We start from the raw sequence: 72,089 nt of genomic DNA, 5'->3' as shown, positions 1-72,089 counted from the left end.
CTGGGCGTGGTGGCAGGTGCCTGCAGTCCCAGCTACTCGGGAGGCTGAGGCAGGAGAATGGCATGAACCCTGGAGGCAGAGCTTGCAGTGAGCCGAGATCGCACCACTGCCCTCCAGCCTGGACAACAGAGCCAGACTCTGTCTCAAAAAAAAAAAAAAAGAGAAAAGAAAAATGTGTGCCTAATGAGGAAAGTATTTTAATAGATGTTATTTCTTTACGTTCTATCTTTGTTTTGGACATACAGTTCAGCCTTATTGCATTTTCACAATGTGACTCAAAAATTAGAACAAAATTAAAGCAAAAACTTAGATTGTTTATTTATTCAGTAATCATGGGCTCTCACCTTCTGTGTCTGAGGCTTGTGTTAAAAAATAGGATTACAGATGTGAGTAAAAATGGCGCAGATCTTTAAGGAGCCTATGATGAGCTACTACAAATGGTTTGCCAGGCCATTCACACTCCTCAAGCCTTAAGTTACTGCAACGTACTTTGAACTAGCTGGATACAATTTTCTTCTGTTCTCTTTTCAGACAGAAACTTTAATGAGTAACTCAGAAGGCTGCATGGAAAAATTAGCTTGCAAACTAAATATGTGGATGTTCCACAAGTATGCTGGGCAAGGCTGTTGTGCAGATTCATTTTAAATCTCTGTTACCATTGAACAAATCTTGCCTTCTCATCAGTGTAAGATTATAACTTGTGTTTACAGTTTTTATATTCATTACCATTTTATTCCTATTTGCTACATCCTATTGTCTATGTACCAGGCAGTCATTGAACAAGAAACTTTAACTGCATTATTTTGAATTTGATCTTCAACACAATCAAAACACTATTATTATCTATATATTACAAATTTAAAAATGGGACTTAGGGAAATTGAATAACTTGCCCAAGGTCATGAAGGTGTCAAGTGAGGAGAACAGGATTCAAATTCAGAGGACAGATCAATCTCTCAGCCAGATACTCTTAACCTCCCCATTATCATTGCATTGGGTTCTTGTTAAAACAAATAAATAAAAATATCTGCTGTATTCTTTTGTATATATTTCCAGAAATTGGATTGCCGAATTATATGGTAGTTCTGTTTTTCTTTTCTTTTTTTTTTTTTTTTGAGAAGGAATCTCGCTATGTTACCAGGCTGGAGTGCAGTGGCGCAATCTTGGCTCACTGCAACCTCTGCCTCTCGGGGTCAAGCGATTCTCCCCCTTCAGCCTCCCGAATAACTGGGATTATAGGCATGCACCACCATGCCCAGCTAACTTTGGTTTTTTTTTTTTTTTTTTTTTTTTTTTTTAGTAGAGACGGGGTTTCACCATGTTGACCAGGATGGTCTCCATCTCCTGACCTCGTGATCTGCCCGTCTCGGCTTCCCAAAGTGCTGGGATTACAGGCGTGAGCCACCGTGCCCGTCCTCGTTTTTCATTTTTTAAGGAACCTTAGTACTGTGTTTCATAGTGGCTGCACTGCAGCATTATTTCCAATTAGCCAAGATAAGGAAACAACACAAATGTCCACCAACAGATAAATGAATGAAGAAAGTATGGCATATACATACAATGACATATTAACCAGCCTTAGAAAAGCCGGAAATTCTACGGTTTGTGACAACTGAGATGAACCTTGAAGGCATTATGTGAAATGAGTGAAGCGAATCTCAGAAGGACAAGTATTTCATGATTCCACTCACATGAGGTCTCTGAAAACACACAAAAGCAGAGAATGGAATGGTGGCTCCTAGGTATGGGAGAGAGGGGGAAAAGGGAAATTGCTTTGCAGTGAGTATAACGTTTCTGTAATACAAGACTTATAAGTTCTAGAGATCTGCTGTATCTCATAAAACCTATAGTTAACAGTACAGTATTGTGAACTTTAAAGTACTATATGTTGAGTGGATAGATGTTCAGTGCTCTTACAAAAAAAACACACATGCACAAAAGAATACACAAACATTTCTGGAGGTGATGGATATGTATAGTACTTTGTTACGATGATGATATCATGGACATATGCTTATGTCTAAACTCATCAAAATATTTACATTAAATGTGTGCAATTGCATCTAAAGCAAACTAAGCAAAAGCGACAACAAACTGCTCCATGTCTAGCCATAGCACCATACTAGAAGCCAAGCACTAGCCCCACTAGGGACATAGACTCTCAAACTGTCCACAGTAGCACAGGTGTGATATGCTATGGATGTATTTCTTGACATCTCTCTCCAATCTGGTCATAGTGGAGCTCCTTCCTTGTTCTTGCTGCTATCCTTGTGCAATAATGTCTGTTAGTTTTATATTCACTTATGTTTCCCACTAGATTTTGACCCCATAAAACCATTTATGCCATATTTACCTTTATATCTCCACTCTGGAGCACACAATCTGACCATGACAAATAATATATGTGGAATATGTGTTGAATCAACAAACAAATGACCATGTGAGCAAATAAATGCAATATTGCTTATTCTACCCTGCTAACTATAATTAAATCATATACTTTTACTGAGTTGTGAGAAACTATGTTTGAGAAAAGGCGCACTAACCAGGAAAATAATTCACTCAAGTTTTACTGCCATTCAAGGAATTCCAATTAATTAAGGAGAAAAAATATTAAATGACAGAAAGGGAAGTCTATGACGGAGGTAGCATTTGTTGCTACTATCCCTAGGTTGTAGAAAGTGTTTCGTGTAAAAAATAAAATAGAGCAGTGGTTTTTTTGTTTGTTTGTTTCTTTGTTTTGAGACAGTCTCATTCTGTCACCCAGGCTGGAGTGCAGTGGTGTGATCTCAGCTCACTGCAACCTCTGCCTCCCAGGTTCAAGCAATTCTCATGCCTCAGCTTCTCAAGCAGCTGGGATTATAGGTATGCATCACCATGACCAGCTAATTTTTGTGTTTGCAGTGGTAGCGGGGTTTCCACCATGTTGCCCAGGTTGGTCTTGAATTCCTGACCTCAAATGACCTGCCTGCCTTGGCCTCCCAAAGTGCTGGGATTACAGGCGTCAGCCAACGCACCCGGCCTGGATTCCTATTCTTGAACGAATGCAATAGCACTAAGTGAACATGCTAACAAAAAGCCACTGAACATTTCCATCTGTGAACACAGTAGGCACTCAATAAACATTGCTGACTGATTGAAGAGATGACTTGGATTGAGAACACAGATCATACCTTCATACCAAAGAGTTTATTTTCTGTTAATGGGTTAACATAATACCCTGTCAGAATAGGACATGCAACATTTGAGCCCTACAGATTCTATTAATGGACTCTACGATTCCACTTTCTTTTTCCACATGCAACTGTACAAGCTCTCTTCAGTTGCTTTCAGGAAAATCCATTTAGAATTATCTATCGGATATTACTGGGTGAGCAAAACCCATGTACCTCTTGTTTTTCTTTATTTCTGTGTCATTTTCTCAAACAAACAAATAAGAAAACAACCCAGAAGCACAGAAGGCAGCATCTGGAAAATGTTCTTTGTAGATGGATCGCACCTCTCTCATGTTTGTGGGAAGCTCTGCTGTGCATTGCTGGAATGACTTTGGGGAGAACAGGCTCTTTATCTGCACAAGTGAGAGCTTTTATTTTTCTGTCTTCCTCAAGGAGAAGATGGTACAATTATAGTCCAGCAAAGCAAAGTCAGGAGAAGGGAGAGGAAAATAGTGTGAACGAAGCTTTTATCTGACAAGGCCTCTTTTCCTTGGCTTCTTTTTTTGGCCTTAAAACTAACACACCCAGTGATACAAACCACCTCAGCCTTTATGTAGATTATCCAGTTCAGAGAATAAGGTGAGTTTGTTCCTGGAAAAGTTGCCAATCCTGAAGTGAAGCCAATCCTAAGGGAATGTCCAACTGCAGCTTTTGGCTGATGGAAGCATGAACTCACTGGTGTTAAGACATTTCAGCGATGGGGAGCACTCAATTTTATTTTGGAGCATCAATATTGCAAATGTCCACTTTAGATGTAAAACTGGTTCATGTGTGTTTAATTTATTGGAAAGACACTGCAGACTATTGATTTTTTTTTTCTCCTGCAAGAAAATGAAAGAAGCATACCAGTGTGTCCTTGGGCAATTGACGTAAGTTGCACGTGCTTCTCCTTCCTCATCTATATCAGGTACAGAACTGAAAGAAGCTCCTGGCATAGTTCATTTATTTTGCATTCATGTATTGAGTGTATCATATATATCAAATCACATGTAAAGAAGATGGTGGCAGGGGCAAAAAGGGAGCAGAAAGAACAGAGGAAGAGGACAGGTAAAGGTGAGATGCTCTGTGTGGAAAGAGTGAAATACCTCATGAACACATATTTAAAGAAAATGTACGTGAAGAAATGCATATACTAGGTAGTGGGCCTGTACAAAGAAAGTAATAAATAACTCAACTTCAAGGTCTCAAGGAGTCACAAAGGGAGGGCAATTGAGTTATTGACTAGAAGAGTACCAGCAAGGGTTCTGTAGGAGGAGGAAGGGTGAGGGCTTTTTAAGAAAAGGCTGAACATTTTTGAGAGGGTGGAAACAAAAAAGGCCATTGACAGACCCTGTACTGCATAGAGAGTGATGAAAAACAAGCTGGGAAGTGTTATAGACCATAACTCCATTTTTATTTTAGCACAAAGAAAATGCTTAGAAATAAATGCACCAAAATGTTAGCAGTGATTGTCTCTGCATGCCACAAGTAAGAGTTGATTTTATTTTATACCTTATACTATGTGGTATTTTCCAAATATTCTGTAGCAAGCAAGTATTATTTTAAAATTAGAATAAAATGCTATAATATGTTGTATCTCTCACAAGTTACATGGTGCTATGGATTCTTTTAACCTAATGAATATTTACACACCTACTATGTACTATACGTGCTGCTAATTTCAAGGTCTAAGAAGACAAAAGGCACAATGCTTATTCTCTTGAAGCTCAACAGTTTTACAAGGAAGATGGAAAGCCAACTGGACTAAAGAGAAAGGTCAGGTTACACAGAATCACCCAAGATTATTCCTCGCTTCCGAGCAGTTTCCTGGGACAGTGTACCAGGCGAGGGGAGCCAGATTAGTCTTTGAAGGATAGGTAAGAAAGGGTAGTCTGGATGGAGAAGTCAGAGGGAACAGAAGAAGGATTGAGAAGGGGTGTAGGAAAAATCACAAGCAACTCTGCATAATAATGTAAGATGAAACGAATGAGCCACCTGCACTATATGGAATCTTCATGGTCCAGCTTAAAGATCACCCAGATTGGATGGAGTGGAGACCGTTATCCGTAGAAAACTAATGCAGGAGCAGAAAACCAAATACTTCATGCTCTCATTTGCAAGTGGCAGCTAAATGATGAGAACACATGCACACATAGAAGGGAACACCACACCTTAGGGCCCATCAGAGGGCAGAGAGTGAGTGGGAGGAAGGAGAGGATGAGGAAAATTAACTCATGGATACTAGGCTTAATACCTGGGTGATGAAATAATATGTACAAGAAATCCTCATGACACAAGTTTACATATGTAATAAACCTGCACATGTAACCCCAAATTTAAAATCAAAGTTAAATAAATAAAACCAAACAAATCACTTCTATGGCAAGAATATATCAGTGGGTTGTTGCTCAGTTCTAACAGTTTCTGTCAAATGCTCCTATCACTGATCATTTCTATATTCTGTGTTTCTATGTTTTGGAAAATCAGCAACTGGAGCTGCTTAAATGTTTATATGTTAAAATGTAACTGGATCAAACAGTGGCTTTGCGAAGAGAAGGGAAGGGTGAGGGGAGATTCCTTTGAAAAAGAATTTGACTGAAAATTTAGGAATTGTGGTATACAAAATTGCTTTAAAAGTAAAAAGATAAAAAGCTGGGATAGTTGGAGAAGTAACCTTTGAAAGCGTTGAGTGATGAAGAGTTCATTTATCATGAAATTAGGTTCTAGATAGCCTGGGACTTTTCTTAAGAGAGACGGGCAGGAGAACATAGGTATAGAAAAACAGAAAACTAAAGAGTTGAGGACATGAGCCTCAATAAATACCATATGGGATGTAAGGCTGTGTCTGAAGCTGGTTGGATTTTCACTTATTACTTCATGGCCATCTGCTACTTTTTCTGAATTTGTACTGACATTTTTCCTCTTGGAAATCCCCTGCAATGACTCCATGACACTCTCTTATGTCAATCAGTCATGTAACTCAACTGATCAAGGTAGAGGCTTTGCCAAGATTGGCCAGAGAGGAGATTATCCCCTCAGACAAAACAATTCACCCAGAGGTGGTCACATGATGACAGGGTTTGGCTGTCTCCCCACTCAAATCTCATCTTGAATTGTGGTTCTCATAATTCCTATGTATTGTGGAAGGGAAAGATAACTGAAAGATAATTGAAAGATACTTGAACCATGGGGCCAGTTTTCCCCATCCTGTTTTTTTGGTAGGGAATAAGTCTCACAAAATCTGATGATTTTATAAGGGGTTTCCTCTTTTGCTTGTCTCTCATTCTGTCTTGCCTGCCACCATGCAAGATGTGACTTTGCTTTTCCTTCATCTTCTACCATGATTGTGAGGCCTCCCCATATGGAACTGTAAGTTAATGAAACCTCTTTCCTTTATAATTACCCAGTCTTGGGTATGTCTTTATTAGCAACCTGAGAACAGACTAATAACACGTTATATAACCAGAGAGAAGATAAGTCCTTTACAGAAATGTTTAAGAACAGTAATGAAGAAAAGGTTAGCTTGGGAGATGCAGTAATCCTGGAGTTGGTGGAGGCAGCATTGAGCTATATGGCAAATCTTTTCTTGAGAATGAAGACAATGGAGACAAATGTGGAATTTGGGGAAAAAAGTCAGAGAAAGACAGGGAAAAAAAAGAGAACAAAAAGAGTTGCAGAAACAGTGAGGAGGACAAGTGGGAGGAAGACCAAGAAGAAGACACAAGGACAATGAAGGACAACACGGTGTAAGCACCTGGAACTAGCTGAGTCTGACACCAGCACCCACCTATTGGACTCCTCTATAGAAAAATATTGAAAAAATCAATGATTTTTTTTCTTAAATTAGTTTACATATGCTAATCAGGGATTGAGCAAGTGTTATATATGGAATTTCATGTAAAGAATGAAGTTGAGGAGGAGTAAAAGAAAAGCCAGGAGAAGAAGGTAAAGGAAGAGGCAAAGACAAAGAGCTCAGTATCTGGTGAATGAAATGAAGGAGGCAGGAATATAACTAGATGAAAGAGCGGAATCAGGCTTTACGTGATCACAGAAGTGGGTCATGTCAGAATGGAATTCTCTGGGCAAGTTTCCAGAGGACAGGATCCCTGGCTGAGATCTTTGAAGAACAGGTGAGAAGGTGCAGTCCAGGAGGAGAAGGCTGATCAAATTTCTGTTGGTTAACCACTTTCTTGGCTCTGTGGTTCTATTATCAGCAGCCTTCTAATAATCCATAAGCTTTCTCTGCCTTATATAAAGAGCATTATCTTTCTTTTATTTCATTTACTTATTCATTCATTTATTTTTAGAGACAGGGTCTCATTCTGTCCCTCGGGCTGGAGTGCAGTGGTGTGATCATGCCTCACCGCAGCCTTGAAGTCCTGGGCTCAAACCTTCCTCCCGCCTCAGCCTCGTAAGTAGCAAGGACCATAGGCATGCAACATCAAGCCCAGCAAATTTTTAAATTTTCATTTTTGTTGAGATAGGATCTGGCTGTTGCCTTGCTGGCCTCAAACTCCTGACCTCAAGCGGTCTTCCTGCCTCAGACTCTGAAAATGCTGGAATTACATGCATGAGTCACCACATCCAGCCATCTTATTATTTTAATGCTAAGGAAAATCACTTCTCTTTTTGCCTAATTATATTCTGATTTCCAGCATTCCCTGCAAACAGTATACTACACAAAGACTTAATGAAAGAAGTGAGTGTAGCAGCTATCACATGGTCTACAGTTGAAATTATTTTGCGTTTGTATTATCTATTGCTACATAACACATTTAGAGGTTTAAATAAATAATATATGCATATTACATCACAGTTTCTGTGGGTAAGAAATCTGTGCTAACCTGAGTCTTCTGTTGTAGGGTCTGAAGAGACTGCAATCAAGGTGTCAACCAGGCCTGAGATCTCATTTGAAAGCTCACTGGGGGAAGGATCTGCTTACTAGCTAATGTGATTGTTGGCAGGATTTGGTTCCTGCTGGCTGTCAGATTAAGGACCTCAATTCCTTTTTGTCTGTCAGCCAGAGGCTACTCTCAGTTCCTTGCAACACAAACCACTCTATAGGGAAGCTTAAAGCATGGCAGCTTTAAGCTTCATCAAAAGCCATCAAGGAAGAGTCTATAAGGCGAGTCAGCTAGCAAGATGAAAGTGGTAATCTCATATAACATCATCATGGGGTAGCATCTCCTCATTTTTGTTATATTCTTTTAGTGAGAAGCAAGTCAAAACCCTCACCCATTCTCAAAGAGACGGTATTATATGGGAGTATACTATCAGGAGATGGGGATCACAGGCAGCCACCTCCGTGTGTGTTCCAAGCAGTCTTCCTGCTTGGTAAACATAAAATCCCTCCAAGCTTTTCCAAAATATTTAAATTTACAGTGTAGTGAAATGAAGGTTGCAAAATATGTAAAAAGTAAAATTGGTAGAGGGAGGTGGCATTTCTAAATTTTTGCTTCAATAATCTCTTTAATCACCTTTTAAATATGCATATCATTGTATCATCATATCATATCATATACTCGCAGAGTGAAAATAAAAGAATAATTTAGGATTTGAGCAGCTACAGTATGTTAAATATCCAGCTTCTCTCATTTGACTCACCAACTTTCTACGAGGTTGCTGGTATTATTCTATTTTATTCAGGATTATAGAGGTTTTGTAAGTAGAAAAGAATTATTTTTAACTAGTATTGTGCAAACTAACCTCTGAAGTAAGCTTCATTATCCTTTGTATCAATCCCAACTATCAAATTGACAAAACATCTCTAAATCTCATCAATTCATCTACAAAATGGGGATAAGGTTATTTTACAGTATTTTTGTGAGGACTCAGAGAGATAAAGAAAGCACTTAGCATAGAGTTTTGCACCTACTAATTGCTCAATACAAATTAGCTTTTATTATTGTTAAACAATAATTCCCACATAGGGAATTCCAGATGTTGAAGCCAATCCTGTCTGACTGTGCTCTATTACATGCATCTCTAATAAACCTTAGGCTGATTTAGTGCATCTCTAATTTAGAAATAAAAACGGGGAGCAAAGAATTAAAGTGGCATTTATGATAATAATACTGCAGAGGCAGGACTTAAATTGGTTTACCTGAATCTAGAGCAGTGTTCTCCAACTTGAGTGTCCATCAGAATCCCTAGAAGGGCCTGCTAAAATACAGATTGCTGGACCCCACTCCCAAAGCTTCTGACTCATTAGATTTGGGATGGAGCCTGAGAATTTGCATTTCTAACAGGTTCCCATGTGCTGTTGACGCTGCTAGTCCAGGTACTGTACTTTGAGAACCTCTGGTCTAAGGCATTGAAGTCATAGCATTATGCTCCAGCTGTTGTGCAAATGTGAAATGGATTCCATTTTATGTGTTCTACTAAAATTTTGAGCAGATGTGGTTTCTGGTTGACTGCATATGACTGTTTCATATTTAGGCTGCCAGGCAGAGCTATTTTTGTTCATAAGTATGAATATTCCAGGCTGGAGTGTCAAATCACCTTACTATACTGCCTATGGTGGGGCTTGCTGCGGCATAAAGGTGTGCAAACTCAGTAAACTCTTATTAGAGCTGTGCTGTGCTGTTTCTCTATTTCCCCTAAACAAGCAACTGGCCAATAAAAATCATGTGAGTAAAAGCTACCTAGGATCAATCTTAACTTGCTTGTATGGAAGGATTCAATATAAATTGGGTCTAGTTGGCAGAAAAATTAATTTCTTGGATTTCTCTAGAAAGCAAGCCAGATGTACTTTATTACATTTGGCTTTTATTCAACATGCTGCTGCAAGAATTCCAAGGTTCTCCTCTGACACCCGACTGTCTCTCCAGACAATCCTCTGTTATATACTAACATATCATATACATGAAATACATGCATACACTGAATATTCAAATGCCTCATTTTTCAATAGCATATGCTTATTTTCCTCATACTACATCTACTGTCTAGTAATGGTTTCCAAAGGCTCTGATCCTTTGAGAAAATCCCTATTTAACATGAAATAAGTCACTTAAAATACATCATTCTTAGTCTACAAAAGAGATCTTTATTTGTTTTGTTTTTTGATAAGACATGTCAAAGACATATGTATCCTGACAAACAGTTATAAAACCAGGAGCTCCTTCCAAAGGAAATTCTTTCTGGATATTTCAGCAATTTTTAAACATCCATTTCTATGAATTAATTTCTTGGACTTTTGGAGAGAACAAACATAAGGCTAGCCATCAAACACTGACACATAAATAGAGCGTTATGATTAGTATCAATCTATTTTAGTAAATAAATATGTATTTTTATTTCTGTCTGAAGGAAAGAGAGAATGAGAAAAAAGCATTAAAAATAAAGAATATAAACAAAAAATACAAATACATTTGTTTCCTTTATTTACCATTGTAGACCTAGGTTCCAGCAAATGTCTAGGAATTACTGAAAGACTGAGAAATATCTTGGAAAAAATGAGAGAATAAATGCATAGTTTTAGAATTGAGAAAGACAATTGTCTGCAGACATTTTGAAAAATATAGGATATGTCTTAATTTCTAAAATATTGTTAGTATTTTTTTCTTATATTCTTTCTTGCAATACCTACTATTTTTCCACTGCATGCTGAAAACTATGCTAGAGGAACATAACAGTGAGCAAATAGAGACAGACGTAAATCCAGGAGTCACCAAATATGTTGACTACACTGAACTTAGAATTCATATGGGGTAGGGCCTGGAGATTTAGTCAGCCAGATCTGAGAAAGCTTCTCCAAGAAAATGAATAGGAGTTAACTAGGCAATACAGGAGGAGTGATCAAGGCAATTGGAATAGAACCTGCAAAGTTTTAGTGATGGAGAGAGCGTGGTCCTTCAAGAACCAGTACAACTTGCCTTTCCAATTTGACATAAAGTCATAAAGTCAATTACATTATGACATTCACTGTAAATACAAAATGAAGCTTGAACATTTCACTTATTCATTTCACAAGTGACATAACCTGAGGGTTATTTATTTTTTTTTTTCATCATAGCAAAGGGCACCATTGCCCTTGCAAGGGGAGAAGTAATACTTTGACTGAGATAAGAGGGTGACTCATGACTGCACTAGTCTAGCTCTTTTATAGTCCATAGTTGCTGGCTTAGCTAGTGGAATATATAAATATAGAGGGCATTTGGCAGTTAAACCCTTAATCTTATATTTCTACATAAGAAATACTCTTATGCAATCTCATGCAAAATACCCTCCTAAGGCAGCCAGATTTATCTTCTCAGCTGAGGAACTAGCGTGGAAGCAATCTCTAATGACAGCACATTGGTGAGAGTACACATAGTGTTTATAATGGTCAGCATGCAGACCTCCAGACCACTGTTACTGACCTGATCAAAGCCATGGGCACCACTGGGAGGTTGTGCTCACACTTCTACTCCATAAATTTAGCAGACCAAGAAGTTTATTACTACCCTGAGACAAGCTGATGATGGAATGGCTAGTTGAGTTAGTGCCTCAGCCTTTTCGATCTATTTCCAATCACTGTTGGAGGAATCAAGTCTCTGTAATGTGTCCATTTTTATTCAGTTCATGTTACTAAGACTATATAATAATGCTCCTGAAAGACAGTGTGTTGGACTTTTAGCAAAATCTCAAAGGGATGATGAGACTCTTCTGGGGAGTAGGGGATGAAACATGAGCATTAACTCAATAGTCTTTCTGAAAGATGCAAACTAATCAAGAGGCTTGGAGAATTTGGCAGCTGGTTAGACGTGGCTTAATTTTAGATCCTATTGTTCAAAGCATTTTTAAGTAGAATTTCAGTATAACAGAGTTGTCAAGGATTTAGTAATAGCCAAATGTCTTAGTTTGTTTTCTGCTACCATAACAGAATAACTAAAGCTAGGTAATTTTTAATGAACAGAAATGTATTTGCCTCACGGATCTGGAGGCTGGAAGTTCAAGGCTGAGGGGCTGCATCTGTTGAGGGACTTCTTGCTGTGCCATAACAAGGCAGAAGGCATATCACATGGCAAAGGTGCATGAGAGAGAAACCAGGGGAGTCAAATGAAACCTTTTTATCAGGGACCCACTTTCTTTATAACTAACCCACTCCAGCAATAATAGAATTAATCCCTTCATAAGGGTAGAGCCCTTGTAACCTAATCACCTCTTAAAGTTTCCACCTCTCAACACTGCTGCATTGGGCATTGAGTTTCCAAAACCTAAACCTTGGGGAAAACATTCAAGTCATAGCATTCTGCTCCTGACTCCTAAAATTTATGTTCTTTTCACATGCAAAGTGCATTCATTTTATTCCAATAGCCCCAAAGTCTTAACTCATTCCAACACCACCTCAGAAGTCCAAAGTCCACAGTCTCATCTGAATCAGGCATGAGTGAGACTCAAGGCATGATTCATACAGTTGCTAATTTCTTCAAGCCTGTGAAATTAACAAGTTAGGTGTGTCCAAAATACAATGGTGGAACAGGAATAGGACAGACATTCTCATTCCAAAAGAAGAAACAGGCAGAAAGAAAGAGGTAGCTTGTTCTGAATAAGTCTAAAACCAAACAGGGAAAACAGGTTCTAAGCTGGAGAATAATCTCCCTCAACTCTGTGTCCCATATCCTAAGCACACTGAGGTGAGGATTGAGCACCCAAGTGCTCAGGCAGACCTGCCCCTAAGACTTTGCTGGACTCAGCCCACCCAGCAGATCTCACTGCTTGGAGTCTCCCACCTGCAGCTTTCCTGGGCTGGAGTTGCACGCTGGTAGCTCTACAGTTCTGTGGTCTTCAGGGCTACCTAACTCCCACTACTCCACTATGCATTTCCCTAGTAAGGATGCTCTGTGGTGACTCCACCCCATGAGAAGCATCTGCTTGTGCCCTCAGGATGTCTGATATATCCTTTGAAATCTAGGTGGAGGTTTTCTTGACTCCACAGCTCCTGTAATCTATGCATCTGCAGAGTAAGCCCCAGGAGGATGTTGCCAAGGTTTAATGTGCAATTTCTGGAGCTGGGCAGGAGATGCACCTGAGCTCACTTGAGCCATATCTGGGGCAGCCAAGGAGTGCTGTGCCTGGATGTGTGCAGCAGAGTCCTGAGGTTATGGGCATGGTGATGCTGAGGTCCCACAGGTGCCTCTCTGGAAAACTTGCCCTCAGGGTCCTAGCTTGTCTTTAGATCTCTGAAGTGCCTTTGGGATCATTCTCTCATTGTCTTGATGAATAAAACATGGCTTCCTTCTATCCCTATTAATCTATTTAGCAAGTAGGCACTTGGCCACATCCTTAGTATTCTCCCCAGTAAGTGATTTTTTTTTTTTCTTTTTGAGACGGAGTCTCGATCTGTCACCAGGCTGGAGTGCAGTGGCTCAATCTCAGCTCACTGCAACCTCTGCCCCCTGGGTTCAAGCGATTCTCCTGCTTCAGCCTCCTGAGTAGCAGGCACTACTGGTACATGCCACCATGCCCGGCTAATTTTTGTATTTTTAGTAAAGACAGGGTTTCACCATGTTGGCCAGGATGGTCTCGATCTCTTGCCCTCATGATGCTCCCACCTCGGGCATCCCAAAGTGTTGGGACTACAGGCATGAGCCACCACACCCAGACTTTTTTTTTTTTTTTTTTTAATTTTTTACATGGCTCAGCTCAGAGTTTTTAAAATCCTTCCATTCTGCTTCATTTTTTATTTCAAATTTCATCTGTAAATAATTTATCTCTTCTCTCACTTTACTGTAAGTGGCCAAAAGTAACCATGGAGCACTTTGAATGCTTTCCTGTTTAGGTATTTCTTCTGCCATGTTTCCTAATTCGTTGTTCTTAAACTCTACCTTCCATAAGCCCAAGGGCATGGAAACAATTCAGCCAAGATTTTTGCCACTTTATGACAAGGATAGTTTTTAACTCCAGTTTCCAACAAGATATTCCTAAAGGAAAATCATGGACACATTTCAGGATTTTGTCCGTGCCCTCATGGACACCTCATCAGAATTTTTTTTTTTTATGTTCCATATTTTTACCAACATTCTGATTACAACCACGTAAGTAATCCCTAAGATTTAGGCTCTCCCTACAGCTCCTGTCTTCACATAGGTCTTCACCAGAAATGCCTTTAATGTTCCATTTGTGGCAATATAGGCTTTTTCTAGCCTACTGCTCCAAATTCTTTCAGCCTCTATTACCTAGTTCCAAAGCTGTTTCCATATATTCAGGAATTTTTTACAGTAACAGACCTGTGTCTCAATAGCAATTTTCTGTCTTAATCATTTTGTGTTGCTATAACAGACTGCCACAGATTGCATCATTTATAATAAATACAATTCTATTCAGCTCAAAGTTCTGGAGGCTGGAAAGTTCAAGATAATGGGGCCTCATCTGGCTTCATCGTAACATGGAAGAAGGGATCACATGGCAAAGGAGTCCTCCAGAGAGAGCCAGAAAGTGGGTATAACTCAATATTTTTATTCAGGAACCCACTGCTACAGTAACTAATCTGATCCACAGCAATGTTAATTCATTTGTGGAGGTAGAGCCCTTATGATAATCTGTTAAAGGCCCCAATTCTCAACACTGTTGCTTCAGGAATTAAGGTTCTAACACATAAACTTGAGGACACATTCAAACCATATTACCAACTTATTTCAAGTCAAATAATTTTGCAGTCAGTAAAACTAGGGATAATTTCTGTGAAGTGGTATAATCATATTTGATTATATGGCTTATAACCTTCAGTTTGATTTTAGCACATTAACCTTTGTCTACAAGTAAAAAAAACTGAAATGATTAGGACATGGAACAGTGGTTAACCGTCTATGTTCTGGAGATTGTCTGCCTGTATTTAAATTAAGGCTGTGTCACTTACTAACGGTGTGACCCTGGGAAGTTTAGCAATACCCGAACCTCAGTTTCTGTATCTATAAAGTAAGGACTGAGGACTAAAGTCTCACTTGTTTTTTTCTTGCTCAAATTCCTACCTAAGGGGTTTGAGGGGCCATACCCTACAAACCATAAAGTCTCATCAGACGGGTTTATTTAACCCTATATAACGTGACCTGTTTTCCAACCTGACCCTGCTATAACATCACATAACAAATAAAGAAAGAAATCAAAATATTTTAACCTCAAATATATTTCCTTGTCATATCTTGAAATTGCCCTGCAAAGTTGTCTCTTGTGGGGAAAATCTACATTCTATATAAAGAATCCTCTTTCCCCTTTTTTTCTTTCCATATTCATGAGATAATCACCTAAGAGTCAGACATCTTTTTAAATCCAATAAGAAATCATGTTAGACTCTATTCTCTCTGAAGCCTGCTAGCTAAAAGCTTTCTTCTTCACAATAAAACTTTGGATTCCACAATCCTTTCTCTTACCCCAAACATTTTCCTTCTATTGATCTCAGGTCCTTAGACAACTCAACCAATTGTCAACTAGAAATTTTTAAAATTTACCTATAGCCTGAAAGCCACCATTTTGAGTTGTCCCTCCTTTATGAATCAAGCCCGTGTACATCTTAAATGTATTTCATTAATGTCTTATGTCTTCCACAATTGTATAAAACCAGGCTGTGCCCTAACCACCTCAGACACATGTTCTCAGGATCTCCTGAGTGTTGTGTCTTGAGCCATGGTCACTCATACTTGGCTCAGAATGAATCTCTTCAAATATTTTACAGAGTTTGATTCTTTTCATTGACAGGATAATAACACCACATGCTTCAAAGCATCATCATGAAAACATAATAAAATTTTGCACATAAAATGCTTAGCATAATTCCAGGGTTAATCATCTTCATTAAGATAGAATATAATCCTGTGAGCTCCACCACAATGCCACAGTCCACTGCTGTTTGGGCATAAGAAGTTACGAAAGGGGCTGGGTGCGGTGGCTCAGGCCTGTAATCCTAGCACTTTGGGAGGCCAAGGCAGGCAGATCACCTGAGGTTGGGAGTTCGAGACCAGCCTGATCAACATGGAGAAATCCCATCTCTACTAAAAATACAAAAGTAGCTGGGCATGGTGACACATGCCTTGAACCCAAGAGGCAGAGGTTGCGGTGAGCCAAGATTGTGACATTGCACTCCAGCCTGGGCAAAAACAGCAAAACTCTGTCTCAACAAAAAAAAAAAAAAAAAAAAAAAAAGAAGAAGAAGAAGGTATGAAGGTCAGAGTCACCATTGCACTGGGCTCTTTCACACCACATAATGTAATCCATTACAGCCTCTCATTGTGCAGATCTACCAGCATAAGTCCATGTATTGAATGCAACACATTTTATAAGGTAGCTATCAAAGAGTGTTAGGCAGGCAAGGGACAGGATCCGGTTTGTATTGCAGAAAGAATAAACTGACAGCATAAGGAATATGGGTTAGCTTGATTGACACAAGGCCAAATTCTACAACAGAGATTGTTGGGAGAATTATGAGAGTCTGACCAAGGGTAATAGCAGTGAAGACGGGAGGAGAGAACATTCTTAAAAATGTTAAAATGATAGAATTATTTAGATTTGCTACCTAAGTAGGTTTAGGATTTTGGAAGATCAATTCTTCTGGTGCCCAGCTTTCCATTTTCATTTCCCCAATCCTTCTTTACGCTTTCATTTGTTCATGTGTCCTGTTTGTCTCATGTATGAGTCTTCTCTATGCATAACAGAGGAATGATAAAATAGCTGTACTGTTGATTGTTCAGTTTAACGTTGTGGGGATTCCCAGAAAGAGGATGAGAGAGAGAATAGTGGGGAGAAGAAACCAAATGGCAGAGGAAGAAGATCTGGACCCAGGAGATCTGTATGATAGTACGGTCCTCTTGTGCTCAGCACATTCCAATCAGTCACAGGACTCTTGGAAGAGGATGGTGCACAACTTTTCCAATTCTGGGATTCTAAAAGACCAGGAACACTCTGCTTTGAAATGTTACACCAAGAATTTCCTTCAAGACTAGTGCTCAGAATGGAAAGGCTAGACTGTAGATCATTCAGTTGGACTGAAACAATCACATAAATATGACTGAAGAAACACATTTCTGTTTCTATTTAGAACTGAGAAGCATAATGCCAGTGCATTTGAAAGGGAGTGAGCATTTGCTATACAGTCTAAGACTAAAATACTCAACACAGTCTACAAAGCCTACGAGGGCTGGCCCGTGCCTGGCAACCATCCACCCTCCATTGATACCTGACTGCCATATTGCCCATTTATTTTCTCAACCTCCACCACAAGGCGCTATACTGGGGCCTTCACTCTTGCTGGCCATTTTGATTGAAGCACTTTCCCTACTCCTATTCATCTGGAACGTGTCCATTCATTTTGCACACCTCACCTTGGCTTAGGGAAAGGGGACCTGCTGTGTTATCTCTTCCAGGTCAGCCTCCTTGGAGAATTTTCTATGTGAACAGTCTGTGTTTCCATAATATCTATTTTCATTCTCCCAAACATGTATTCTGATTGTCATTATACAATAGTTGAGATATATGTGTGTGTGTGTGTGTATATATATATATATATATTTATATTTATTTATTTATTTATTGTTATTTTTATTTTTTTTCAGCTAAACCATAAACCACACAGGAGTAGGTTCCAGGTTTGCTTTTCCATGCCACTACTTCTTCAACTCACAAAAGGCTTGGAGTATTCTAAATGCTGACAATACTGAATGAAATGATAAACGAGTACATTGGCATTGGAACATTTAATTCTGTGGAATCCAGATTCCATGAAATAATCTGGAAGTCATGAAGGAAGCAGTGGTTCAGGAGTCAAGTGAAAAACCCAAAAAGAAGAAAAAAGAAAAAGCCTCAGGAGGCTCCTTGGGAGAATGGAATGAAGACTCATCTACCTCTTTCTCCAAATCCAAGAAAAAAACACCTTTTTCCAAGGAGGATTTGGACAGTAACTGCATTGGTCTGCTTTCACGTTGCTATAAAGAAATACCTGAGCTGGATAACTTTTAAAGGAAAGAGGTTTACTGGACTCACAGGTCCATAAGGCTAGGGAGGCCTCAGGCAACTTACAGTCACGGTGGAAGGCGAAGGCAAAGCAAACCTGAATCTTCTCACGAGGCTGCAGGAGAGAGAGGAGTGAGGAGCGAAGGGGGAAGGGCCCCTTATAAAATCATCAGATCTCAGATCTCATGAGAACAGACTCACTATCACAGGAACAGCATGGGGTAAACCAGCCCATGGTCCAATCACCTCCCACCAGGTCTTTCCCTAGACATGTGGGGATTATGGGGTTTATGATTTGAGTTGAGGTTTGGCTGGGGACACAGCCAAATCATATCTGCAGTGATCTTGAAGAGGCCACTGGCAGCACAAGTCTTCCTAGGAAGAAGAAATCTTCACCCAAAGAAGAAATAGGTAGGGATCCCAAAGAGGCAAACAACAGGAGCATCTCCCAGAAAGAACAAATTCTCTTCTGAAGAGGTGCCGGTCAGCAGTGGATCTGAAGAGGCTGCTGGCAGCAAGAGCAACTCCAAGAAAAAGAAAATGTTCCATAAAACCATTCTAGGAAGATTAGAATGTGAATGGACATTCCATGGGAGGTGGGGCAAACCATACCCCAAGGTGACATTTACCACCCTGTGCCCTACAGCCCACTAAAAACAAATTCACACACATGCAAATCCTTTTCCCAAAGCAAGTCTTATCTCCATTTGTATAGACAAAGAAAGCGAAGCCCAAAGTGATTATGTTAACCTTGCTGCGTCACAGATGCTGGATTTGACTCTTACCCATGGCAACTTATACACCAGGGTCTTTTCTATGTGCCTATTTTTCTTTCCACAAAGGTGGCCTCCACATGCAGTATGCACAGAATTCACATAGGCAGTCCTCATCTGGGGGATATTTCCATTCTCAAATCCTTGACGATTTATTTATGAAAGCCACATGGCCCAGCAAATGCTGAAACACAGATTGAATGCCACAAGGAAGGAAATGAAAAACTAAATTGTGAATCCCTATATTTGTTTCTGGTTGATGTTCCCTGAGAAAAATAGGCAACTAAAAAGAACTTACACCCCCACCGACCTACCCACCCTCTGACTCTGACCCACACACAACTTACATTTCTCAACCCCTTTTAAGTGGCTCAGAAATGCCGGAAACAGTAAGGCCCATCATAACCTCCACAAAGAAGTGCTCCACAAACTGATAACCAGAAGCAGTAAATAGCAGACAGGGAGAAGAAAGATCAGAGTTTTGTACAGAAAATATAAGGTTATAGCACATAAAGAAAACTATGTGAGTGGTAACTTCAGTTTCCTATTTAATTTGTGTGTTTATACTCTGAAAACTCATTCTTTTTAATATGTATGTGTTTAGTTCAAACTCTGGAGTGCTTGCCATGTACTAACTTTCTGCTACAACCCTGGGAAAATGGAGATGAATAAGGAAAGATCTTTGGCGACAGGTTCTTAAATTGGTGGGAGGAAAACTTATACCAGAGACTTTTAATTAAGATGATCATGGCCATGATACTGGCACATTTTCAATATGCTGGAATTGTGGAGAAGGAAACAATGTGGCTCACCATTTGGAGTTTATTTTATTATTATTATTATTTTCTCTTCTTACACAAAAAGTTAGTATCAGAGTCAAGAATGCAACATGTATTACATTGCTGTTTTTACATGACATCTGATTCAATTGACTTGGTTTGAAATAGGACAGGTTATGACCCGATTTTAAGGTCATAAACCAATTTAAGTTTGAGAGTAATCTGTAAAATGTCAGTGTGCTCAGTTACTTTCTTGGCTTGTCAGGTTTAGGACCTCAAAAGTGTCAGCTTAGGATATTCTACCATTTCTACAAGAGTGGCCTGCACTTTATTCTACCATGCACAGACAGCAAAATCATATCGGAGATATGAATTTTGAACAGACAGAGCTTCTATGAGGGAACCATCATGTACCAACGGAGACTCTGCAGGTGAAAACTGCCTTATACCATTAAGGGTTAAGTGTGGTGTCCCCAGCAATAGAGAAATGCATATCTGTTTCTGAGGGCATTGAGGAGCCGGCCTGGTCATTCGTGGAATGAGAAAATGAAGGTTCCATTTAGCTGGTGCATCAGTCTTCAGGAGCAGAGGTCAGTAGTGATGGAGTAGATTAAAACAAGGCAGAGGCACCCGTGGATTTCTCCTGCTATTTCACGAGTGACCTCATTTGACTCTCCTCCCTGCTGCTGACACGTCCTTTCCTTTAAAATTACACATAGTGCTAAACAAATGGGTCTCTTCAGAGTCACTTAGCAGAACTAATCAGCACACCAGCCTGCTTTCAAAATGAAGGGTCCATTCCGCGGTGGAGGAGGGCGATTACTTTTGTATCCTCCATCCAAGTTGGGGTCACCTGCAACTCTGAAGGAATTGGTGCTCTGTTCCTTTATTCAAGGCAAGAAATTGTACCCCTGTCACACTGAAATCTCATTCTTTCATCTTAAAACTCATTTCCTTTTATAAAAGTGTTTTTCTTCCAGACTTTTCACATACTGGCTAGAAATTGTGTTCAGCCCCCACGCACATAAAAAGTTAACATTGTCTGTAATGCTGCCAGAGGCGGTGTTTCTCCTGGAGGGAGAAGTGCCGGGTAGTGAGAAGAGGTTAGTGAAAAAAGCACATGCTTTAATAAACCTTCATTTGATAACTGAATCTCATTCTAATCAATGGCAGAATGCAGCCACTCTGCTCTCCACCCACAGTGATTAGGGCTCATAAGCGAGGGCCGATGGTTCAAGCACGGGCTTGAAAAGGAAATGCAGTGTGGCAAACAGTGTCACTTTGGTTTGCAAACATTACATTCTGCCCTATTAAAAGGAGATCTCCAAATTGAATCTTTCTTATATAATATCTATTTGAGAGGTTCTTCCATTTTTTTAAATATTTGTATAACTTCCAGGAACTACAGTGTACCAAGGAGAAGACAGGTTAATAGTAAACCTAATTAAATCTCCTCACAATGACGTAGTGAGTCCCAGTTTACAACGTGGCTTTAAGCTGAGATCTCATTTTACATCTGCAAATACCTGGAGTGCCTGAAGGAGCTATCTTTATTATATTATTTTTTTCCTTTCTTCCTTTTTTATTTTTTTATTTTTTAAAAATGATAGATAGATAGATAGATAGATAGATAGATAGATAGATAGATAGGAGATAAATAGATCTTTTTAAATAGAGACAGGATCTCCCCACATTGCCCAGGCTAGACTTGAACTCTTAGGATCAAAGGATCCTCCTACCTCAATCTCCCAAGTAGCCGGCACTACAGGCACATGTTGCTGCTACCAGCTCTGTTACCCTCATTTTACAGATGGTGAAACTGAGGCTCAGAAGGGCTAAGTGGACTCATTGTCAAAAACAAAAAGCATGGTAACCCATGAGTAAGAACAGGGACCTCATTTTCTTACTTCCAGCCCTTTGAGCTAAACAACAGTTATCTACGGTTTTGAAGTAAATTCCCTGGCCTAAGTGTAACATAGAGCATTGTATCTGTCTCAATCCTAGAGATATTAAGAAAGAATGTCTCTGGAGGACACTTTGAAGTGCCTATGAGGATCTGGAAGACTATATATTATAATAACAGCCTTAAGTCCCATCTCCAATCCCTTTGGAAAGAAAGAGGAAGGGCAGCAGCGATACGACATTCCTCTCTTACTGTTGCCTACTAATATTGTAGAAAATATCTGTATTCATAAAGGGATCCTAGCATTAACTTTTTCACACTTGTAACAAGTGCCTAAATACATTTTTTTTTCCAAGTGACTTACCATAGTGAAGTTTTCAACTACATTTTGGGCATGAATGCAGATTAATGTCTTAACACTGTTCATCTGTGAGAATCACTTGCGGGTCTCTGATTAGATTTTTATGAGGTAGTTTCCAAATCAGACCCTGTCTATACTCCTGACTGAGTACCTAGTTGTGCAAGAATAAGTATGATTTCACACAAGCTTGGACAGCGAGGCTAATTGCTCAGACACCTTTAAATAGTGACAAAAAGAAAGTTAAGTGTAGCCCTGTAAAAGACAGGGCAACACTTCGACCTTCAAAAGCAGTAACTAATTAAAAAGAAGACATCATTTACAAGACAAGTTCAGTATCTTTAGTGTAACATATACAGAGAAAAGACATGCCCATTAAAGATTATCTGTCTCCTCTGCACTCATATGAGCAAGGATTTGTAAATAATTTTTACAAAGTAATCTCAGAATCATGTTGCTAATATCTGGCAGCCAATATATATCTCCCGAAATTTTGTTCCTGTAGAGACTGTCATAGTTCTGGACAGGCAAGAAAGTTCTCTACAAATATTTGCTTGTGTTTGCTGAAAGTTTAATTCAAAGTGAGGATTCCTGGCATAGAGGGGCCATAGAAACAGATCAATGAAGTCGAGTCTATCCATCCCCTAGAATATTGTAGGCATCTGATTCAAGCAACACATATAGTTTTAAGTTCTGATGTCAAGTAATGCATGGGCCGCATGAGAGTTTACTGGATAAACAACTCTTTTAAAATGTTGCTATACTTTGGAAATGAATAATGAAATATATGAGAATATGCTCAGTAGAATCTTCTTTTTCTCGTAGCTTAATATGATTGACAGTAGCATGTAGTTATTTATCTGGAGGTAAAAACAAATATTAATCTGAGCTGCACTAAAATTCTCTGAAGATTTCTCCCGACACACCTTGATGAAGAAAGGAGAAAAGCTGTTTTTTTTCTGTTTTAAATCTTTTTATTTTTTATCATCTCCAATGAAGCTGTCAGAAAGGTTTTCGAAGACGAGAGATAAGTTTTATTGGGGAAAAAACAACAATCGAAATTTTACTCAGGGTTTTGTTTTATAATGTCTATAGTAAATGATTTTATGACTCTACAAGTTGCTATTGCTTAAGTTAAAGTAGAGAGAGTTTGGTTTTTGTTTATGTGTTTATAATATAAAATAAGTATATATTCATGATAGAAATTTGGAGAATATAGAAGAGGGAAAAGATAAAACAAATTACCAATAACTTTGCTAATCCTTGAAAACTGCTGGTAATACTTTGGTAATTACTTCCCATAGTTATGTATAAGCTTCACATACCTACGTTTATTATTAGGCATACTGATTTTTAAATTATTTTATTTTTATGTATTCACTCTAAATAAACATAAATGATTGATGAAATAATAATATTCTTTATGAGATTAACCAAAAATTATTATTGTTGAATATTTCAAGTGATTTTCAATGTTTTTTCATATAGTAATACTATAATGAATATCCTTTTATAAAAAGACTCTTCTGTATTTCTTTTGAACAAAGTTTTAAATGATAATTCCTGAGCCAAATGGTCTTCGTTTTTCAAGCTCCAAATGCACATACCAAATGAATTTTCAAATTGAATATGACTTTTCCCTGGTAGAATCCCTTCTTCCCCACTTTTCTTTCCCCTTCTTCTCTCTTTCTTCCTTCCCCCTTCCTTCCTTCCTTTCTTACATTCATCAGAATAAACCAAGGTCACGGTTTCCCCATGAAATAGCAATGCTATCCCTTTTAGAGAGGCATAAAGCCGTTCTGCAATATAATGCTATCATTAACTGTTAGTGTGTAATTGAAACATTGCTATGGTATCATGAAGCCTATTTTTCAGACTATTTTAATGTGGAATTGCCTTGAAACTCCACAGTAAGAGTATTTCTGACTTCAGCATAAATTTTATTATGAAGTCTACTGGTCTTATGGTTCTATTTCTTCTCATGACTCTTCACTTTTTGAGCAGCATAACATACTGAAAAATAATAATTAAATTAAATTTAGTTTATGCTCTGTATCAGGTATTGTGTTTAGGATTTCACATACATTATCTCATTTAATCTACACAACAGTGGCATGAGAAAGAACTAGTATCTTTTTTTTCTCATTTTACAGATGAGAAAATAAAGACTAAGAAAGTTTAAATAATTGCCCTGGATCTCATAGTTAATAGGTAGTTGTATTAATCTGCTGGGATTGCCATAATAACATACGATAGATTGGGTGGCTTAAACAACAGAATTTTATTGTTCACAGTTCTGGAGGTTGGAAATCCCAGATCAATGTTTGGGAGAATCAGTTTCTGGTGGGGCCTCTCTTCCTGGCCTGCAGATGGCCACCTTCTTGCTTTATTCTCACATGATCTTTTCTCCATGCCTGACCTCAGAAAGGAATTGAGAGACAGAGAGAGTTCTGACATCTCTTCCTATGAGGACACTAATCCTATTAGATCAGGGCTCTACCTTTATGACCTCATTCAACCTTAATTACCTCTGAAAGCTGACTGCCCAAATGCAGTCACATCAGGGGTTAGAATTCTGGGGTTACAAAATTCAGTCCATAGCAGTAGTAAAGCAACAATTCAAACTCAGCTGTTCTGGTCACCTATTGCCGTATGTCAAAATATCTCCAAAATTAGTGGCATGAAGCAAATCTCATTTTAGTATGCTTTCAATCTTATGGGTTAGGAATTGAGGCAGGGTGCAATAGGAACAGCTTATCCCTTTTCCGCTATGACGAAGGCCTCAGTTGGCATGGTTTAAAGAGTTGAAAATGTCGGAGATGGCTCCATTGGGATCATATGCTTAGAGCCCTTGTTCTGGCTCTATCTCCAGTTCTTCCCCACATCATATCTGCTAGGTCTCAAATTCCCAATATTTCTTCTTCATTTACCTGTCTGATATCTTGGCTAGGATGACTCTCACAGCCAAGGCTTCCAGGGGGGTGTGTGTGTGTGTGTGTGTGTATATATCAATATATTAATATATTAATATGTTAATTAATATATTAATTATTAATAATTTATTTTAAAATTATTAATAATTATTTTAAAATTATTAATTTTAAAATTTTTATTATTTTAAAATTATTATTTTAAAATTATTAATAATTATTTTAAAATTATTAATAATTTATTTTAAAATTATTAATAATTATTAATGCATATCAATATATTAATATATACACACACACCTGGAAGCCTTGGCTGTGAGAGTATATATATTTATATATGTATATATTAATGTATATATAAATATATATTATATATTATATATATTAATATATACACACACACACATATATACTTTCTTCTCTCTTTCTCTCTCCATGTAACTAGTTTGGGCTTCCTCACAGCATAGCAATGTCAGAGTAGTCACACTTCTTACATGATGGCTGATTTCTCCCAGAGTAAGAATTCCAAAAGACTTAAGATACAGCCTCACTTCTGCCATACTCTCTTGGTCAAAAGGGAGTCATAGGTCTAGCCCAGAAATAAAATAAGGTTAAGGGATATAGATCCCACCTCTTAATGGGAGACATATCAAACAATGTGTGTACATTTGAATCTATTACACAGAGTTTGATGGACTCAAGAGCCCATACATTTTGATACCATTCTTGGGTAAGGATATGGTTGATTGTTTCTCAGTAGAGGGAATTTTATAAAATTGTCAACATTTCTTATATCTTCACCATGCACCAAGTGGAGTTCTGTGGAAAAGCAGGGGATGCCTGGGTCGACCTTCTATTGCCCCAACTTTATTTTCCCTGATAGGTCTCTGTATTAGTCTGTTCTCACACTGCTAATAAAGACATACCCAAAACTGGGTAATGTATAAAGGGAAGAGGTTTAATGGACTCACAGTTCCATATGGCTGGAGAGGCCTCACAATCATGGCAGAAGACAAAAGAACAGCAAAGGAATTTCTTATATGGCAGCAGGCAAGAGAGAGCTTCTATAGGGGAAGTACCATTTATAAAAACCATCAGCTATCATGAGACGTTTTCATTACCACGAGACGTTCTCATTACGAGAACAGTATGGAGGAAACTGCCCCCGTAATTCTATTATCTCCATCTGGTCCCACCCTTGACATGTGGGGACTATTACAATTCAAGATGAGATTTGGGTGGGATCACAGCCAAACCATATCAGTCTCCCAAGACAGAAAACTAGTAAGCTCTCTATGCTTTCAGGCGCTCTCTCTCTCTCTCTGGCTCTCTCTCTCTTTCTCTCCTTCCCATCAGGTGATAAGATGATGAGAAATTCTTTGGTAGGAGCTCATGAGTGATTTTTGTCTTTTGGCTTCCTGAGGTCCTGCCTACCCAGAGGTCAAAGACAAGTGTTATCTCCTCTACTACTCTGTCAGCCTGTGAGAATGGTCACAGCAGTGGATGGAAGCCAGTATTTGTCCTACTGCTTTGACTATGATTGCAGAGGCAAGTTTCTTTCAGGAAGAAACTTCCATGTGAGTTTAGGTATAAACCAGAACATGTGTTGTTATATATTTGACCCTAGTATCTCCTTTTCAAATAATTTAGAACCTGAAACCCAGTGATGTGAGCAATCAGCCCCCTCAGGTTTCCATACATGGTGAATTGGCCTGGTATTGACGTCCACCTCTATTATGAAGGTGAGAATTTATTGGGTTTATATTTATTTTTCTCTAATTTTCAAGTGAATATAATATGTATATATGTCAACATATATATGGAAATTATATATATAAAATTATATATAAACACATAAATATAATTTTATATATATACATATATAATCTTTTATAAATTCTTATACTTGTCTTTTCATGTTACTCTTTGGTTTCCTTATTCCTTTCCAATTATATTATTAAGAATTTATGCAACAGTGTTAAAAATTGCATTGGCACAAATTTGTTTTTTGTTCTTCTTGATTTGACTGTCACTAATGAAGTACTATTAAGTAGGAGTTAACATATTTATCCTTTGACACACGGACACACACAAAAAAACCTTTATGAGAAATATATTACATCAACTGAGATAGACATTGGCCTTTTTATTCTTATTACATCTAGAGCTACATAGATGTTTAGGGACAGATTTTAAAACACTAAAATATTTTGGAGGGGCAGCAAACTTCATCTGGTAAGACAGAAATCATACAGATGTAGCTGTACCTACAAATGAGAAGGATTTTCTAGGATTTTCTTCATATTAATATATTTGTATTCATGACTGATATTTTACTATAGTTTCTTTGTGTGTGTTTTCTATCTTTTATCTATCCTGTCTTTTCAGTATCAACATTTTGCTAACTTCCTAAAATGTAGCAGATAGCTTTCCACTGAGAAGAACTGCTTTGATTAAACTCTTTAAACATATTAAATTGACACATTAATTTTGGTGACTATTTTACTGATCACAAATTGCTTTAGTCAGAAGGTCAATTAGTAGAAAAATAGAATCTGTAAAATATTTAAATATACAGCTAATGGGCTGGGAATATGTGTTTTAGAAACAGACACAGGCAGTATGTCTTGCATATAAACATTTCACCAAGGAAGGAGAGTTTATATATTCGCTGTTGCTTTTGTAAGAGGAAAAAAAATCAATGCTATTTAGTTCTGAAGGGACTTTCGCCACACAATCCTCATTTGAAGAGACAGCAAGTTAGACCAAACACTGGCTGAATGCAAATACCCTATTTACCATGTATATCAGAAATTAACGGCATTAGACTTTTCATGACAATAGTGTAACTGGCTTGCACTTAATGAACCTAAGAAGAGAAGGAAAATTAAATCCAATCCCAAATTTACTAACTCAGCAAACATTTCAAGTGTGATAGTTACGAGGTCAAGCTAGGCACTGGGTCATAGGCATGAGAAAAGAGAGGACAATTATTATGTCTCTAATAAAGTGATATAAATGGTTATTGAGCTCTCTCAAATAGAATGGTTTATAATGCTTGCTCACCAAGATAATTGCAGTGATGACTTGACTCATAATATTTATACAAAGCTTTAAGAGAGAATTATTTTTTCTCAGCTGTGTCATTTCCTTTCTTCTGTCTTTTTTTTTTTTTTTTTGTCAATTAAGTGGGGGAGAAAGAGAAAGAAAGAGAGAGAGAGTGAGAACAAGTAAAAGTCAAATATAGGAGATTATATTGCAGCATTCTTGCAGTCTTATCTGGTATTCCACACTAACAATTTATTATGTTAATAAATAAAGAAACTAATAAAGAACCTTGATATCAAACAAGCCTACTGTGAAATCTTTTCTACCAACATGGTCTCTACTTTGAAATCTGACACATGCTTCAAAAACCAATTCAAATGTCTTCTTAGCCCCCCAAATGAAAGAAGGAGATTCCATCTGGCATTTACTGGTCACCTGCTACAGGCCAAGTGCTCTGTCAGGTTCCTTGAAAATAACATCTCTTTAAGTCTCAGAATATACATTTTTCTAATACAGTTTTGACTTCTATTTTAGATTCAGAGGGTACATATGCAGGTTTGTTAGATGGGTATATGGCATATATTGCATGATGCTGAGCTTTGGGGTACAACTGAATCCCTCACTCATTAATCGAGTATAGTATCCAATATTAGTAGTTCCACCTCTGCCCCTCATCCTCCTTTCACCCTCTAGGAGCCCCAGTGTCTATTGTTGTCATATTTATGTTCAAGCGTACTCACTGTTTAGCTCCCACTTGTAAGTGAGAACATGCAGTATTTGGTTTCTTGTTCCTGTGTTAATTCACTTGGCGTAATTTTCTCCAGGTGCATCCATGTCACTGCAAAGGGCATGATTCCACTCCTTTTTTATAATTGTGTAAGTATTGCTTGGTGTCAGTGTACCACATTTTCTTTATTGAATCCACTGCTGGTAGGCACCTATGTTGCTTCTATGTCTTCACTATTGTGAATAGTGCTGTGATTAACATATGAGGGCGTGTATCTTATTGGTAGAAACATTTATTCATATTTTATTTTGGATGTATACTCAGTGATAGGATGGATTGGATTGCTGGGTCGAATGGTAGTTCTGTTTTTAGTTCTTTGAGAAATCTCCAAACTGCTTTCCACAGTGGCTGAACTGATTTATGCTCCCACCAACAATGTATAAGTGTCAGAACAATTCTTTATACCAAACATTGTCTCTGATTATTAAGTTCAGGAAACAGGCAAAGGCAATCATATTGCTCAAAGTTATCAACTAGGAAATACATATCCTGGCTTGAAACCTGTGTTTTATTGACTTAAAACATCGATTTATTCTACAATTCAGGGCAGGTTTTCCTCCAAACTCTCATACAATTCTGTCGACCTGCCTTAAAGTGCTTAGCACATTTTCCCTCATTTTATATATGAACACAGGACTTGGCACTTTGCACATGTTATTAAATTTGACTTAGATTTATTTGTATCTGTTTGCTGGAGAACAGGTAAATGTTACATTCAGCAAATGATAAGAGACAAGGACATCTTTGAATTGACATCTTTGAATTCATGCCTGTCAGACAGAATAGGTAATAAGAATATTAGAAAAATAAATAAAATGTGACCACTGTAAGAATATATATCTAACAGAATACAATTTTATTTTGCAATATTTCTTGATGCTTGGCTATCTTTAGAGACCTTATTTTCCTTTAAAGGCGTAATTTCAAAAATTCCTTAAAAGAGGAATTTACTGCAGGCAAAACAGACAAGGTACCTGTGTATGAGTGAATGTTCCACTCACCATATAGTTACTGATGGGCTATCTTATTAGTCATTGATAGAGATATTTGCTGGAGCACGTGGCTCATATTGGGCAACAGAACCAATTTAGACTTCTCTTAGAGGGAAAAATTCCCCCTTAGGCACTAAAAGCAGCCCCAGGAGATGAAAATTATGAGCTAATAAGATCATTTATTTTTATGCTTATATTTTCAGCTGAAAGAAATACATTAACCACTAAGGGAGACCTCAAGAGAGAGTGCATAAGAGTGAAAAAGGACGGTTTATTCTCTCATCTTGCAAACCAGACCACGAGCCAAACAACTAAGGTGCGACCCAAACTTCACTACACCACCACCCTGGTAATGCAGGGGAGGAGAGTTGCAGAGTAAGAATCTATTTCAAGGGAGTGACACTGGGTCTGACATTCATTGGAAAAATCATGGAATAGCTTCCAGATGCTTCCATATTTGTTCAGTAATTAACAAATGTTCATTAAGAGCAAATGTGGTAGATACCAAGGAGATAAAGACAGAAAGCTAAATCAATCTCCAATCCAGAATTGGAAACTAACAAGATGCTATAATTCATTGCGGTATTATTCACAATAACAAAGATATATAAACAGCTTAAGTGTCCATTCATAGATAAATTAATAAAGAAATGGTGATTTATGTCATTAATATATGTTTCATCATATTATGATAGTTATGATACATATCAAATATAATGAAATATTATGTAGCTTAATAAAGAAGGAAATCCTTCCAATTGCGGCAACGTGGATAAACTTGGATGACATTACGCTAAAATTGTCTACTACAGACAGCACTGGAAGGACGGACCTGGGAAGAAATCCCTGACTTCCCAGATCTCTATTTAGTCTAAGTCTTTTGATATGTTTGCCAGTCTCTACAACATTATTTAGGGAAAATCTCCGGTTGACAGGAATATGGTTGGAAACTCAGATCCTGTGTGTAATGAAGGGTGTTAAGGGCTTCTCAACATTGATTATCCCTGGCACCACACCACCCCTAGTTCTACCAACCTCACAGACACCTTCATAAATAGTCTTTCATTAAACTTTACTTAATTACTCTGTTTGAATATGCCATCGTTTTCCATAAAAACATGTATGGATGGGCCAGGCGCAGTGGCTCACACCTATAATTCCAGCACTTTGGGAGGTCAAGGCAGGTGGATCACTTCAGGTCAAGAGTTCAAGACCAGCCTGGGAACATGGTGAAACCATGTCTCTACTAAAAATAGGAAAAAGAAAAAAGAAAAAAAGAAAAAAGCCAGGTGTGGTGGCACACGCCTGTAATCCTAGTTACTCGGGAGGCTGAGGTAGAAGAATTGCTTGAACCTAGGAGGTGGAGTTCGTAGTGAGCAGAGATCACCACACTGCACTCCAGCCTGGGCAACAGAGGGAGACTCTGTCTCAAAAAAAAAAAAAAAAATGTGTAATATATATATGAATGAAGTCATGAACACTGCCCCAAATTAATCAACAAAAGAAAACTTTATTACCTTTCTTGTTCCATTTTTTTCTTTGATTTTTCAATGATTTGTTTGCAAGATGCTAGACACAGCAGGTGCATATGATGCAAATGCATGTGATGCAACCGCATTAAGTAGAAGACATGACTACTTAAGTAGACAGAGGTTACACGGGTAACCTACCTGGGGATCACACGTATAATTGGTCACCAAAATTTCTTTGCATTTCTATCATTGGAACTTAATATATTTGGTACCACATTTGTGGTGACTGGTCGGGCCTGCCTCCCCAGGGATCTGAAAGCACCCAGAGTTATTCAAGGATTCCAGGAGTAGTATTTGTCCTGTGTGGATGTCCCACTAAAATTCACTCAAATTCATGGAAACATGAAGAGCTTCTTCCTGACAGAAATTAGGTTAGTTATCTAACATACCAAAATCTAAGTCTATTCCTTGTTATTTTCTTTCTTTCTTTTTTTTTTTTTTTTTTTCCTGAGATGGAGTCTCACTCTGTCGCCCAGGCAGGAGTGCAGTGGCGCAATCTCAGCTCACTGCAAGCTCTGCCTCCTGGGTTCATGACATTCTCCTGCCTCAGCCTCCCGAGTAGCTGGGACTACAGGCGCCCGCCACCACACCCAGCTAATTTTTTGTATTTTTAGTACAGATGGGGTTTCACTGTGTTAGTCAGGATGGTCTCAATCTCCTGATCTCGTGATCCGCCCGCCTCAGCCTTCCTTGTTATTTTCAAAGATACCATGACTGGAGACTTTTACTGCAATATTATTATATACAGTAGAAGACTTCTGGACAGGAGCCAAAGAATGGGTCCAGGAGTGGCACTAGACATGCCAGGAGACTGGCCCCATGGATGCTTGCCTTGAGGAAACTGATCAGACTGACAAGCAGCCAGGGCAGAGCAGAATTCTCCTGTCTCTTTTTGAATAGAATCAACACATTGTTAATACCAAGCCTGGACCACCAGTTTCCACTCAGCTCCTATGTGCAATCGCTGTGTACCACGGACAAACACAACACTAAAGGGGATCTCTGAAAAATCTAGGAGATTAGTCAAACAAGACCCCACACCTATCATGGAAATTGAACTGCACAAGATATAAATTACCTGGTGGAAAGAGTAGAGGATACTTGAGTCATTACCTATAACAGAGGTGTCTGTTACCTATAATCTATGTTATAGATAACGACTCAAGTATCTATTGGTGATAGGTGCTTGGTATAGACAGATCTGGTTGTAAGTTCTGGTTCTTCCTCTGTTATAGAGCAGCTGTATGATTTTGAGAAATATATGTATGTGTGTGTTTATACACACAGAGGTATATACATACAAATACATACACGAGAATGTATAAAGAGTGATTAGAATTGGGTTAAGAAATTATTCAGTACTCAATAATTGGCAATTATTATTTTAGCAGCGTTCCTTAATATTGCTAATTGAGAGCAAAACATATACTTTTTAAAATTGGTAACATTTTCCCATTTCACTTATAATGTTGTACAAGCCTAAACTTACATTCCATCAATCTTAAATGTCATTTTTCTCAAATCATACCGCTATGAGAGAGAATTTCTCAAATGCATCTCTCCTAGGAGATGCCTATTGTTTTCTACAGATACATTACATTCATTTTATTTTCTAAGATTTTGGCCAACAGGAAAACATCGAAAAAGTTCACTTAATATATAGGTTTAGAGATCTGCTTATCTAGGAAACATTTTAATCATTATCTTGTTTTGTTTCTACCTGGTTCTGAAGAAGACAAGGACTGGATATTTACAATATAAAAATATACCTTCAGTCCATTCAAATCACATGAGTATAGAACTGAATCAATGGTGCTGGATGATAACACTTGTTGCCATCACTCAGAATATCTGAAGAGGATGGAACAATTTCAATTCATGTTTTGAGAGGCTGAAACATTTCCACATACTTTACTGAGGGCTTAGGATATCCCACTCAGCCAAGACCAAACAAAACGATAATTGAATGGATAAACCATCTATAAAATATTTTCTATATCTATATAGGAGAAGTTAATAGAAGGGATAAAAATGAAAGAAAAAGTACAGAGTTTCATAGCAGTTAAAATAAATGAAGATAAAAACATGTAATAAACACATGGTATTTACACTTCCATCATTGATAATAGGTTTATATTTAAAAGTAAATACATTGAAATTATCTCCAGATTGACACATACTCTACTGAAACACCTCCATAACTTGTAATCAGTCTTGACTTTTACTTTGGAAATACTATAATAAATAAGTCGTAGTTGCATCTCTTGTATCTCAATAATACAAGTTTGGCTAAACTGGAATCCCCTTTGTGTTTTTTTGTATTACAATGATTATATTGGTGTCAATCAGAACTAGGATCCAAGTTGGTCTTGTATAAAGAAAATTACAGGGTATTTCCCGTTAGCATGCAGAAATGAGATAGGATGAGATAGGGCCTACATTGGGCTGTTTTTTTTTTTTTTGGTTTTTTTTTTGAGACAGAGCACCCAGGCTGGAGTGCAGATTTGCAATCTCCACTCACTGCAACCTCCACCTCCTGGGCTCAAGCGATTCTTGTGCCTCAACCTTCTGAGTAGCTGGAATTACAGGCATGTGCCACCATGCTTTTTGCAGTTTTAGTAGAGACATTATTTTGCCATGTTGGCCATGCTGACCTCGAACTCGTGACATCAAGTGATCCGCCTGCCTCGGCCTCCCAAAGTGCTGGGATTACACGCATGAGTCAACATGCCTGGCCTGGGTGTTCTTTTTTGAATAAATATTTTAACTTTGATTTTAGGTTCAGGAGTACATGTGCAGGTTTCTTATATAGGTGAACTCATGACTCGACAGTTCGTTGTACAGATTAATTTGTCACCTGGGTACCCAACAGATTTTTTTTTTCCTGAACCTTTCGCTCCTCCCACCCACTTCCCTCAAGTGGGCCCTAGTGCCTGTTGTTCCCCTTTCTGTCCATGTGTTCTCATTATTTAGCTTCCACTTAGAAGTAAGAACATGTGATATTTGGTTTTCTCTTCCTGCATGAGTTTGCTAAGGATAATGGCCTCCAGTTCCACCCACGTTCCTGCAAAGGACATGATTTTTGTTGAAAGTTTAAATCTGTGCATCTTTTTAAAAATTAGGATTTGCTACCTGAGATCAAGTCAGATAAGGTAACCTCAGGAAGAACACCGTTCACAGAGCGCCCCCTCAAAACATCTTGGTAATAGTCCTCTGCTTTCTGGAGGGAAACGTTCCTGCATATGATGCACTAAAAACTCTAGATGAAGAAGCATCGTAGAAATGTCTGCTTTACCACATATATTTTGTTCGGAAAATAAATAGGAGCATCAAATTTTCTGTTCCAAGGCAAGAAATACAGATACTGTAATGTTCTATAAGAAGCTGGAAATTGCAGGCCGGGCGTGGTGGGTCACGCCTGTAATCCCAGCACTTTGGGAGGCCGAGGCGGGTGGATCATCTGAGATCAGGAGTTCAAGACCAGCCTGGCCAATATGGCGAAACCCTATCTCAACTAAAAATACAAAAATTAGCTGGGCGTGGTGGCAGGCGCCTGTAATCCCAGCTACTCCGGGGACCGAAGCAGGAGAATTGCTTTAACCCAGGAGGCGGAGGTTGCAGTGAGCCGAGATCAGGCCATCGCACTCCAGCCTGGGGGACGAGAGCGAGACTTGATGTCAAAAAAAAAATTTAAAAAAAAGTTGGAAATTGCTCAGAGGCTACATATCAACTTGCACTCCATATATGCAGGAATCTTACTCCTATGGAGTAAGACAAGGAAAAGATTTACAGGCACAACCATGCCCGGCTGCTTTTTGTATGTTTAGTAGAGACGGGGATTCACCATGTTGGTCAGGCTGGTCTGGAACTCCTGACCTCAGGTGATACACCTGCCTCGGCCTCCCAAAGTGCTGAGATTACAGGCATGAGCCACCGTGCCCTGCCATATTACTTTATTTCTAATCACATGGTAGAAGATTTTTCTTACTCCATGGAAGATCCATACTTCCTGAATCTTGGGCAGATGCCACTTTCCAGATAGGTCTCTTCCCAATCCAGAATGTAAAATCAGAAAATAAAGCCAATTAAAAATGAATGAACACAAACACAGCCATCTCATGAACCTATGAAAACATATTCGTATGGTCATGAAGACTAAGTGGCTAAGGGACTGCTGCTGACTTTTTTAAACTATAGGAATAAGATAAAAACACACAGATCAGTTCGATTATAGAAAAGTGAGATACTGGATTCACTTTAACTCGTCTTAGGTAGGGAAAGTGTCACCATGTCACAGTCCAGCCTAGTGGTGTGCATGTGTGTGTATGTGTAAGTGTGATCTATTGAGGTATAATTTGTATGCAAATGTAATTCAGACACATTTAGTATACAGTTGTAAAGACTAATGTACTTTTCATAGTTGCACATGCTGATGTAACCAACAACTCCATCAAGATAACGAACGATTCAATTGCTGTAGAAAATTTATTCATTCTTTCTCATCCTCACCCCTCAAACCAGGGAAACATTGATCTGATTTCCATCAATATAGATTGCTTTTGCCTGCTCCGGAATTTATATAAATGTAGCCATACAATTTGGAATCTTGTGTGCAGTTTCTTTTGATCAAAGGCATAGTTATTTATGAGATTAATCCAGTGAGTAGTTTTTCTTAGTTCTGCTGAGTAACATCAGTTCAATGGATATACCACAGTTTGTTTATCCATTCACTTTTAATGGACATTTGGGTTATTATTAGTTTGGACTGTTAAACATGTACCTGTTATTTACATTTACATGCAAGGTTTTCATGAATTCATGCTTTCATGTCATTTGGGTAAATACCTAGAAGACATACTACTATGCTTAATGTATGTTTAACTTCATGAAAACCTGTCGAAAATGTTTTCAAAAGTGGTCACACTATTTTACACGCCTTCCACAGCACATGAGATTGCAGTTGGAACATACTGTCTAGAATTGGTATTCCATATCTACTTTAATGGTGGCCAGTTTAGCAAGCATGAAATGGTATCCCATTGGGTTTTAATTTGCACTTCCTAGATGACTAATGTTATTAAACATCCTTTTATGTAGTATTTACCATTTGCATATCTTCTTTAACGAAGTGTTTGTTTAATACTTTTGCTCATTTTAAAATTACTTTATGTTTTTTCCATTTATTTCTACATTCAGGGCTTAAGTATTTTTTCAGATATATGTGCTAAGAATGTTTGTCACCTAGTACTTAGTCTTTTCATTTTTAGATGGCACATCTTTTTAAACATAGAAGATTTTACTTTTGGTCAAGCTGAACTTAATTTTTTAATGTTATATAATTTTTGTGTAGCATATTAGAAATATTTGCCCAAACAAAGGTTGAAAATTTTTTCTCCTATGTCCTATGTTTCTTTTTGGCATGTGAGTTCAGTTGTATATATGATATACGGTAGAAGTCTATTAAAGCCAATTTTATATAGTTAGAAATATTCAATTTTTTCAATATAATTTGTTGAAATTGCTAGTATTTTCTACTAAATTAGTCACCCAACTAAACATCAATTAACTATATATTGGATGTCTATTTCTGGACTCTATTCCGTTTCAATTATTTACATGTCAGTTCTTATATTGATATTATTCTATATTGATCATTAATAATTTACAATAAGTCTTTAAGTCAGATGGTGTCAGTCCTTGGGCTTTTTATACTATTACAAAGTTATTTTGACTATTTGAAGTCCTTTGTGTTTCCATATGAATTTCACAGTCCACTTTGTAATTCCTACAAAAATTCCTGTTGAGATTTCAATTAGTATTGAGCTGAATTTATAGATCAATATTGAGAAAATGTACTCAAGTCTTTTAATCTATGAACATGGCATACATTTGTATTTATTTAGATTGTATTTATTTCTGTAAGTAATGATTTATGCCTTTTTATTGTACTGGTCATGCACATATATTGTTAAATTTATCTCTAAGTATTTCATATTTGAATAATATATGAATGTTATTTTGAAAAGTTTGCTTCTAATATAAAGAAATAAAATTCACTCTTGAATATTTACTTTATGTCCTGTGACCATGCTAAATTCATTTGCTTGTTTCAGGATTTTTTTTAAAATCCCAAGGATTTTCTGTTAAAGAATTGTTTTGGAGTTATCAATACAAGCTGAGAGTTTTGTCTTTTCAATCTTTAAGCCTTTAACAGTAATAATAGTAATCATCTTTATTTTAAATGATGATAATATTATTATTATTATTACTTTATTGCATAGATAGGTTAAGAGTAGATAGTATTTCTTTCTTTCTTTCTCTTTTTTCTTTTTTTTTTTTTGAGACCTTCACCTCCCAGGTTCAAGCAATTCTCCTGTCTCAGCCTTCCAAGTAGCTGGGATTACAAGTGCCACCACACCCAGCAAATCTTGTATTTTTAGCAGAGAAGGGGATTCGCCATGTTGGTCAGGCTGGTCTCAAACTCCTGACCTTAGGTGGTCCACCCAGCTTGGCCTCCCAAAGTGCTGGGATTACAGGCATGAGGCACTGCACCCTGCCGTATTACTTTATTTCTAATCACATGGGAAATAATTCAGTCATTTACCCTTAAGAATGGTGTTAGGTGTAGACTTATTTTTAATGACCTTGTTCAGGTTTAGAAAGTTTCTTTGTTTATCTAGTTTGCTGATATTTTTGATAGTGTATGCATACTGAATTTTGTCAAGAGTTTTTTTTTTAGTATTATTTAATTGATCAAAAGTAACATTTTTCCTCTATTCTGAGAATACAGTATATTTTATTGCTGTCTTTTTGAATATTAGAAAAATTTTGTTATTTTTGATGTAAGTTCCACTAAAAGTCATGGTTCATTTTATATATCTAGATATCTACATGTAGATATTTATTTATTTATTTATTTATAGATTTTAATAACTAATTTTTTTTAGATTTTACATACAGCTTCTTAAAGAATAGTGACTTTAATTTTTCTTTTTTTGTATTGTTATTGTCAGACTCGGCATGTAAGGGTGATGTTGGCCTCATAAAATAGTTGGGAAGTGTCTATCCCTACTTTCTGGAAAAGTTTGAGTAAACTGATATTTTATTCTTCTTTGTTTAAAACATTCAAATTCATTTATATTTATTTGTTGGTAATTTTGTTAAAAACAACTTTGATTTACATAATGAATTTAGGATATTCAGAGCTTTTATTTCTTCTGCCATCAATTTTAGTAATTTGTTTTTAAGGAATTTCTCCTTCCATCTGCTCTGTAGAATGTATTAGCATAGAGTGGTTATAACATTTCTTAACTATTCTTTGACATTGTAGAATAAGTACTGATGTTTTTACTTTTACTCTAGTTATTCATAAGCTGTTCTGTGTTTTTCTTTCTGTATGTTAATTAATTTTATATATCTTTTTAAAAAATCTAGTTTTTTAAATAATTTTTTTAAAAATTTGTGCTTTCTATAGCATTGTTTTTTGCTATGCATTACTTCTATTGTGCTACTTCAGAAATTGCTGTAGGTTCTTTTGACTTTGAAGTTAAGGTGAAAGTATAGGTTATTGCTTTGAAGCATTTGTCTTTTCTAATATAGACATTTTAAAGCTGTGACTACTATATCTACTACTTAGAGATTTTGATATGCTTGTTTTTTCCTTTTCATTTAATTTAAAATATCCCACATTTCCACTGAAATTTTCTGTTTGACTCATGGATCATGATCACTGAAATTTTCTGTTTGACTCATGGATCATTTAAAAACTTTTACTTGATTGGCAAGTGTCTGAAGATTTGATAACTATTTTTATGTTATTGATTATTAATTTACTTTTTCAGAAAGTATTTTCTAAGTTTTCAAACTTAAAATGCATGGAGATTTGTTTTATTGTCAGGCATAGGGTCTCTATTGAAGAACATTCAATGGGTTCTTGAAAAGCATGTGGATTTTGTGGAATTTGATTGGGATGTTCTATACATGACAATTACATCTAGTGGGTTGATAATGTTGTTTAGTTCTTTTATATACTTCTTAATTTTTTTGTCAATTAATTGCATTAATTGTTGAAACAAGGATGTTAACATATCTGGCTATCTTTGATGATTTATCTATTTATTACTTTAGTTCTGAGAGTTCAGCAAATGAATTTTGATTACCTTTTTTCTGGTGAAGAGCTATTTAGAAACGGCTTGTCTTCCTGGTGCATTGCTTCCTGTATCACTATGTAATTTTTATCTTTTTCTCCCTTAATACTTTTTGCATTAAGTCTACTTTGGTTTTGACTAATGTAGCCATGCCAGGTTATTTTTTATGCTTACTATATTTGCATGATGTGTTTTTTGCACACTGTTACTTGAAATTCATCTGTTATTTAAGGATAAAATGCATCTCTTGTAGACAGAAAGAGTTAGATCTTGCCCTTTTTTTTTCAGTGTGACAATCTTTGCTTTTATTTAAGGCATTTAGTACATTTACTTTATTAATGAAATCATTGATATGTCTGATTTTAACCCAACCAAATACTTTCAAATTGTCCCTTCTTTGTTGTTCTTCTGTTGCTTCCTTAATGAATTGCTTGGATTCATAAAAAATGTTTTAGTGACCATTTTATTTCCTCTATTGATTTCTTAGCTAGGCTTAGCAATAATGCAGTTTTAACTCTTTAGACTCTATTGTACCTTCTGATGCTTTAGACTTGATCTTGATACTTCCCACATCACAAATGTAATTTCCTTATAAGAGTATTTACCGATTCAAGACTCCCTTCTCCTCTATGCAATAGTTGCTTATCATTAAAAACCCTAACTGACATTGTTCTGCTTTTTGCTTTAAGTGAACAATTTTCTTTTAACTAAATTATAAGAAGAGAAAACAATATAGTAAACCTAAAGGTTTACCTGTTTTTGTTAAGTAAATTATAAGAAAAGAAAACAATATAATATTTTAGGTTTATCCACTTTTGTTACAATGATCAGATTTAATAAAAAACAAACAAACAAAAACAGGCCAGCGCAGTGGCTCATGCCTGTAATCCTAGCACTTTGGGAGGCCAACGCGGGCAGATCACCTGAGGTCAGGAGTTCGAGACCAGCATGGCCAACATGGCAAAACACTGTCTCAACTAAAAAGTTGGTTTTTTGAAACGATAAACAACATTGATAAAGCACTAGATAGACAAATCAAAAAAAAAAAAAAAAGAGAGAGAGAGAAAAATCCAAATAAACAAAATCAAAAATGAAAAACAAAACATTACGACTGATACCACAGAAACACAGAAGGTCATCAAGGCTACTATGGACAATTATAAACCAAAAAACTGGAAAATACAGAGAAAATGGATGAATTCCTGGACACATACATTCTACACAGATTGAATCAGGAAAAAATAAAACTTGAATAGATGAATACCAAGTAATTAGGTTGACCCAGTAACAAAATCTCTCACGACAAAGAAAAGTCCAGGACTGGGCGGCTTCCCTGCTGAATGCTATAAAATTTGCAAAGAACTAACACCAATTCTTCTCAAACTATTCCAAAAAATTGAAGAGGAGGAATTTCTCCATAACTTGTTCTATAAGGCCAGTAATACCCTGATACCAAAATCAGATAAAGACACAACAACAACATAAAAAGAAACTACAGACCAATATTCTTAATGAACATAGATGCAAAAATCCTCAGTGGAATATTAGCAAACCAAACTTAATAGCACATCAAAAAGATAATACACCATGATCATGTGCAATTCCAGGGATAGATCAACAAATGCAAATTAATAAATGTGATATATCACATTAAAAGAATGATAAACAGAAACCATATGATCATTTTGATAGACACAGAAAAGCAAGTGATAAAATTCAGTGTTTCCGTATAACAGAAATTCTCAATAAACTATGCATAGAAGGAATATACCTCAACATAATAAAGGCTAATATACTGAATGGGAAAGATGAAAGCATTTCCTCTAAGTATTGGCACAAGACAAGGATGCTTCCTTTCACCACTACTATTCAATGTAATACTGGAAGTCCTAGTCAGAACAATCAGGCAAGAGAAAAAAATAAAACACATCCAAATTAGAAAAGAGAAAGTCAAATTATCCCTCTTTCTTAATGATATAATCCTACATGTAGAAAAACCTAAAGACACTATCAAAGCATTCTTAGATTTGATAAATAAATTCAGTAAAGTTACAGGACATAAAATCAACATACAAAAATCAGTAGTGTTTCTATAATCCTATAATGAATTAGCTGAGAAAGAAATCCACAAGGAAATCCTGTTTGCAATAGCTATAAACAAATACTTAGGTATAAATTTCACCAAAGTGGTGAAAGAGTTCTACAAGGAAATGGACAAAAGACTGATGGAAGAAAGTGTAAAGAACATGAAAAATGGAAATACTTCTCATGCTTATTAATATCTTTAAAATGGCCATACTGCCCAAAGCAATCTATAGATTCAATGCAATCCTTATTAAAATACCAATGCAGTTTTTCAAAGAAATAGAAAAAATAAATCCAAAAATTTACATGAAACCAAAAAAGCCCTAATAGGCAAAGCAATCTTAAGCAAAAAGAGCAAAACTGGAGGCATCACACTCCCTGTCTTTGAAAGATATTACAAGGCTATAGTAACCAAACAGCATAGAAGTGCTATAAAAACAGAAACCTACACGAATGAAAAAGAATAGATAACCCAGAAATAAATTGATGTGTTTATAGCCAATAGACTTTTGACAAAAGTGTCAAGAACCTACACTAGGGAAAGGACACACTCTTCAATAAATGGTGCTGGGAAAATTGGATAACTATATGCAGAAGAATGAAACTGGACCCCTATTGCTCATTATATACAGAAATCAAGTGAAGATGGAATAAAGACTTAAATGTAAGAACTAAAACTATAAAACAAGAAGACGACACAGGGAAACACTTTAGGACATTAGTTTAGGTAGAGATTTAATGACTAATGCCTCACAAGCATAAGAAACAAAAACAAAAATAGGTAAATAGAAGTATATTAAACTAAAATGTTCTGCACAGCAATGAAAAAAAATTAACAGAATGAAGAATCAACCTATTGAATGGGACAAAATATTTGCAAACTGTTCACCTCGTAAAAGACTAATATCTAGAATATACAAGAAACTCAACTGTAAAACAACAACAACAACAACAACAACAACAAAACCCTAAATAATCCCATTAAAAAGTGGGCAAGGGGCATGAATAAATGTTTTGCAAAAGAAAACATACAAATTACTAACAAGCATATGAAAAAATGTTCAACATTACTAATCATCAGAGAAATTCAAATTAAAACCACAGTGAAATGACATTTTACACCAGTCACAATGGTAATTATTAAAAAGACAAGAAATATCAGATGTTGGCAAGCCTATGGAGAAAAGGCAAGTCTTGTACACTTTTGATAGAGATGTAAATTAATAAAATCTTTATTGAAAACAGTAAGGAGATTTCTCAAAGAGCTACAAATAGAATTATCATTTGATCCACCAATGCTATGCTGGGTATCTACCCAAGGAAAAAATAAATCATGTTAGCAAAATGCTACCTGCACTCATGTTTATCACAAAACTACTTACAATAACAAAGATAGAATCAACCAACTGATCATCCATAGAAAAATAGATTAAAAAACTGTGAGATGTATACAAAATGAAGTACTATTCAGGCATAAAAAATGAAATCAAGTCATTTGTAGCAACATAAAGAGAAGTCTCAGACAATGATTTTAAGTATAACAACTTCGGCACAGAAGGACAAATGCCACCTGTTCTCATAAGTGAGAGCTAATATTTTGTACACACAGATGTAAAGTTTGGAATGACAGACAATGAAAACTCAGAAGAGTGGGTAGGAGGGGAACAGATGATGAGAAATCACTTAATGGGTACAACGTACATTATTCTGGTGATGGATAGCCTAAAAGCCCTGACTTCATCATTATGAAATGTATGCATGTAAAAAAAATTACACTTGTACCCCATAAATATACATTTATGTATATTATTCTAATTTTAAACAAATGAATAAAATACATGAACAGTCTTTTCTCAAAAGAAGACATACCAATGACAAAAATGTTCAACATCACTAATCATCATGGAAATGCAAATCAAAACCACAATGAGATATTATCTTACCCTAGTTAGAATGGCTATAATTAAAAAGGCAAAAAGAAACAGGTGCTGGTGAAGGTAGGATAAATAAGAATTCTTATACATTGTTGGTGATAATGTAAATTAGTTCAATCACTGCGAAAAGGATTTTGATTTCTGAAAAAATAAATCTAAAAATAGATATACCGTAGATCCAGCAAGCCCACTATTGGGTATTCATCTAAAGGAAAACAAATTGATGTATCAAAGAAACATCCACACTCCCATGTGTACTGTGGCACTATTCACAATAGGAAATAGATGGAAACAACCTAAATGTCCATCAATGGACAAATGAATAAAGAAAATGTGACACACACACACACAGACACACACACACATTACCACACAGGAATACACACGCACAGGAACACTATTCAGCCATAAAAAAGAAGGAAATCATGTCATTTGCCACAACATGAATGAATCTAGAGTTAAGTGAAGTAAACCACGCACATAAGGTCAAATATTCCATGTTTTCACTCATATGTGGGAGCTAACCAAGTTGATCTCATGAAGGTAGAGTGTAGAATGGTTAATATCAGATCCTGGGAAGGGTATTTATTTGTACAGAATGACTAAAGAGAGGTTGGTTGATGGGTACAAACATACAGTTAGGTAGAAGGAATATGTTATAATGCTTGATAGCAGAGTAGGGTGACAGAGTTAACAACAATTTATTGTATATTCAAAATAGGTAGAAGAGAGGACTTGAAATGTTCTCACAAACTGATAAATACTCGAGGTGATGGACACCTCAAATACCCTGACTGGATCACTATACAGATTATGCATGTACCAAAATATCACATGTTCACCAAAAATACGTGCAAATATTACATACTAATAAGAAATAAGAAATCCAATGATAAAACATAAAGAATGAAAAATAAAATAACAGTGGTATATTCATTATAATCTTTGTTTAAATTGCTGTAAATATGAATCATGTACAATTAATGTAAATCATGTAAAAATCTCAAGTCCTGAGACTCATATTTCAGATCAATTGGGTCTTTGAGAGTTACTTAATATAGTAAAGATCTGAAACTGCTATTTGTAATTTTATAACAAGATGTTAGAGTGCTAAAGAGTTTAAATAAAAATAAAAATGAAACAGCAAAAAAATTGTATATTGTAACGAAATAGCTATTTCTAAACTAAAGAAAGATACATTGCAATGTGTATTGTTTATATTTATGGTAGGAAAAATATTGCAGTTCATTCTGAATGGAAGAAAATTCTCAAATATATCATATTTTTTATTATTGATAAAGGATTCATGTCCTGTCTCCAAAATAATGAGACTTCTGCTTAAAGTTTTAACATAATCTAATATAGGATAACTGAGAATAAAATTATAATGAAGGCACTCTTAAAGTAGCTGAGGTTATATCATCTTTCCTCTGATATAAATGTATTGTTTGTTCATGTTTTCCCTTTGACAGAAATAAAAATAATGTAAGTTTATTATTTTCATTTCCTGACTAAGAAAAATGTTAGAATATAGTTGTACTTTTTGTACTCTAAAAGTAAATGAAAATTAAGATTTCTTTTGTACTTAAAAGTATTATAAGAAGTTACACACTGGTCTGATAAGCAAAATTATGCCTTTAAATTTAATGATCAATTCAAAATCTATAAAATCTAGACTGATAATTTTATAAATTATCAGATTTATGATATAATTTTAGGATAATCAAAAATTCAAATATATATTTTTTGTATTCAACTTTAATCCAAAACACTAAGTTATTTAATATTATTATAATGGATTTGGCATTTTGTATACAAGATTACCTATAAATTTAAACTCTAATAACACAAAGTAAAGCTAATTCAGGAAAATTTTGTGATATGTATATATTTTCTCCTGTCCCCACTGGCAGAAGTCTTTTGCAGATTATGGTTTATTCGTATTTATCTTCTTGTTAAAATGATGGAAACCTACATAACATTTTCTGACATATTTACAAATAATCTACCACCATCCCTTTGTCTTAGAAATAGTCATTAATACACATTTCCTCTCTTTGTTGCTTGTTGTGATCAACACATTTCAGAATGTTGATGAGTGATTATCTTCATGGCACAAATATTTTTCCAGGGTTTACTAGGCATGGTAAATAACCTGATTACATATCTTAATTAGTCCAAGGAAGGTGTTTTAAATACGAAGGTGACAGTGGAGGTGGTGATAAGCCATGATTTAGCGTGTCCTATTGAGGTAAAATTGGTTTGCGCAGCTTAGCTGCAACATTCTTTCTCAAAGTTTTGAAGTTGTCACATACCCATGTCCTTTGCATTGTTCCTTGGTCCTAGACTTCCTCTTTACCATAAACCAATTGTTTTACAAAGTGTGTGCCATATGACTGGCTGAGCTCAAATGTGTACATCTCAATACATACATTTTGATAAATGGAAAACAGCGCTTTCTGATTATGGTGGACTAAAGTAATCTTTGCGTATGAACAAGTCTCCAGCTACTGAGTCTTTTTCCATTTCTCACTTATTCCTTTCGTGGTCCTCTGAGTAAATACATGGTTTTCCACTCATAGTACAATTTTGAATTATTAAGATTTATACTTATAAAAATCTAGTGCCTTTCATTTGTTCTGATGAACTTTTTGCAATGTTGTGATGAATGCATTTTACATAAATTGTAAGTTATTGGACATATATATATAGACAATGACCTAATGTAGAAAAAACTACATGTAAATATATGTATTTGTTTAATATCCACTATAAGTCCAGGTGATAAAGATGCTATGCAAAGTGGTAGGAACCTAAATAATACATCTGGTGATCATAGCAATTTACATTATTTAAGCTTATTTTGTGCCGGACTCAGTGTTAAGAACATAGAAAATATTACTGACTTATTTTCACAATAACCTTTTTCAAAATTTTAAGTAATTTATTTTTGTAGAAATATTTCAGAAAACTGTACTTAAATTCATTTTAAGTTAGCTTATGCAGACACACTGAAGATCGCACACTCACATTTGCATATTAAAAAGAAACAAACGCTGAGAGGGGAACCAAGCTATACTTCACTCAAGGAGGTCACAGTACAATCAAATGCTTCATCATTACAGTATCTCAAGTTAATTGGGATGAAGAATAAAAATGGCTTGTATTTTCACATATATTATTATCACTGGGTACTAGATTACGTTGTGAACCAGTTCCCCATCTCCTCCCCATACACATGTCCTTCAGTAAGATGTGAAACAATGAATTTATCAATAATCAAGGTACAGAGACTCTTGAGAGTCTGCTGACTTATTACCAGTTGTTTTACCATAGCTATTAAGTCAGTACTGAAGTCCAGTAATTATTAATCACAATAACCTTTTAAGGTATCTACAATTTTTAACCATCTTTGTACAAATGAGGAAACCAAGGTAGAGAGTGGCTAAATACATTTTCCAAGGTGCTACATTTCGGAACCTGCATTGATTTTTGGTCTGTGTGATTCCATGGCCTATTGTTACAACCCACCTGCAATGCCCCTCCTATCAAGTGTTTTCCTACCCAGTAAAATGGATGAGATATGAAAAAAGGGGGGAAAAATCTATCTTGCACAATTCACCTGGCCTGCCTACACTTGTGCATCTTGGCTATCTGCAAAACCAAATTGAAGATGTTTCTGTATCACATCGCCAACTTCAGCAAAGGAAATCTGGCCTCCCAGGCTCCTGCTCTGTCTACTGTCTCTTTCTATGTTTTCCTGCTTCATCAATCCCTATCTGATGCTATATCTTCTTGTTACTCACCTCCATGCTTCACCCTCAAATGACTGACCAGATAATTTGGACACCCTGATCCATAGTCTCACACTCTCCAGTGAAAGAACCTTGCAGCATTTCTTAAATGGCTGCCTTTACTGAGCAGGCAGGTCCTGCATTTTGTCCTCCACACAATGTTAATAATATGTCAGACTGATGGTTGGATTCAGAGAATATAAAAATAGCACTAGTTTCCATTCCATTAATTTTAGATTTTTTTTTTTAAGTACTCAAAATCCTTATTCTGAAACATTTAAAGTATAACTACCTCCACTGAACAAATCCAACTTGGCTTGGTAGGTGAATAAATGAAAGGTTTGTTACATGTCTTACAATAATAAGAAAATCTGTCACTGCTATAATCACTGTTAGAATCTATTGAGCAAATGACCTGTTTAAATAAAGCTTCGGGTTCCCCAAAGTGAAGTGTTCCCACAGGAGAGCAGACTTCAAATTCCCTTAAGTGACATCTCTGTAAATCTGCCAAAGTGTGAGGGCAACAAGTGATTTAATTACTGTATAGATTCTCCTTCCCTAAGGTCTCTTTGTGGAATTGTATTCAACAATTGTCTGTAAATTTATTCCTGAAATGTGTCATCACTACACATCTTTTTATTATTTTCCCCATAAGCCAAGAGATGGATTCTTTTCCAAATGTATTTATTTGGGTAAGATTTTGGCAGCTTTTTAAAAATTATTATTAACTTTGATGCTACTTCTCCTTGAAATAAAGCAAAAGTTGTCAATCATTTTTAGAGCTAAACTTACCTGCTTGTGAGAAAGTGTGGTTAGTCTTCCTAATTAAATACGAATCTGTTTTCTACAGTACTTTTTGGTACTCAGACAACTCTATTTATTCTTCCCTACCTGCTCATTCTCTCTCTCTCTCTCTGTTTCTTCATTCAACATATATATTGATTGTATTTTTGTTCAACATATTTATCGGGTATATACTCTGTTGCAAAAACTGGAGAGGGTATGAAGTATGCTAATAAGTTTGTGTAAAAGGAAGATTCTTAGTAATTTACAGATATTAACATTTAACTTATTTTAAAACTATATGAAGTCTGTACCGTTATTATTTCCATTTTAAATATCAGAAGATTGGAACAATGAGAGATTAACCAAATTGTCTAAATTCACATGGCTGACAAAAGAGTGTGAAGATTTGAACCTGCAATATTTGCCTGCAGAGATTGTACTTACAAATGTTACACTATTAAGCAAGTGTATACTAATACCAAAGGAGAAATAAATAAAACCAATGTGAGTTACTTTAAGAGTTACTCTCATGACTAAGATTACCATTTAAAATAGAGGACAGTAAGTTAAATTTCAATTTCAGATAAGCAGTAAATTATTTTAAGGTAAATGTGTCCCAAATATTCCAAGGGACATATTTATACTAATAAGATTTCTATTTCTTGCCTTAAATTCACATTTAACTGCATGGTCTGGGTGGATATTTTTTCCTTTTGTCTTATTCTAAGAACTCTACTCACAGCAGTTGTTACAGTTAATTAACATTTGTAATTACATATATTTTATATTATTTATTATGTAGTAAATATAAAATACACTTACAGTATAACAAATACCATTAAAAGATACATATGTAATATACACTACTTATATACTTATATAATATATTCTACTGTTGTATTATTTGCATATTGCTACCTTTACATACTTATAAAATGCACCATTTACATACTTATATAATGTATTCTATGGTTGCATTATTTACATATTATTACTTTTTCACACTTATACAATGTACTATTTACATACTTATATAATTATTCTACTGTTGTATTATTTACAAATTACATTTACTTACTTATATAATGTACTATTTACATACTTATGTAATGTATTATTATACAATTTTACTACTTACATACTATTACATTTACATAATTATATAATGTACTATTTACATATTTATATAATGCATTATACTATTGTGCTAGTCACATACTATTGCATTTACATGCTTATGTAATATACTATTTACATATTTATGTAATGCATTATTATACTATTGTGCTATTTACATACTTATATAATGTACCATATATATATTTACATAATGTTACAATACTATTGCACTATCTACATACTATTACATATATACTTATGTACTATTTACATACTTATATAATGTATTATACTATGATACTATTTACATACTATTACATTTACATACCTATAAAATGTACTATTTACATACTTATATAATGTGTATATTATATATAATTTCATATAATTTATATTAACATGCATTCCATATGCAAAGAGTGCTGCTCAAAGCACCCATAGCCAAGTACCTAGTAAGTTGTAGGGTAAATTTCTTACTTCTGGCTTGAACATACTATGTCATGTGATCTCTTATTTAATTGAAATTTCAATGTCTTTGTGGCCGAAAAGAAAGAAAAAAATGAATGCAAAACAAAAGCTACAATAATGTTTTTGTAAAACATAATATTAAAAATTATTCTATGATAATATATTCAGCTTAAGGGAGACATAATTTAGTGATTCAAACTATAGACAATGTAGCATCATTTTATAGACAAAACGTAATGACATTACGCTGTAGGTTAGCTGTGGAAGTCATCATTTCCATTTACCAAAACATCTCCAAAATGCTCTATTAACAGACTTTAGCAACTTCAATCTCCAGGAAGTTGAAGATCTCTCCTCATAAGTAAACAAGAGATAATAATTTATGATTACTGAAGCTTATTCTTCAAAATGTCAATGAAAACAGCATACATTCTGTGGAGGCTGAGATGCTTAGCAACAGGAAGTAAATAACCACACAGTTAGAAGTCCCTCCCTCCTTCCCAAGAAGGGAAGCTCTTAAAACCAAGCTCCGTGAGAGGAACCATGTCTTATGCTGTAGCCTGTTTCACAAGCTCTATGTGGTCTCACCACTGACAATCTGCTAAATTATTCAAACATCTCCATTTTTCAGGAAAACCCTGGCAGTGTCTTTCTTTAAACATACATGAGAATGAATCCATCTTCAGGGACACACTCCTGAGCAAAGCCATGTACTCTTCAATATGTGCCATTTGAGAAAAAAAAAACCTGGCACATAGTAGGGTCTTTAAGTCACCCTTGTAAGGGCAAGGGCCTAGGTTTACTTAGTTTGGCTATTACTTTTATTATAAACACTGCCACTACAATTTACAAATGAGTGAAGGGATGAACAAGTAAGATAATCATTCAAGTCAATAAACAAGTTAATCATTACCTACACATACATATGTATATAATGGTCAAATATACATATGTACAATAATATGTAGACATCATTTACACACACACACACATCATTCAGGTACTATTGAAATAGCCTCTGTACTATAATTATTTTAACCTCACAGCATGTGATAAGAGTAAACACTTAGATTCCTAGTCTGTATCCCTATTTCTCAGAAATTTCCCTGCAAATTCAACTTAGGAAATAACTTAGAAAAATAGATTGAGGAGTGGGGAGAATTTTTTCTACCTCGCGAAACTAGCACTAACCTGTTCACCGACTACAGACATGCTTCTAACCATGCCCAAATAAACAAAAGTAATTACACTGACCAAGATGAGTTCTTGCCTGTTTCTTGATAGAGAGACAGAGGCACAATCAAACCAAAACAAAGAATAAACATCCAAAGTTTTCCCATACTTTCAACTACTGAAATCATTATTTAGGTGTATTGGTTCATTTTGCATTGCTATAAGGGAATACCTGAGGCTGGGTAATTTATAAAGAAAAGAGGTTTATTTGGCTCACTGTTCTGCAGGCTATACAAGCATGGCGCCAGTATCTGCCTGGCTTCTAGTGAGGCCTCATGAAGCTTTTCCTTATGGCAGAAGGCAAAGGGGGAGCTGGTGTGTCACATGGCTGGAGAGGGAGCCAGAGAGAGAGAGAGTGGGCAGGTCCCAGAGTCTTTTTCACAATCAGATCTCGAAGTAACTCATTACCACTGGGAAGGCACCCAGCCATTCATGAAGGAACCTTTCCCATGACCAAAAAACCTCCCACCAGGCTCCACCTCCCGCACTGGGGATCACATGAAATATGGAGCAGGCAAACATTCAAAAACTCTGTCACTAGGCTTAGGAGTTTGCTTTTGCTCTGCGCTGACAGATAGTGATGACGGAATTGCACTCAAGCACATGGTTAGATTCTGAATATACCAAAGGAACAACTTTCCTGATAAAAAGACCTGAGAGGAATTCATCCCATCTTAGGTCATCAAGAAAGGGGCACTGGATGGATGGCTCAACCTCATGACAAAGTGTTAAAAATCAGCTGTGCATTAGGTAAATTACTGAATTTCATTGGGCCTAGTCACTACTCCATAGAAAGGTAGAAATAATAAGCAATTATTCATTTTACTTCCAGCTGTAACTTTACCTTTAGTTGCTGTGAGATTTTCTGCATTAGAAAAAAAGTGGGCTGCTTCTAACACCAAGATTATATCTCAGTTGTTGCCAACTTTTAAATCTTAATTGTTACCAACTTGAATCTTGCTTAAGCAAACATACATAAACTATACTTACCTCTGGATGGACAAAAAGGGCAACTCCCGAGACTTCACTCATGAAGTCTCTGCTATGCTGAATAAATGAGGCTCAGAACAAGCCTCATTTGGGGCCTGACTGCATAGTACATGTTTGTTGGCAAATTTTAAATAATTGCCTTGACATTTTTCTGTAATGATGTTATAGTTTAACAAAATGATACAACGATAGTAAGTAATCATTAAACCTCAAAAAGCCATTTATGACAACGTCTAAGGCAAACATCTTCCCAAAATTTTAAAGTTTAGCAAATATTTGAGATTTTTAAGCTAAGAGAATTACATAGTAATGCTTCTCTAAACCAAAAGTTTACATTAAAGCAAGGCGATGATGCTATTTAATCAGGTGGTGGTGTTTAACTCTCTCTTCTTTCTCTCCTACTTAGTTGATAATATGATTATAAGATTGACAAAGTTGTGCATTTTCTAAAACTGACCTGCTTTTAAAGATTGAAATACATAGATGCTGTCTTTCTAGTTCAAAGTAGAAAAATGCCACAGATCCCAGTAATGGTACAGTATCCCTAGATTTTCCATGATTATCTGTATATGCTTTTCAATAATGATTGAGCAAACTGCTAGCTAAATTTCAGTTAATTTTTCTTTTGTCATGCTAACAATATATTCACAAACAGAAAATCAAAATAAATGCTCTTATGAGATCACTTGCCCTGTTATTTGAACTAGAAAATATGGTAATTGAGAAAAATGTACAATATCCAGGCATTTGAAAGGAATGACATTTATTTTAGAAGCAAAACCACAACAGATAAAAATTTTACTTCTGGTGTTACTAATACCAACGCTAGGAAGGGGAGCTCAGACATAGAATGGCTCCATTCAGACTAATTTGAACTAACAACATTTTAGACATTTTGAACTCTATATCACTCCTTAAAATTACATCACGTCTAGATGTGTTTACTTATTTGTTGTCTTCTTCTTCCGCAGGGTCTATATCCCATAAGAGAAACTCACAGATTGGCCACATCTATTTTTGTGTCTCGAAATCATCAAACAGAAACTAGTACATAACAGCCACTTAACTGTTGCTTGAATCAATGAATGAATGAATGAATGAACGACATTAGAGAATTTTGAGTACTGAGCCATAGAAAATTGGTTCATTTGACTTTAAGCAAAAATAAATAAATAAATAAAAAGAAAGAAAGGCAGATTATAGCTAATACTCCTTAGACCAGCACTGTCTAATAGAACATTCTGTAATGTTAGGGATGGTTTACATTTGTGCTGTCCCATATGGTAACCACTAGCCAAATATGGCTATCAAACACTTAAAATAAGCAGCAAAAGTTTTAATTCAATTCAATTAATTAAAATTTAGCTTAAAATTGCTGCATGTGAATAATGACTACGGTATTGGAAACACAATATTATATTGAATTGGGTGAGTTGGCCAACTCATGCTATCTTAGTTCCATACCCATTCCAAAAAAATGTGTAAAAAGGAAAATGGTCCTGTTTCATAGCTCTCCATTTCCCCACAATTCAGATAACTAATTACTCTGTTAATTACCAGGTCCTCAGTACTTGCCTTACAATCTTCCCTACTAATTTGACTCAGATGAGTCTTAATTATGTAGCCCAGGGATGCTCCCTGGCATCTGTCCTTGCCCAACATCACCCAATTCTCCCTCTGTGCTTTATTTGCCCTATCTCACATTTGTTTTTCTTTCTAGACCCAAGATCCTTGAATAGAGTGGTTAGGCATGGTTTGTCACTGTTTCACCAGAGTCTACTGTGTACAGTGTAGTGGTTGAACAATAAGTGTTCAATGAATAACTGGAAGAAGAGGGTGAAGCAGCAGATCACCTCGTCTATGAGTCCCATCTGGATCTTTTATCTTTTGTCTGATATCTGAGACTTTTCCTTGTCTCTGAGACTCTGAACTACTCAACATCTCCTGTTCTGTTAAGGCTACCAAGTTCTTGACATATAACCCTGCTCTTTCTAGAATTCAAAGCTCAATATCTGGTCAAATTCCCAGTGGGGACTATTCCTGTGAGTGCTGTTCATTTAAAATTTTATCCAAACTCACTACATCAGGCTTCATTTATGGTACTGGGAAGATATAATCAATATGATAGACAAGGCACTAGCACTTGCAAAACTGACTTTCTAATTGGAAAGAAAGAATGTCAAATAATGACATACATGAACAATAAGTTTCTGATAAAGGTAAGCACTGAGAAAGAATAAAACTGGATGAGGTAAGGGAAAGGGGGAAAGGCACATTGAAGAGGGTGTAGAGAGCTCTAAGATAGTTGGAATCATGGGAGAAAAAGAGAAGACTCTCCTTAGTTATATATCTAAGCCCAGGTGGTCATTGGGAGTAAACACCTCTGCCCTTGTATTAATTTTACAGTTAAATTGTAAAATTAATTGTAATCTGTATCTCTCATAAAAATATCCTTTTTATATCTGCATATTTTTCTGTACATCTCATACAAATTTACCTGACCCTCTTTCTTCTGATGGCATTTGTGTCCCTGCATTGTTTTCCATATCATTTATGCATTTATATCAGAATTCTTTCATGATTTTTACTATAATACAGTATTCTAAACTTTTCATAGCCTTGAAGCCATTGTTCCTTGATTAAGCCCTTGTTCCAGGCCAAAACTGCTTATAAGTTTGACTTGCCAATGGGCAAGTTGGGAATTGTGTGTCCTGTAAGCACACATGCCCATATACTGTCCTCAAACCAGGGGGAAATACTGAATTGGGAGCCCTCCTCCCCTTGACTTTGCTGGCACTGGTCCACAAATCTTATTGCAAGCAGATTTATTTCTCTCGTTCTTTTCCAGTCCACCCTATTATTTCAACCTTTTTTTTTTTTTTTTTTTTTTGCCCTCAACAGCTGCAGTTAGTCTTATGACTATGTTTCTTTCATTAAAAGCCTATACTTAACAAAACCTGGGGTCCTTTGTAATTAGCATGTTGCACACAATTCGGAGGAACACTGTGGTTAGGGCATGCATCTTTTATAAAGAAATATTTTTTATTGTAAACTGCTAATTTTGCTAATTTCTTTTCAGAGTTTTAAAAATGTAATTTTTATAGCCCAGTGGGTCATAAAAGAAGTTCTGAAGAAAATGAGTGACTAGTAAAAGGAGAGAGGGTACACACCATTCTGCCAATGTCTCCATTCATTAATTTTAAAAGAGTTCTAGGATTGGTTTTGGCTTCATGTGTCTTGTTTCCTCATGAAAGAAGTCTTTATTTGTCTTGAGAGAATGGGAATTTTATTTCTTTTCTTCTTGAAACTATTTTGATAATGATCAGTAGCCTCTTCCAAGTGGATTGTACACATCTCTTTCTCTGATAGTTAAGGTGCTAGAGGATTGTGCAATACCGGAATATCCAGAAAACTCCTCTTGGAACATCCAGGGACAAGCTTAAGATATTGTAAAGAGGCTCTGCCACTAATTATTTATTCAGTAGCCTAACAAACATCCCACAGAAGAAAGCAACAAAGTAGTTCAGACCACAGGCTCTCGGTCTAGGCTTTCTGGGTTCAAATTCTAGGTCTGCTGTTTACACAACCCTTTAGTAAGATATTCAACCTCTCTGGGTCTAGTTTTTTATCTGTAAAATAGGAGTTATCAAAATAGAACATACTTCATAGATGTGTTATGAGTGAGGATTGGATGAGTAAAGTATAGGTAGACAAGTGCCTAGAACAGTGCCTGACACATTATAAGTTCCACATAAGTGACATTATTGAAGGGCCATTCAAACGTATCATTAACACGTTTGAGTTAGTTCTGTATATGTGGTGTACACAAACTAAACAACAAACTAACAAAAGGTCGGTAGAAATCTTACGGATAATCAATTTATTCATGGCACATCACTGATAACACTTCATGTCCTCTTCCATAACCTAAGCATTGCCATTGGGAAACTGAAATTTTCTGAGTCCCACTTATGAAGCAAGAAAGCAACATAGATTGGGCAAAGATGTTACATGCACACAAATATGTTCCTCCTCCCACTCAACTTATCCCCTGGTCCACTGCAGTCATTATTAAATGATCAGGCACTCACTCCTACAGAGCCAGGACAAAGCCACAGGCCCCTATCCAACATTCTGTCCCAGACAGCCAGGATGGTGAAACCTCTCTGTAGAAGCTGGTCTGCATTATTACTCTGGTCCCTTCCTGCTTCAAAATTCTGAGTCAAAGATTATAATTAGGACTTGAAAATGTAGTTTCAGTTGATCTTTTTGGAAATTAAAGCACAAGGATTTACTATGATTGCAGGAAAACTTGATCAACACTCAACAGACACAAAACCATCAGGCCTGCCTTCAAGACCATCTTGGCATTGAAAGCTTTCCCCTATCATATGGTCGCTCCTCCAGATTGATTCATGAACAATGAACATTTAACTTCTTGCATAACTTTACTGATGGAAGCTTCCTATCTTCTGAGATAGCACAATATATATTTGGATAAGTCTTTCTATTAGAGAACTCTTTTATTAGAATCAATTGACCTCTATTGCTCCTTAATTGACCTTCCAGATTAATATGAATTATGGTTGGATTCATTCAGTTACACGTAGTTGTAGTCAGATCTTTATTCTTTCTGATTTCTCATCATCAAATTAACCACACACTGGCCTTTAAATGTTATTCTAATAGTACAAGTATTTTTTTTTTTAATTCTTCACTATTTCAGTTGTCCTATTTTGAATACCATTTAATGTGTTGATTATGTCCTCTAAAGCTCATAGTCCCTCTTGTCTATACTTGGTAAAGATCTTCTTTCCTGTTTTTGTCTCATCATAACATGGACTGATTTGGGGAAGAACTGCTGTGTTGTCCATTTGGTTTCTTTTTGTTTGTTTGTTTAAGACAAAGTCTCACTCTGTTGTCCAGGTTGGAGTGCGGTGGCATGATCTCGGCTCACTGCAGTCTCTAACTCCTGGGTTCAAGTGATTCTCCTGCCTCAGCCTCCCCAGTAGCTGGGATTACAGGCGCACACTATCACGCCTAGCTAATTCTTTGTATTTTTAGTAGAGACGGAGTTTTGCCATGTTGGCCAGGCTGGTCTCAAACTCCTGACCTCAAGTGATCCACCCTCCTTGGCCTCCCAAAATGCTGGAATTACAGACATGAGCCACTGCGCCCGGCCCTCTTGGTTTCTTAAAAGGACAATTCAAACAATTCAATGTTCCTAGTCTCCAGGAACATTTTCAAAATGTTTGTTGAGAATTGAAGAAAGCTATCTGTAGGAAACACGGGACTCATCTAGCAGAAGGGTCTACTGTGGTGAGTGCGGGCATTGAACAACATGGAAGTTCCTAGCCCTTCGCTAACACAAGTCTTTTCTAGGTTGAATTCTCACTTGTTGTGAACCATTGTGCTGTTTTGTGATGGGGCTCCAGAACTGTTTATACTTAGTTCCTTTCTTCTCTTGGGAACTACCCCTAGATATACAGTTGTTCATAAATGGAATTAATAATGTCATGTACAGATAATTAATATGGATATTACTACCAGGTCTCTATTACTACTTTTACTACCGGTACGATTTATAATTAAGGAACTTTTGACCAATGCAAGCTTTGTATTAAGGGCTTTGTATTTATGTTTTTGTTTAGTACATCAATTTTTTTAGATAAGTATTATTCACAGTCATTTGGCAGGCGAAAAGTTTTGGGAATTTTTTTTTTTCTGAGAAGGGGATATTGTTCAAAGTAAGGTTTTAAAATACTGGCAATTAACTCAAGGATGTATTGAAGTTGTATCTGGCTTCAAAGTCTGAGCTCCACAGAGCCTGTAGCCATTATAGTTAACTTCCTTCTATAATGCCAGATTACTCAAAAGTACAAAACAAACAAACAAAAAACAGACAAAAGATAAATGGCTTTAGGGCCTAAGTGATGGAGTTATTGGGAGGTTCATGGTGCTTAACTAGCCAGTGGGTCCAGTGCAATTTAAACATTACTGAAATTTTAAAAACACATATGACAAATGTGCCTGAGTCTTTTCAAGGGAGCTAAGCTGTTTCATTTACTCTTTGTTCCTTTTGATGATGATCTTATCCTCATCTTCTCATCTCATGGAAAGACATCATTTCCCCAATCTGTGTTGCCACATAAAGCTCTGTGCACATGTTGTTTAGAAATCTTCAAAGTTTATGGATAATCATAGTCCCATACATTCATATATGCCTTCTGTATAATTATACTGACTGCAAGAATTCAGACTTAATCCAGGAATAGAAGAAAATCCTATGTGCAAAGATACATTTGCCAGGCATTCATATTGCAATTTTAATGAGTCTGGAAAAAAGTTTTACTGCTTAAAATATTTTCAACATGATTGAACCTAGGATTTTTCAAATGACATCAGTAAAGAAACAAGCAATTTTTTTGCACGTGTGTGTATGTGTTTATTTGTGTCTCATGTATCATTTGTGTGGTATTTGCAGTAGTTTCTAAAATATTGTCTTATCTTTCCAAATAAATTGCAAGCAGAGACATCTAATGTGGTAATCATTTTCACAATAAGCAAATTCTGCCACTACAACAGGAAATTCAGTTTTCCAATGACAAAGACCTGCAGACTATTAAGAGTCAGAGACAACTTCCGAAGAAGCTACTCCAGGGTTGGATAACTTGACTGGATTCCCCAGGCCAAAGGTGCATTTCCAGTGATCTTCAGTGGAGTGATGCTAATCATGATGAAGGAATCAGCATCGTTAACTTATGTTGATGATGATATCAGGATAGGCTTGGTGCTACTGATGAGGGAAATGAAAGAGAAGGCTGGAAGGGGCACCACTACCACATCTGACCAGTATACAAGAATCTCCTCTGTATTACTGCCAAGTCCCCATATGAGTTTCTCATTCAGAGAAGAGCTAATATATTAAATGTATACACTGGTTTCCCATTAATTTCATCAATAAGTCAAAGCCAATATTTCACGACGATTTCATTGCATGACCTAGTTTTGTTTTTTCACCACTGATTGTCACTTATTGGAGGTTCTGTATGATAAGACTAAGCTTAACATTCTGTTTGACTGACAAGTTTTATAGAAGAGGAGTTTGACCACTGACACTCAAAGGAACAAGAGTATGGAAGGACTGTGGTTTGTAATCACCAAAACTCCCGCTCAAGACTCAGCTCTTTCACCACTCATTGGTCTGGAGAGCCACTCTGGAGCTTTGTTTATTCACTTGTGAGATCTGGAAATTATACCCATCTCACAGGATGGTTGTGATGATTAAGCGAAACCACCACTGTAATGTGTTCTGTTCTATGCCTGGCACATCATGGTTCTCTCTAAATGTCACCCTCCTCCTTTTCTCTAGAGGGTTTACTTTCCATGAATTTGGAAGGAAGAAAATAGATACAGAAAAATGGAAAACAAAATACTGAAACATCTTAATTCTAATTATTAAAGCTGTAAAATAATTTATATATAGATAGAAAACAAGAAAATCAAAACATGAAGATTATGCCAATGTATCAGAACAATGATTTTCAGAGAGCCTGAGTTCTTTGTAAAAGCTTTGAAATTATACCAGATATTTGAAAACTCAACAAGAAATCAGATTATTGCTTTAAAGTACAAGTTCATAATATGCTTCATAAGAATTGAATAAGTGTGTGTGTGTAAGTGTGTGTGTGTGTCCATGCACGCATGATGTTCAGGTTAGAGACTCAAGATGGTGGTCAACTTCTAAGCCAAGTGTCAGGCCACATTTAAATGAAACTACTGTCCAATACTGTGTTGAACCAAACAGATTTCATGATGGTTGCTCTACTACAAACCTCTAGTTTATTCCTTTTTTCTTCTTTTTTTAAAATAAATTTGAACGACTGCTTCTTTGGTGTATGGTTGATGTCATGTTGACAAACAGAATGTGGGGAATATTGGCCTGATATTCTGCTCTGATGTTATTTTGAGAACACAAATAGACACCACCCTCAACTTGGAGTCTAACAACTCTCCAGTAGCAATAAGCATTTTCCAAAGAGTGATTATGTATGTACATATGTGTATTCCTATATACGAGCCACACTAATAAAAACCCAATATGCATATAAAATAATAATACACATATATCTATGTCATAGGTTCAGACATAGATCTCCATATATTATTATTACTTTTTATTAGTGCCACCTGACATGTAAAGAAGCTGCAAATCTCAGAACATCAGTGTATTGGCAAAGATCACACAACCAAACTACCTCATGGTATTTTCATTCACTGTTCTGCTTTGATCTCTTTGAAAGAGGATAACCTGCTGGCTGCCATTCAGTTTCAGCTCAGTTTATTCTATGACAGTTGTCTGTAACAGGCATGGTTTAATAAAACAGATTTATTCACATGTAACTGTAATAGCTTAAAAATAATGCAATGTTTCCAATTTGGTTAGCACCAATGAAATTACAGCCTGTGAATAAAGTAAATATATTTACATTTTCTTATGTATCAATTGTCTATCTCACCTTTAAGAAGCAGACATAACCAAAGTCCCTGTACCTATAGGTAGAACTGTACTAAATTTCTAACCCACTTGGAATGATAGCTGGCTATATAGCATCATTTTCATGCAAATGTCAATCACAAGGTAATGTAACACCACTCCCTGTGTTGAGTTCCTACTGTGTGAGACATGTATTAGAAACTTACATCAATCACCTTTACCTCACAGTAGATAACTGTAAGGGAGGAAATGCAGTCTCTCTGTAAATTCCAGATGAAAATATTTAGGGGCCCATAGAGATTAACATTCTTACCAAAGGATGAGAAGTTAGTGGAGAAATAAGATTTAAATGCCAATATCTTGACTTCAAATCAAATGTATTCCATTTCCTTTACTGTATTCTACATGTTTTAGTAAGCCAAATAAGGCCCATATTCATCGTCATAGTCCTATAGTTTCAAATCTGTATTCTCTCTCTCTCTCTTTTTTTTTTTTTTTTGGTTGTTTTTTTACCTGGTCACCATCTGAGTTGCTTGAGAAGATTAGCATTTTTCTCTATTTTACTGCCCTTTGGTAACAGACACAACTAATAATACACAAATAACCTTGCAATGCTAGGGGGAATTACTGTTGATAAGAAGCATATAATCTCCTCTAAAAACTGAATATTAATAAATGAAAATAAACATGCCTCAATTTAGGTCAGATTTGTGTATATCCTATTTATATGCTTCCTACAAAAGGAACATGACTACAGTCTATTTTTCATTCCTAAAGTAAATCTTAAATCTTGCAAATGTTCAAATGTTAAGATCTATTAAAAAAAATTTTATGTCTGATAAAATCTTATAGTTGAATGTAAGTCGCATTTGGTGTGATTTAATTATCATTCAGGTGATCAGGAAATTCCACGGAGATGAGAGGAATATATAAAATGAAAACTAGAGACAGCTTTTAATATTGATTCCAAGTTAAATCTTAGCAAAGGATACTTTTGCTTTTTTGATACTAGAAGCAACAGTTTAGTTGAATCTCTATCTGAATAGAAATTTAATAGTGCTTATTTCATGCTCATATGGTCAGATTTTTGGTCTAATTTGTTTGTAATGAGTTAGAGTAACTGATATGCTAATCAATGTTAGTTAATTAAAAGTGGAGTTTCCATTTAGTTACAAAACGCATTAGGGTGCTGAGCATATTGCATGCTAGATGACCTGATTCACATATTTGAACTTCTAAAATGAGAAGGAGTGGTAGAAAATCTTTTTGATGTGTTGCCAGAAGTGCCACTCAGATCTTTCTGGAAACAGATTTAGCCTGAGGATGAGAAGACTTGAATTCTAATCCCTGCTCCACTGCCTTTTTACTCTGAAGCTTGAGCATCATCTCTTAAATCCTCAAAAACTCAAATTTCCAAGACCAAAAAATGGAGTAGGATTAGATAATGTCTATGCACACTTTCTTGTGATTCCATGTTCAAAATTCAAAAGTAAATGAGAGTGTTGACTGTCTGCTCAGCCATTTTCTAGCTCTGTAATTTTAGATAAAATTCTTAATCTTTTTGATCTTTGTAATTGCGATGAAGTGAGGAAAAGCATGGTACTCACACTGCATTCATGCTCAAAGAAAGGTTATTGTGGTGATGGAAAAAAAGATAGAGTGTATGGATTTTACAAATATTATAAAATTATATCAAACTCCTAAAAAAGTAGATTTTAAAAGAAGAAAAAATCTGTAAGTATAGGCACTGAAACATACTCTAGTGAAGCTTAGCAAACCCTTATTTACAGGGTTCCATTAGTAGGTGTTAATTAAACATGTATTTCATGTTTGACTAAGTTTTGGGAAAAAATCAGTTGAAACTATCAGCAGAAAGTAGGGACTCTCAGAGCTTTCAGAATAATATTAGCATGTACAGTGAATCTTCAAGACTATTCCCCAGATATTTATTTTTGCTTCTTTATTTTTTAACCTTATTGCAGGTAGGGAATGAAGGTTTGGATGTTGTACAGAACTAGTGTTCTATGGAATAAGCTTTAGCAAGCAATGAAGTGAAGAAAATAACTGAAGATTTGTATCCTAGACCCCTGGGTGGAATCTCACTCCTACCACTTAACTATGTCACTTAAATTAACCTTGTGTGACTGGGGGTGGTGAAGATAATTCCTGTTTTGAAGATCATCCACCTTGCTTTGAAAGTGAGGAACAACACGTGTAAAGCTATCAGCCTGGGATACAGACTCAATAAACTGATGTTGATGATAGGATTGATTCCAGGCACCCTAGCAAAGCATCGCCTTCCTCCTGTGGAACCACAAAACCGAGGAAACCGTGCATCTTCTCCCGTTCACTATTTGAAATCCATTTGTTGTAAAACATCAAAGAGTGAATCCCATATGTGGAACATTGTGGAAGTAATTTGTTGTTGATTGTTTCCTCCTTGAAACAGAATTACAAGAAAATAGGGTGGAAAGCTAAGGGGAGCTTGATGCTCCAGAAGAAGGAATCTGAAATAAGATTGAGGGGGTGGGCAGGATACACTTCCTGAGGTTAATGCTATTAGAAGTTAACTAATTCATTCTGGAGGACGGATATCATTTGCAGTAAAGCATCTGCCAACTGTTATAAAATATCAGGATATCTGAACCTGTCATTGAAACAAACCAATAAGAACAGGCCATTTCCTGCAGGGGGCATGATTAAAACCAGAGCCATTTTCACAGATAATCCATTTATAAATCATGGTAATAAAATGGCCATCATGACAGCAGCTCAGTGACATTTTTTTTTCACAAGCTCAGCCGTATCCAGGCAACCAACACATCTTAACTCAAATAAAAAGAAAGGCAGCCTGGGGTCCCAGGAGTCAAGGAGAAGATCCCACTGCCTGGTTCTCTTTTCCCATGAGGGAAGGTGATGGGCTGATAGCTATAGGAACTTTATATGACCCTAATGACTGCAGTTTGCTTTATGTACATGTCAGAATCAATAGATATCAGGAATTTAGATGTTTCTCAACTCTTTTATCATTCTAGGAACTGATAAGTGGGGAATTCTGAGGTCCATCTTTGATCCATATCTTATTGTGAGAGGTTCAACTGATCAGCAGGAACTGTAGAGAATAATAATAATACATGACAGAAATCTAGATATTCTGTATTCAGCTCTTTGCATGTGTCATTGAAAATCAACACTGGCTCTCATATTGAGAAAAAATTTTAATATGCACCGTGATAGTAACATCATAAGTCATAATCTCAGAAAAGTATGTCTCTTGTAGCCCAGATGAGAGACAAGAGTTCTCTTTGCACTCCTTTGGGACTTTTCCATGCAATTTATACATGCAAACTTTTGATGATTGAAACTGCCTTGACTCAAAAGGGACTTAAATACTTAAAAATACATTTTATCAAAGACTATTCCCCTTTTCATGTAAAGCACTACAGCAAAGATAAATTTGTATAACGAACATTAATTAATTAATTAAATGACCTACTTTCATGGTAAAACCAAATATCACGGAATAAATTGTTAAACAGGAAGTTTAAAATATTGATGTCTATGGATGTGTACATATGCATGTATGTTAATTGATATTCACCTAAACCATCTATCAATGGGACTAATAATCCTTACCCAGCAAAATGAGATGATGGCAAAAGTACAAAGGGCAGACTACTATGTTCACGGAAACTTTTTGCTGGGATGTTAATGTCAGGAAAGCAGGAGCCTAGGAAAGCCAGAGTGCCACCATTTTAAAATCAACTCCATCTTAAAACTGGCAAGGCACAGCCTTTGCTAGTCATGACCTATAGTCCTAAGATGTTTCTACCTATGGAGTCAGCTTGGTCATGCCTGTAAGGACAAACTCCTACAAAAACAGAAAGCCTAGATGCCTCAATAACCATAACAACATGTGCTTTCAAGATAATTATAGTTATACTTCAAGGTACTTACACACTAACATGTCACAGATAGTTTTATTTAAAACAATAGAACAAATTTTGTCATGCTATCAGCCCACCCACATGTAGTCACAGCTTAGTTTATTCTTTACATAGGTAAGACTCCTGTATAAGAAAATCTTCAAGCAAAGATAGTGAATTCCTCCACGTGGTTTCTGAGGACACTCTACTCAGTAATGGAGTAGTTTTCAAGAAACTATCTCTTCTCACCGTGAAGCACTCCTCTTCTTGCATTCTGAGTATGCCCTACTCTGTAATAGGGTAGCTTTCTATGAACCCTCTCTTCTCTCTGCGACTCACCTTGAATTCCTGTCTGCAAGAACACACTCTTAGGGGCTGCATTAAGACCCCTTTTCTGATAACATTGATATTAGCATTATTGTTATGGCAGATGTTGTCAGGGCTCTGCCTATGTTCCTATGATTCCTTTTACACTGTTTTCATGGTCAGTTCCATGTACACCTTTACTCTCAACAGCTGGCACATGTGCTTCTTAGCAGGCAGCCTTCCCTCAGGCTATCAGTAGCTAACTTGCTTTAATACATGGAAACCTTCAAATTTCTGGGGCAGCCCTCAAATAATAAGTGATGGATGTAGCCAGTTATCTTGCCATCTATTTGGGATAATTCCAATATTTTCAGGGAGCTAGTTTACCTGTAAACCTGTGTATAATCCATACTGTCTCCAGAGATCATGTGTGGGGCTGCGCCAACATTTACCTCCCTGACACATTGTTTGATACCACACTCTTGTGGGGCCTTCTTTTCTTCCCCCATTCCCTCTTATCATTTTTAAAAAAAACGATTCTTGATTTATTTGTATTCACATGGATCCTTTTCCTGATACCTACTTCTAAGAAGCCCAACTTAATATACCTGGAAAAAAGGTGATTGCGGTTAGGACCTGAATGGGGATTGAACTTAAGAAAGGTTGGGATAAAGGACTGTTCATATTACATGCATCGGACCTAGGAATCGTTAAATAGCTACAAATGTAGTCCAGGTGAAAGTGTCCCACAAGAGATATCTAGATGGACAAAGATTAGAAAATAGATAGAAATAGCCATCTTGATTAAAATGTAAGTAAGTAATTCAAAATTCACAGTGGTCAAAATATTCAGAATTGATCGAGGCTAAGTTTGTGTTAGGTTCCATATTATGTTATGGTTAAGAGTTTTTATACATTTTCCCTCTCATTCAGCATATACAGCATTGAGGTAGGAACTTTTTTTTTTTTTTTCCATTTTACAGATGTGGAAACAATTGCTTAACAATGTTTTGCACCTTACTCACGTTCACATAGTTGTGGACTTGAGATTTGCCTGTATCTGTCAGGTTCCAAACATTATATGCTTAACTACTATACTGTAAGATCTGCTTACCAGCCGAAAGTAGTTCCTGAAGAAGAATCCAGACAGACAAGTTTAGAGACATGGCTGATACGATCAAGTTGATGTGATAACTGCTTGCAGCAAACTCTGCATTTTAATACACATCTCTGTGTCTCTTGCATGTGTCTTTCAGTGCATGGAGACAGAGTAAGCAGGGTTAATATCCATTGTTATATAAGTCTTTTGTGCTTTGCTCTCAGTAAGTGTCCCCTGTCTGGACCGGGGGAGAGACAAAGACGACTAAAATGGCGCATTTCCGGGTTCTTCATCACCAACTTACCCGCGCGCGGGAAAATGCATCCCAAGCCCGGGAAAAATACAGACCAACTGCGCAGGCGCAACATGGCGTCCGATCAAGGAAACCGAAACTTACCTGGCCGCACCTACGGAACGCCCCAGACACGCCCGTGTCCCACCTATTGCCCTCCCACTCCCAACCCTTATACAGAAAAGCCGCTCCCGGCAGGCGCCGGGCGCGAACTTCCTGGGTCCCTCCTCATATGCGGACCTTAGGAACCTAGCCCGAGAACGCCGGAGGGACCTTCTCGGCCTCCACCTCCGGAGACCGGTGAACCTCGGCCCTTCCTCCTTCACACTGGCTAGCTAATAAAGCTTTTTTACCTTGCCTACTTGCCTCATCTCCGGTGCCTGCTCCGGTGGTCGCATAAAACAAATCATCCCCCACTCCCACCCCTACTGTCCTACCTTCTAACCCTCAGCAATGGTAAGTGCCATATTCAAGGTCACAGAGCTAATAAAAGCAAGTTTGTTTTCTGACTCTTAGCCCGAGTAGATTTCTTTCCAACAATATCAGGCTAATTTATTGTCTCATACCCAAAATCTGGGCAAAGTCAGAACTGGTTTAGAGTTAGACTGCTATCCAAACATAAGTTTCCGGTGGAGCTGCCAAAACCAACCCTCTATAAACCTCAGCTTTCTAAAGGAATGTGGAGAGTCAGCTTTCCTCATCGTGTGTCTACCAGCCCTCTGCCCTTTGGACTCAGCTTTATTTAGAAATGCTGATTTAGAGTGCTTTGAGTAAATATGAACTGAAAAATTAATAATAAGTACTTCTCAGGCTCAAGTGTAATAGGCCCCATAGAAGACTCAAAATTGTTTATTCAACAAATTTAAATGTGTCATAAATGAAGTAATTGCTTTCCCTGGGTGTTTTGCCAGATTGGTGGCTTCATCCATACACTGAAGATTGAGAATCTGAAGGAAAGAGGCTATAGAGCATTATGCTTTGTTATCTCTCAGTGCATCCACAGAAAGGGAGGTATTCATGTCAGTAATTTATAGAAGGAAGTAAGGTCAGGAATATACTTTTTGAGCTCTGTTCACATCCAGAGGATGAAAAGCAACTTGTACACAGTCGGTCATCCTAGGCAACTGTATTTCTCCATTTGTGAGATATTATCGTGACAACTCCCCTTACTCCTCTGCCATTTTAATTTCCTGACATGCAGGATCATTTCAACTCCATTTCCATATGAATTTGCCCAAACCTTAACCCTTGATTACAGCTGATTTTCTTCCAACAGTGGGCTGACCCTTTGCCTATTTGCTTTCAGGTCTGCTTTTTTTTTTTTTTAGCTGGTGAATCTTAGGTTTCACTGCGCCCACAAGTTCTGATTCAGTAGGTCTGAGAGGGGGTCTGAGACTGCATGTATAACAGTGCTCCCAGGTGTCGCCAGTGCTACTGGTCTGTGCACCATGCTTGACCACTCTGAGTAGTCAGGATCCAAACCAGTTCTCAAAACGTGGCCCCAAAACCAAAAATATTAGTATTACCTTGTGGGATCACCTGCATTTCAGATGATCATTCCAGTTCATTCCAGACCCACTGCCTCAGAAACAGGCATGATCCTAATGTTCTGTGTTTGGTGTGTGTGTGTGTGTATGTGTTGTGTTTGAGACATAGAGTCTCACTATATTTCCCAGGTTGACTGTGAACTCCTGAGCTCAAGCGATTCTCCCTTCTCAGCCTCCAAAGTAGCTGGGGATTATAGGCACTTGTCAGCATGCCCAGCTTATGGATCTGCTTTTTTCTTTCCCTTTGCTCTGCTCTGATCCTTGCAATGTATACTAATGTTTTTCCTTATTGGTAAAACTGGTTTCAGCTACTTGTCTTTTTATCAGAGTAGGAATGTGTAGTTATTCTTAACATTGGTGCCTCCCTCAAATGAGCATAGCAGAATGTGTATTCTCATAACATGCATTATAATGTTATTTTGAGGATATTTGAGCTTCATTTCTATACACCTTTACAGTGAGCTTCTATCCTTCATGCACAAAAGTATGACTTTTTGAGGAGTTTCCAACACTTATAAGCAAGACCTCACTTATCCAACAAGAATCCTCAAGGATGAAGAGTTGAACCCTGAGCAGCCAAGAGAGATGTTCAAGGGCTGCTCTAAGAGTCCAGGGACTCACCCATGAAGTCCTCCTTAGGCCTGAACTGAGATTCTGCTCTTCCTTTCTGTAAATGTAGATACCTGATTTACCAGCAGATAAAGAAAGAACAAATGGGAATACCGACATCCACTGGCACACAGTAATAATACTGATGGTTGATGGTGAGGAAGTAACTGGAAGCAAAAACTGAAATTGAAATATAATTATCCTAGGGTAAAATAAATTAGGGCTCTTGGTATAAGATAAAACAAACCTGCTCATAAAAATGAACTGTAATTCAACATCAAAATACGGACAAAGAGAACGCCAGTAGTATTCATGTTCATGTCTCTGCATGCCAGGAATCATCTTAGGCATTAAATATACATTATTTCAAGATTGAAATACTGATAAAACTGTTAGTTACATAGTATGCTCACAATTTTACAGTTAAGCAAAAACAGGCCCTTAACCCAAATTCCTTCACTGGTGTCACATGTCTGTGACAAGAGTAAGCGCAGAAGTGTGAAAACTTAGCCAGTCTCACTCAGAATCTCTTGGCCTAGCCATGGTCCAGGCTGTGAAGCTGTTTATAGTCATGAACCTCACTTTTTTTTAAGAAACAGTTTTTTCTAAATATGCCCTTTTTAAGAAAGTGGTTAAGCATCTAATATATTGTAGAAAAAAATCCACTTACCATGAAGGAAAAAAAAAAAAATGCTTTGGCAAATGACTGTTAAAAGCTTTATAAATCCAGAAAAGAAAAAAAGAAAAGAAAAAAGCTGATGTGAAACAGCTCAGATGCAGGCAGATCTACTGAACCTGACTGCACTTCATGTGGTTACACAGTATCTATTTGTTCCTGGTGACCATTTATAAACCAAGTGGATAAACTCTGGCTTTTGTCTCCCTCTCTCTCCAGAAATATCCACATTGTCTAGGACGGCCAGACTCAGAGCAGCTTCAGACATATAAATACCAATTGCTTCCTCTGCTGGTGAATGGAATTTAATCAGACTAGCAAGCTAAACCAAAGTCACACAAAGGGTAACATTTGATGCGCTTAACAAGAAACCTTTATGCAACTGTTCCCATCAGTCAGACTTAGAATAATATGGTGCTATTTTTACTTCATCTCGGCTTTCCACAGAAAACTTTAAAAGGCTTATGATGAGTGCCGATTGTCAATAGATGGTCTCTCATCCCACGTTAGGACTCATTGCTGTGTCCACGAGACCTAAGAAAACATCGATACTGCTGTTCAAAACAATTCTATATTTATTTCCTTTTCTGATGAAGTAACAGCTGAGAGTGCTACAGCTTACTGACCTGCTTTTCTTCTTCTCTTTATCCTCTGCTATCAAGTGAGAGCCTCCCGCCTCATCAGAAAGTGTGGCGTTTATTTATTAATTCAATATTTGTTGCTCATTTATTCCACATCCATTGTAGTGTTTGGCTGTGGGGATAATAGGAATGAGATACAGACACAACTTTAAGAAGCCTGCAAAAGAGAGGGAGAGAGTAAGTTTACACAAAATCCTAAGAATTTTCTGACTCCTCCTGATTCCTCAGTGACCAGTCATTGAGCCCCTTAATATCCATCGAGTATCACTTGAATCTACTTATTTATTCTTATACCTTCAGGTCTGGGATGTAATCAATCCTCACCTGGCCTGTGGCCATTATTCTTTTTTTTTTTTTTTTTTTTTGGTTTCTTGGTTTTATTAAACTTTTAATTGAATTATAAGATACACAATGAAAGGGCAAAAATTACAATTGTGCAACTTAATGAATCATCATAATGTAAATTCCCATGTATCCCACTTCTCTGTGGATCAAGAAATGGAACATCATTAGTATCCCGAAGCCAGTTCCCCAAGGTATTCCCATTCTCCTCCTCAAAGACAGCCAGATTCTGAATTCAAACACTAAAGGCCTAGATTGAAAATTTATATAATGAAATCACATAGTATGTATTCTTGTACATTTGGCTCCTTTGCTCAATGTCTTGTTTGTCCTAGTCCTCAGTGTTGTGTGTAGCAGTAATTGGTTTATTCTTATTGCTACAAAGTATTCCATTATTTGAATGCGACATAATTCATTATATAATCTACTTTGGATGAATATTTGGTTTGGTTTTAGGTTGGAGATACTACAAACAGTGCTGCTATCAATTTCAAATGTTTCAAATATCAAATGCTGCACATCTGTTTTGGTGCAAATATTCATGCATTTATGTTGGGTAATGTACCTAGGAATGGGATGAATAAGTCACCTGGTTGCATGCATGTTCAGCTTTAATGGTACAGACAGTCAGTGTCGAGTCTTTATATGCCTATTAGCAGCTCAGGAGAGATTTTAACAGGCATCCATGCTCCACAAGACAATCTCGCTTACTCATTTTACAAAATGCAAATATGATCATGTGATGCCCCTGTTTAATACCTTTGCTCATGGACATTTGGAATATACTCAAAATCAGAGATTCCTGCAGGATCTGGTCTCACATACTTTTCCAGACGAATTATGCACAACTCTGCCCCTGATGTTCTTCACTCCGACTGTACTGACCTCCTTTCAGTGCTACATGTGTACTTCATTTTCACCCACTGAAACTTAACTCCTCTGAAAGGTTTGCCCAGACCCACCTATTATATATTGCTGCTGGAGGGCAGTGGTGCAATCTCAGCTCACTGCAACCTCTGCATCCCGGGTTCAAGCGATTCTCCTGTCTCAGCCTCCCAAGTAGCTGGAATTACCAGGGCGTTCCACCACTCTTGGCTAATTTTTGTATTTTCAGTACAGATGGGGTTTTACCATGTTGGCCAGCCTAGTCTCAAACTCCTGACCTCAGGTGATCCGCCTGCCTCAGCCTCCCAAAGTGCTGGGATTACAGGCATGAGCCACCACACCCGGCCATAAATTTCATTCATTACACAGGTCAGTGCTAGAAACAGCATCATTTTCTCATGTGTTTGTCTTCCCCACTAGAATTTAAGTTCCAAAAGAAGGTGTGCACTATGCCTTCCTCACCAGAATTTCAGTTCCAAATGAGTTAAAATTTTCTAACTTGTTCTCTTCTGAGTTTCCACTATCTCCAACAGTACTCAGCATCAGTTGGGCACTCAATCAATGTCTGTTGAATAGATAAATAAATGCATGAAGGAGAGTTAGCATATTTGCATATTTTTTTCTCTCCTCAAATTGATTGTCTCCTTTTTCAATAACTGGATAACTTGTACTCATCCTTGAGGTCTCAGCTTAAACATCATTTCCACAGGGACACCTTTTTTTTTTTTTGAATGGCCAAGCTAAGTTTTACACTCTTGTGTATGATATATAACTTTTCTTAAGCTTTACCTTCCTGGCATTTACTCTTAAAAGATCAGTTGGTGATCTTTTATGTATTAACAAGTTGATGATTTGTATTTTTTTTTTGTTGTTTGTTTATCATTCATATTGTCCTTTAACCCACATGTTCTAGGAGTATCTGGATGTCTGTTTTGTTCACCACTGTTTCCCTTGTGCCTAGCACAGTACTGCAGGTACACTGCGGACTTCTTAATACACAAAGGCAAAAACTCAAATATCGAATAGCAGATCATAAAAATATTGTTCAAGAGTTTTCACAAGGCAAAGAATCTCGTGTTGTGCATAACTAAAGAAGACGTATTCAGGGTCAAGTACGTGAGAATTGGGGTCATATTCACAAAGGCTATAGTAAATATTCTAAGTTTTAAATAGCATAAGAGAATTTGATAGTCACCCAGATACATCAGGACAGAAAACAGTCCTTGTAAAGCAGCAACAGAGAAATGTCTATTTAGATCTTTTGACCATTTTAAATCAGATTATTTTTTTCTACTGCGTTGTTTGAGCTTCTTCTATATTCTGGTTATTAATCCCTTGTCAGATGGGTAGTTTGCCAATATTTTCTCCCATCTTGTGGGTTGTTTCTTCACTTTGTTGATTATTTCCTCTGTTATGCTGAAGCTTTTTAGTTTGATGTGGTTCCATTTGTCCATTTTTACTTTGGTTGCCTGTGTTTTTGAAGGCTTACTCA

Source organism: Theropithecus gelada, chromosome 20 (assembly GCF_003255815.1).
Source record: "Theropithecus gelada isolate Dixy chromosome 20, Tgel_1.0, whole genome shotgun sequence".
In the NCBI taxonomy this organism is placed as follows: Eukaryota; Metazoa; Chordata; class Mammalia; order Primates; family Cercopithecidae; genus Theropithecus; species Theropithecus gelada.
Note: the sequence above shows the minus strand (reverse complement) of the source record.